The following is a 71732-nucleotide window of genomic DNA, read 5'->3' on the forward strand; positions in this document are numbered from 1 at the left end:
GCTAAGTTATATATTAAAAATATTCAGCAGAATTCTTTTTGGCTTCTCGCCAATCACCACCCTTGCCCCCTCCCCAAAAGAATCTCAAGATAAAAAGGAATTATCTAATGATAACTTTGTTCTTGATGACCACTCTCTGAACATGCCTCACAAGTATGCTGGTGATCAGCCTCTTGGTTGGTTAGGGCTGTGGTAACTGTTATAGAGCTGCTGATTACCATTGGAAAACCAGTGTTGCACTCTTGTAAGCTGTCATCATGGTCTTTTCCTCTGTCCTCCCCAAATAAATCCCATTGTAAAGCCATATCCATGCCACATTCACCACTCAAAGTTGCCCAATGTGGGAATCACTGTAAACTTTTATCTACTTCATATCTCAGAAGAGAGGAAAGGAAGAGAATATGGGAAAAATAAGATCATTATGTTACAGTGGCTTCAGTATGGGAAGTACTTCTCCATTTGAACCTTGAGATGTTGCCCATAATCCTCTATTAGGTTCAGGTAACAATTCAGGCCCATGGTGAATTATTTAATAAAACATAATGTAGAGCTTGAGAAACATCAGCATTTAAAAAATATGGCTCCTTGATTCCGCTGAGTTTCATTACTATTACACCTGCCACAAAAATGTCCTTGGTATGTCATGGCCATGGTTCCAATGTTCTTATGGCTTGCTATATTCTCTATTTCATTTTACAAGTTTGATATGATAAATTCCCAATACTAGGAGCAGGGAAAATTTAATCTGGAATTCCTTGTTTTGTGCCTGAGAGGATTCAATTTCACCTCAGTGCCCCATCATGGGGAATTCTCCGTGGGGTATTATACAAGACTTGATGTTTCCTTCTTTTTTTTCTTTTCACAGTAATGCATACATCAGTCTATTACCTTCACAGTATGTGTTTCCCACACAGACACATGAGTGCAGCTTGCTTCAGAAAGAGTAATGCCTTCCTGTCCCTGTCCTTTTCCCTACACCATTACTACTGATAAGATCTCAGCTGCTAGCTTTTCACCAAAAGCAATGACTGGAGTGGGACCTTTGTTGCATTAACTTTTACAAACAGCTTTAATTTTTCATGGCTAATGTTAAGAGTTGAAGGTAAGGAAAAGAAAAGTGGGAACTTCTGGAATTCACTATTCTTTTGTCTTTGCTTTTTTATTATAAGTTTTATTTTGTTTTTAGTTAACTCATAATAATTGTACATATTTATGGGATACGGTGTGATGTTTTGATACATATATGTAATGTGTAATGATCAAATCAGGGTCATTAGCACATCTGTCACCTCAAACACTTGTTATTTTTTTGTGGGGAGATCATTTAAAATCCTCTCTTTCAGCTGTTTTGAAGTATGCAACATATTATTGTTGACTATATGGTCACCCTATTGTACAACAGAACACCAGAATTTATTCTTCCTATCTAGCTGTAACTTTGTACCCATTGACCAACCTCTCCCCATCCTCCTCTCACTCCCTACTCTCCTCAGTCTCTGGTAACCACTATTCTACTTACTGTCTACTTATATGAAATCAACCTTTGTAGATTCCACCTATGAGTGAGATCATGTGATATTTGTCCTTCTGTGATTGACTTATTTAACATGATGTCCTTTAGGTTTATCTGTGTTGTCACAAATGACAAGATTTCATTCTTTTTATGACTAAATCATATTCCATTGTGTATATATACCCCATTTTCTTTGTCCATTTATCTACTTATGGACACTTAGGTTGATTCCATATCTTGCCTGTTGTGAATAGTGCTGCAATAAACATTGATGTAGAGGTATCTCTCTGACAAATGGGATTACATCAAACCAAAAAGCTTCTGCACAATAAAGGAAACAATCAACAGAGTGAAGAGACAATTTATAGAATGGGAGAAAATATTTGCAAACTATGCATCTGACAAAGGGTTAATATCCAGAATAGGTAAGGATGTCAAACAACTCAATAGCAACAAAACAAATAATCCAATTTGAAAAAGGCAAAAGATCTGAATAGACATTTCTCGAAAGAAGACATACAATTATCCAACAGGTATATAAAAAAATGCTCAATATCACTAATCATCAGGGAAATGTGAATCAAAACCACAATGAGATATCAATTCCTTCTAGTTATAATGGCTATTATCAAAACGACAGGAAATAACAAATGCTGAGGAAGATGCAGAGAAAGGAGAACTCTGACACACTATTGTGGGATTGTAAATTAGTGCAGCCATTATGGAAAACAGTACGGAGATTCCTCAAAAAATTAAAAATAGAATTACCCGTGATCCAGTAATCCCACTACTTTGTATATATCCAAAGGAAATGAAATATTTTGATCACTGTGCAGTTGTCAGGAGAGGTTTTGTTTTTTTTGTTTTTTTTTTTTGGCTTTCTTCCTGTCCCTGGCTTTGTGCTTGCCACCTTTGTAGTCTTACCTCCTGTCTTTAACCTCCATCTCTTCCTCATCTTCCTTGCTTCCCCTCCCCACCCCCACTGCTATCTCTCTCTCTTCCTCTCTCCCTCTCTCCCTCCTTCCTACATATTTTCAGCCCTCCGACTGGCTTTTCATTCCATCCTTCTCCCACCCATCTTTCTCCTCCTATATTCTGTATCCGGGTATCTTTCATCCCTTTGCTGTCCCTCACATATCCCTGTCTATTTCCCCACTACCAGGGACTTGGGGAACCACACATGAGGGAAGACCACGAGTACATACATTTATCCACCAGTCTCTGTATCAAGCTATTCATCCTTTCCATTTGCTTTTTCAATTCATTCATTCATTCATTTTTCCAACAAACATATTTGAGAGTCCAATATGTAGCAGGCACTGTACTAGGCCCACAAAATGTACAGTGGAGAACAAAACAGACATTAGTAACTTTTACTATAGGGCTTGCACTGGAATAGGGAGACAGATGTTTCAAAAAAGATCCCTCTAAAGAATATATATCATTATGACACATACTGATAAGTGCTATGGAGGAAGTTGTCAGGGAGCTAAGAGAAAGTAAAAGTGCATGAATTAAAAAGTGGGCAAAGGACATGAACAGAAACTTTGCAAAAGAAGACAGAATAATGGCCATCAAACATATGAAAAATTGCTCAACATCTCTAATTATCAGGGAAATGCAAATAAAAACCACAATGAGATATCACTTAACTCCAGTGAGAATGGCTTTTATCAAAAAGTCCCAAAACAACAAGTGCTGGTGTGAATGCAGAGAAATAGGAACACTCATACACTGTTGGTGGGACTGCAAACTGGTACAACCTCTATGGAACATAATATGGAGATACCTCAAAGAACTAAAAGTAAACCTACCATTTCATCCAGCAGTCCCACTACCGGGCATCTACAAAGGAAAAAAAGACATTTTACAATAAAGACATCTGCACTAGAATGTTTATAGCAGCACAATTCACAATTGCAAAGATGTGGAAACAACCCAAGTGCCCATCAATACATGAGTGGATTAATAAAATGTGGTATATGTATATCATGGAGTACTACTCAACCATCAAAAACCATGATGAACTAGCACCTCTTGTATTATCCTGGTTGGGACTAGAGCCCATTCTTCGAAGAGAAGTATCACAAGAGTGGAACAAAAAGCACCACATGTGCTCACCATCAAATTGGTACTAACTGATCAACACTTAGGTGCACACATGGAAATAATACTCATCGGGTGCCGGGCAGGTGGAAGGAGGGTGGAGGGGATGAGTAAATTCATAACTAATCGGTGCAGAGTGCCCTGTCTGGGGGATGGGCATGGTTGTAACTCTGGCTTGGGCAATGCAAAGGCAATATATGTAACCAAAATGTTTGTACCCCCATGATATTCTGAAATTTAAAAAAATAAAAAAAATAACAATGGTAAAAAAGGACAAAAATGGTCAGTATATAATGATAAAGAGAGTATTACAACAAGAAGATGTAACAATTCTAAATGAATATGCACCTAACACAGGAGCTCCCAGATTCATAAAAAATTCTACTAGATCTAAGGAAGGTAATAAAGAGCAACATCATAATAGCCAGGGATATCAACACTCTGCTGACAGAACTGGACAGATCATCAAGACAAAAAATTAACAAAGAAACTCAGGACTTAAACAGCACTCTAGAACAAATGTACCTAATAGACATTTCCAGAGCATTCTACCAAAAACTGCAGAATATACATTCTTCTAATCAGCGCATGGGAAATTTTCCAAGATAGATCATATGTTAGCCACATAACAAGTCTCAGAAAATTCAGAAAAATTGAAATAATACCATATATCTTCTCAGATCACAATGGAATGAAAGTGGAAATCAATTCCAAGAGGAACTCTCAAAACTACACACAAATACATGGAAATTAAACAACCTACTGCTGAATGATATTCTTCTCCCAGTTTGTAACTTGTCTTTCTGTTTTTTAATGCCTTTAATGAACAAAAGTTCTTAATTTAAAAAGGACAAATATCAAAAGATCTCTTGAAGGATAAAGATGAAAACAGCTTCCAAAATCTCTTCCAAAAAAGCAATGCTAAGAGGAAAGTATGTAACCTTAAATGCCCACACCAAAAAAGAGATCACAAATTAAAAACCTAGTACCATGCCTCAAGAAACTGGAAAAAGAAGAAAAAAACCAAACTAAAAGCTAGCAGCAGAAAATAAATAACACAGCTCAGAGCAGAACTAAATAAAAAGGAAAGGGGAAAAAAACCAGCAATACAAAGGATCATTGAAACAAAAAGTTGGTTCTTTGAAAAGGTAAAAAAAATCAATAAAACACTAGCCAGATTAACCAGAAATAGAAGAGAAAGAACTCAAATAAGTTCAACCAGAAATGAAAAAGGAGAAATTACAACTGATAACACAGAAATACAAAAGATCATCTGTGGCAACCTCTATGCACACAAACTATTAATAGAAAATCTAGAGGAAATGGATAAATTTTTGGAAATACACAACCTCCCACATTTGAATCAGGAAGAAATAGAAATCGTAAGCAGATGAATAATGGGTAGAGAGATTGAAGCAGTAAAAAAAAAAAAAAAAAAAAAAAATCTCTCAACAACAACAAGCCCCAGACCAGACACATTCATGGTCAAATTCTACCAGACTTACAAAGAACTGGCACCTATCCCACTGAAACAGTTCCATAACATCAAGAATGAGAGAATCCTCCCTAACTCATTCTGTGAAGCCAGTATCACCCTGATACCAAAGCTAGGAAAGGACACAACAAATAAACCTGCAGACCAATATGCCTCATGAACATAGATGCAAAAATCCTCAATAAAATATTAGCAAAGTAATCCAACAGCACATCAAAAGATAATTCCTCATGATCAAGTGGGTTTCATTCTAGGGATGCAAGGATGGTTCAATATATGCATATAAATCAATGTGATTCATATATAAACAGAATTAAAAACAAAAACAATATGATCATTTCAATAGATGCAGACAAACCATTTGAGAAAATCCAGTACCACTTCACGAAAAAATCCGCAACAAACTAGGCATAGAATGAACATACCTTTAAATAATAAAGGCCATTTATAAGAAACCCACAGCCAATATCATACTGAATGGGGAAACATTGAAAGTATTACTCCTAAGAACTGGAACAAGATGAGGATGCCTGCTGTCACCACTTTTATTCATCATAGTGCTGGAAGCCCTTGTCAGAGTAACCAGGCAAGAGAAAGAAATGAAGGACATCCAAATCAGGAAAGAGATGTCAAACTATCCCTGTTTGCTGATGATCTTATGTCTAGAAAACCCTGAAGACTCCTCCAAAAGACTCCTAGAATTGATAAATAAATTCAGTAAAGTCTCAGATTACAAAATTATTGTTACACAAATCAGTAGCATTTCTATATACTAATAACAGCCAAGCTGAGTCTCAAATCAAGAACTCTATACCATTTATAATAGCTGCAAAGAAAATAAAATACCAAGTAATATACTTAGCCAAGGAGGTGAAAGATCTCTACAAGGAGAACAGCAAAATACTGAGGAAAAAAATCATAGATGACACAAATGGAAAAACATCCCATGCTCATGGATTAGAAGAAACAACATTGTTAAATGTCCATACTGCCCAGAGTGATTTACAGATTAAACACAATTCCCATCACAATACCAATGTCATTTCTCACAGATCTAGAAAAAATAATCCTAAACTTTATATGGAACCAAAAAAGAGCATGAATAGCCAAAGCAATCCTAAGCAAAAGGAACAAATCTGGAGGCATCACATTATCTGACTTCAAATTATACTTCAAGGCTATAGTAACAAAAATAACATAGTACTGGTATGAAGGTAGAGATGTAGACCAGTGGAACAAAACAAAGAACCCAGGAATAAACCTGGGTAATATAGCTATGACCAACTGATTTTTGACATAGCCTACAAAAACTTACACTGGGTAAAGGATGGCCCATTCAAAAAATGGGCAAAAGATTTGAATAGACACCTCACCAAAGAAGATACATGAGGGACAAATAAACATGAGTAAAGATCCTCAACATCATTTTTCATTAGGGAAATGAAATTTAAAACTATCAAATACCACTACACATGTATTTGAATGGCTAAAACAAAACCTGATGATTGTACATAAACACCGTACTCTAGTTGTTAATTTACCACAGGATATGGGTTAGCAATTCTGAAGCTACATTGTATATACCCAGGTGTTCTAATATCAAGGAAAGAAGAAATTACAAATAAGCAAGGGTAAAAAGCTAGAATAAACTCTGTGGTATTAGAGTGAGAGATATCAATATGGAGAGAGAGAGAGAGAGAGAGAGAGAGGTGTATTCATGGATTAGTACACATAGCTCTTCCCACTAAGAGAACATAGAAGCAGTGATGCCATAGTAATAATGTGTACACTCTATGCCCAGATCTTGATTTCTAAATATCATTATCCAATAAAATGAACGAGAGCTTATGTTTGCAGTGGTTGATTCTAGAAGAGAAAAAAGAAATGATGACTAATTGCAATGTGGTATCCCAGATTGGACCTTTGAATAGTAAAAGAACATTAGTAGAAAAAACTGGTGAAATCTGAATAAAGTCTATCATTTAGTTAATAGTAATGTGTCAATGTTAATTTCTTAGTTTTGACATATGTGCCATAGTTATGTAAGATGTTAATGTTAGAGTTAACGAGGTATAGGGTACAAAAAAACTCTCTGTACTATCTTTAAACTTTAAAAAAAAAAATCTTAAACCATTCCAAAATGAAACATTTATCTTAAAAACTAACTAATTTAATATATTGAAGACATTTTCCTTGTAATTACAATTATTTCTTAAGATATCACACTCGTATGTCGTATGAAATCATTCAAAGCTAACCTTGTCTCTCTTGACCACTGCTATACCCCGAGCATTTTTACAGTGCTTGACATACAATAGGTATGCAATACATGTTTTTGAACAAGTTAAATAAATTTTTTTCACACGTTTAGTTAAAACACACATTCAGATGTTACACTCATTTGGAACCCACTCACTAATTCAGATGTCAAACACACACTCAGGTATTTCTCAAATACTTTTTTTTTTTGAGACAGAGTCTCCCTCTGTTGCCCGGGCTAGAGTGCTCTGGAGTCAGCCTAGCTCACAGCAACTTCAAACTCCTGGGCTCAAGCGATCCCCCTGCCTCAGCCTCCCGAGTATTTGGGGTTACAGGCATGTGCCACCATGCCTGGCTAATTTTTTCTAGATATTTTTAGTTTTCCAGCTAATTTCTTTCTATTTTTAGTAGAGATAGGGTCTCGCTCTTGCTCAGGCTGGTCTGGAACTCCTGACCTCAAGCGATCCTCCCACCTCGGCCTCCCATAGTGCTAGGATTACAGGCGTGAGCCACCTCGCCCGGCCTCTAATACTTTTCATATATGGCACACAAGCCTTCACATAGCATACATAGTATCTTAGCTGTCATAGGTATGCAGTTGTTACTTACACTCTTGAGTAGTACTCACTTACTCAGATGACACACACCCTAATTCAGGTGTTTTAACACCAAGTTCAGGTGATTGGCTTGCTTATATGGGTGCCACATACACCCAATCAATATTTACAAACTAATTGGGATATTAGAAAAATATTCAGATGTTACATACACAGATGTCACCCTCAACCATCACACATTCATCATGATATCACATACACTCAAAAGAATACAATACACACTCTCTTCTCAAATACTCACTGAGAAGTTATAATACTTTTAGTCATTTCACTCATTCAGTTGTAAACCCCTCATAGTGTAGTCTCACACATTCATGCAGATGACACAAACAATTATTTAGTTTTAATATACACATTCAAATATCACTCACACATTTAAAAGGTCACACCCAGATGATACATATGCATATGACTTGTAGTGTTGCTCACACCCAGTGAAATGCAGTATACCTATTCTAAGGTTAAAGCCTTCATTAGATTTCATAACCACTTATCAGATTAAAATACATTAATAAGATGCAAACCAGCTATTCAATATTCCACATTTTAAGATGTAATTCATGTTCACTCTATATTTCACACAAATTTAATTGGATGTAAAATACCTACAATGAAATATTCAAAACATTCCATTCATGTGACACACACATTCATTCTGATGTCACCCTCACAATCAGGTCAAATATTTTACTTGCATGTCCTCAAATCATTACTGGATTCCCAACAGTCACATGACTCTGGATTCTCAGGTTTCCTGTCCATGGACTACTACATGTGGGCAAGTTTTCATCTGAACAAGTACTCTTAAATAGGATGGGGAACTTGTATAAAAAGAGCAGATGGAAGAAAAGGATGGTCTATCATTAGTGTCTCTCTCTCTCTCTCCCCTCCTGCTCCTCCTCCTCACCCCCCCCTTACACACACACACACACACACACACACACACACACACCTGTGACCAGGTTCCAGGTATCCTGCATAATATGCAACATTTCACTGATTTCTCCCAAAGGGACAAGACACTGGCCTTCCTAAGGCCTTTAACATGCCTACTGTTTGTGTTTCTATGCACATTTCTCCCCAAGATTTATTGCGGTATAATTGACAAATAAAAATTGTACATATTTAAGGTGTAAAACATGATGACTTTGATATATGCATACATTGTGAAATAGTTAACACAATCACGTTAATGAACACATTCATCACCTCACATAGTTACCATTCTTTGTGTGTGGCGAGAGCATTTAAGATTTACTTAGCAAATTTCAACTATACGATACAGTATTATTAACTATAGTTACCATGCTATACGTCAGAGTCTCAGAATTTATTCATCTTATAAGAGAAAGATTATATCCTTCACCAGCATCTCCCAATTTTCCCTATCCATCAGTTCCCAATAACCACCATTCTACTCTCAGCTTCCATGAATTCAACTTTCCTAGAGAAATATGTGAGATCATATGTATTTTTTTCTGTGTCTGGCTTATTTCACTTGACATAATGCCCTCCAGGTTAATAGATGTTGTCACAAATGACAGGATTTCCTTCTTTTATGGATGAATAATATTTCTCTGTGTGTACGTGTGTCCCGCATTTTCTTTATCCATTCAACTGTTGATGGACACTTACCTTGTTTCCATGTCTTGGCTATTGTGAATAACGCTGCAATGAACGTAGGAGTGCACATATCTCTAAAACATACTGATTTCATTTCCTTTGACTATATACTCAGAGTGGAATTGCTGGGTCATATGATAGTTCTATATGGGGGAGAATAGACAAATTTCTCATACAGAAGAATACCAAATAATTTATGTAGAAACACCATAGTCAAGGAGGTGAAACATCATCTCTGCTCCTGAGATGTGGGTTGCTCATAGTGACTTCATTCCAAAGAGTGAAGTGTGGAAAGGTGAAAAAAGTAACGTTTCAGTATTCAAACCTGACAAACACTTCTCCAGCCAAGTGATCAAAGTTAAACTCAGTAGTGATAAATCATATTGATAGTAGGTACCCTTGACATAATGTGAAGAGAATGGCATTTTATCTCTCTGGGCTTTCTCCCACAAACCCATGGCCCCAGTCCAATCATGAAAAAAACATCAAACAAATCCCAAGTAGGGGACATTCTACAAAATACCTGACTAGTACACCTCAAAACTGTTATGATCATCAAAAACAAGAAAAATCTGAGAAACTTTCATAGCCAGTAGAGCCTAAGATTACATGATGACTAAATGTAATGTGGTATCCTGGATGGAATCCTAGAACAGAAAAGATACATTAAGCAAAACCACGGAAATCTAAGTAGGGGCTTTAGTGTTAATATTGGTTCATTAATTGTGACAAATTTACGTACTAACATAAGATGTTAATAATAGAAAAACTCTCTAGACTATCTGTATTATCTTCAAATTTTTTTTGTAAATCTAAAACTATTCTAAATTTTTTCTAAATTATTTTTAAAAAGAATAATGTCAGGAAGAAATGGCTTGTGATCATTGCAGTGAGTTTAAACAAGAAGATAAAATTATAGTCATTAGAGAAATAATTAAAATGGGGAACAAAGTTAATATAAAATTAGTTCAATTGGATCCCTGAAAGTATAGACTGCTACAAATGGAATATAATGTAATTTCAATAGTATAATGTAGGAAATTTCCCTTGAAATAAAAAAACATGATGAAGCTGTGGCTCAAAAAAGCACATCACACATTGGAAAAGTATGTAGAGAAATAATGACAAAGATGAATCCAATTTAAGTTATTTAAATTGAAGGAGAAAAACATAGTTATTCAGATATTCAGGCAGAAAATGCAAATCACATACAAGGAAGAAAAATCAGTTTGAGCTCAGATTTTCACACCAGCACTTCATGCCAGAAAGCAATGGAGCAATATCCACAACTGTTGGTGGGTTTTTTGTTTGTTTTTTTTTTTATCCATTCATCCAATGATGGACATTTAGGTTGTTTCCACATCTTGGCTATTGTGAATAGTGCTGCAGTAAACGTTGGAGTGCAGATATCTCTTTGAGATCCTGATTTCAATTCTTTTGGATAAGTACCCAGAAGTGGGATTGCTAGACCATATGACAGTTTTATTTTTAATTCTTTTTGGAGGAATCTTCATACTGTTTTCCATAGCAGCTTCACTATTTTCCATTCCCACCAACAGGATACAAGGGATCCAATTTTGTCACATCCTTGCCAACACTTGTCTTTTCCTTTACTGACAATAGCCATCATAGGGATATTATGTTATGCGAAATAAGCCAGTCACAAAAAGACCAATACTGTATGATTCCACTAATATGAGGAATCGAAAATAGTCAAACTCATAGAATCAGAGAGCAAAATGGTGGTTGCCCGGCACTGGGGTGGAGGAGAAATGGGGAGATGACGGTCAAAGGATACAAAGTTTCAGTTATGAAAGAGGAATACATTCTGGAGATAATGTACAGCAATGTGACTATAGTTAACAATACTGTATTATATACTTAAAATTTGCTAAAAGGATAGATTTTAATTTCTCAACACAAAAAAGAAGGAAAAAACCCAAACTGATAACTATGTGAGGAAATAGATATATTAATTAACTTGATTGTGGTGATTATTTCATAATGTATATCAAAACATCAAGATATATACCTTAAATTTATATGATTTGATTTGTCAATTATACCTCAATAAAACTGAAAAAAATTCACTTTTTAAAATTCACATAGTTTTTTTCAATGGATCCACATTTTAGCAGTTTCCAGAATTGGTGCATTTGGTACTTTAGCAATAAAATCAATTTTTACAGATGGCCTACTTTTTCTATGATCAGATCAGTTCTACCCAAGGTTCCAGGTCACTGGGTGTGGGGCAGCTTTCTCTTTCTAATGCTAATCATTTCAGGGAAAACCGTCTTCTCCCAATCCCCTTCCTCAGTCCCTCCTTGGAGAGGCAAGACTGATGGTCAGAATCAGGAGAATTATGAGCAGTACTACCATGCATTGCTAGCTGACAATCACGCATGGAGGACATGACCACGCTCTTCTCTCTCTTACACTACCCAAGCGGTAAGCTGAGCCAGTGCCTACTTGTGAAGGCTAGGCTCTGCCACATTACTTTCTATTCCTTTCTTCTCACTGGATATTTTGGGCTCTGTCATCCTTGCACACTAGGAGTCAGCTGGTGGTAAGATGCAGAATGAGAGAGCAGAAGAAATCCTGCTTCCTGCTTGAGCCTAAGCCTGTTCTTTAACTCAACTTGACCAGAATGCTCTACATTGAGGGGTAATGGGAACTGGTCCAGGAAGTGATATTATGGGTCTTTGTGTGTGTGTATCTTTTAGAGAAAGCCTGTGACAGGGCAGAGAAGCAATGTAAGGACATAAGACATTCTTTTATCCTCAAAACAAATACTAGCCCCATACTGTCAGATTCTCACCAGTGATCCCACATATTCAAAATGTCTCCCAGTGACATTGAAATGTCACATGTACCCATTTAGATAATCATGCCCTCATGTGTTGCCATGCCCTCATCCAGACATCAGCACTTGATGTTTTAAGCCATGGTTGGTGGATTCCATGCATGAAAAATAAGGTAAATGTCTGTTGATGGGAGGACAGTCAAGGCCTCCTGAATCCCAGTGGTTCCCCCACACCTGTCCTTTGCCTCAGGGGCTCATGCACCAACCTCAGGTACCAGGAAGCCAGTGTTCTGGTTCTTAAACTGGTCTCACAGAAAGCAGGTTGTCCTCACTTTGGCCTTATTTTATCTTGTATAACTTTGAACTTCACGTTTAGAAGGTCCAAATTGCAAATACATCCCATGGCTGACTCACTGGCTTCTGCTATTTCTCAGTTGGAATTGGCCACTTCAGGTCTTCTTTGGTAAGTACTCCACCATAGCTAACTAGTTGTTGCCTTTCCTTATGCACAATGTTATTTTATGTACAGTTGACCCTTGAACAACATGGGTTTGACATGTATGGGTCCATTTCCATGTAGATTTTAAAAAATAAATATCTTGGAAAATTTTTCAGAAATTTGCAACAATTTGAAAAAACAGATGAACTGCATAGCCTGGAAATATCGGGGAAAAAAATTAAGGAAATGGTAGATACGACATGAATGCATATAATATATGTAGATACTAGTCTATTTTATCATTTACTCCCATAAAACATACAAATCTATGATAAAAAGAAAATTTCTCAAAACTTAAACACACAAACACAGACTGTACACAGCACCATTTGCAGTCGAGAGAAATGTAAGCAGATATAAAGATGCAGTATTAAATTATAACTGCATAACATTAACTGTAGTCCATACTCTGCTACTGTGATAATCTCATAGCCACCTCATAATGCTATTGCAATGAGCTCAAGTGTTGCAAGTATCTGCTTAAAGTACTAATCGTCTCCACTTGAGAAGTTTGTCTCTCCAGTAAATTATGTATTTGCAGTTCTCACATATTTTTCATCATGTTTAATGCAATACCATAAACCTTGAATAACACCATGGGACCTACATGAAGTGCCACTAGTGATGCTGGAAGTGCTCCCAAGAAGCAGGGAAAAGTCACGACATTACAAGAAGAAGTTGAATTGCTTGATATGTACCGTAGATTGAGATCTGCAGTGGCGGTTGCCCACCATTTCAAGATAATGAACCCAACAAAGGACCACCGTAGAAAAAGAAAAGGAAATTTTGTGAAGTCGTCACTGTACCTATGCCAGCCAGTGTAAAAACCTTACCCTTTTTGTGAAATAACTTTTTATATTGTATTGAAATTGCAGCTTTTTGTTATGGTCTGAGATGTGAGAAATGACCACCTAAAGACCGAATTGAGCCAAATCAGGAGTCTTTATTAGCTGGCCAGCAACTACTCTCTGCACCGCCCAAAGGCGGCACAGAGAGCAGCAGTGAGCCTTTGAAACAGAAAGTTTTTATATTGTAAGTTTGTGGGTGGAAAATTATTAAGGTTGAGCAAGCACATGTACAAAAAGCCTTGAGTAAGCATTATATCATTTTCTTATCTTTGGTGTAACAGGATCTGGGCAGTCTGGGCTCTGGGCCATATCTTGTTCACACAAAACATGAGTATTGTAATAGCTTCACGCAAAATGTGGGGGCTGTAATCGTTTTACACAGAACATGGGTGTTGTAGTCACTTAGGAATTTCTGTGCTGGGGGTACTATCTTGAGTAAGCAGGAGCAAGCAGGTTTACAGAAGCAGAATGGCAGATTACTGATTTTTCAGCGTGAAACTCAGACTTTAACACTTTTATGTGGATGCAGTATTGCTATAAGAAAGGCATACCCATAACTCTATTAGGATTTGAGAAAAGGCAAAGTCATTATATGATAAAGCAAAAGACAGGTGAAGGATAGGTGAAGCTGGAGAATTTAATGCCAGCAAAGGATAGTTTGATAATTTGAGAAAGAGGTTTGGCTTTAAAACTGTCAAAATATCAGGAGAAGCAGTTTCTGCCAACCAAGAGGTAGCAAATGAGTTCCCAGACACCAATAAGAAAATCATTGAGGAGAAAGGATAACTGCCTGAACAGATTTTTAATGCAGACATAATTGGCCTATTCTGGGGGAAAAAAAATGCCATGAAGGACATTTATCAGTGAAGAAGAGAAGTGAGCACTGGGATTTAAGGCAGGAAAGGATAGGCTAACTCTATTGTTTTGTGCAGATGCAGTTGGCTTTATGATCAGAACTGTCCTTATCTATAAAGCTGATAACCCCAGAGGCTTGAAGGGAAAAGATAAATACCAGCTGCCAGTCTTTTAGTTGTATAACACTAAGAAAGTCATGATTTCCTGTTTCCTTCTAGAAATTTTAGAGTTTTAACTCTTGCATTTAGGTCTAGGAATCATTTCAAGTTTATTTTTGTTGATGGTGTGAAATTAAGGTAGAGGTTCTATTTTTGCATATGGCTATCCAGTTGTTCTCTCACCATATTTTGAGAAGATTATTCTCTCCCCCATTGAATTCCCCTGGCACGTTTTTTGAAAAGTAATCAACCATATATTTGCATATGTCTGTCTATATCTGGAATCTCTATGATGCTCAATTGTTTCATTGTCTACCTAATGCCAACAGTAGACTCTCTTGGTTATTGTAGCTTTATAACAAGCTTTGAAATCTGGTAGTGTAAGTCTTCCGAATTAGTTCTTCTTTTCCAAAGTTGTTTTGTCTATTTTAGGTCATTTCCATTTTAGAACCAGTTTGTCTATTTCTACACACATCCTCCCGGGATTATTATTGAGATTGTGCTGAGTCTATTGATGAATTTGGGGAGAATTAACTCTTTAATGATGTTTATTGTTTAACTTTATGAACAGCATATATCTCTCCATTTATTTAGGTCTTCTTTAGTTGTCTTCAGCAATGTTTTATCATTTTCAAGATAAAGGTTTGCACATCTTTGGTTAGATCTATCCCTAAATAATTCATATTTTTATACTTTTGTAAATGGTATTTTTGCTATTGTAATTGGCATTTTAATTTCATATTCTTGGCTATTGATTGCTGCTGTGTGAAATTTCATTGATTGGCATAAAGTTAATAATATTCACTCAAATTTTTAATTTTAGTAAGATCATTTAATGACAGTAATTCTCTTATTCCTGATATTGGTAATTCATGGCTTCTCTCTTTTTTGGTTCTAGTCATTCTGGATATAGGCTTATCAGTTGTATTGATATTCTCAAAGGTCAGTTTTGGTCTCTTTTATTTCCTCTATTGCTTTTTGTTGTCTTCTTCAGTGATTCCTGCACTTATTATTTCCTTTCCTCTGCTATTTTAGTCATAATTTTCTCTGCATTCTTGTTTGATAATACTGAACCTTAGGCAATTGATTCGAATTCTTTTTTTTTTTTTTAAGATGGGGTCTTGGCTGTAATCCTATCACTTGGGAGGCCGAGACAGGTGGATCGTTTGACCTCAGGAGTTCGAGACCAGCCTGAGCAAGAGTGAGACTCCGTCTCTACTAAAAATAGAAAGAAATTAGCTGGACAACTAAAAATATATATAGAAAAACATTAGCCGGGCATGGTGGTGCATGCCTGTAGTCCCAGCTACTCAGGAGGCTGAGGCAGGAGGATCGCTTGAGCCCGGGAGTTTGAGGCTGCTGTGAGCTAGGCTGACGCCACAGCACTCTAGCCCGGGCAACAGAGCGAGACTCTGTCTCAAAAAAAAAAAAAAAAAAAAAAGACGGGGTCTTGCTCTGTTACCCAAGCAGTGGCATCATCATAGCTCACAGCAACATCAAACTCCTGGGCTCAAGCGATCCTCCTGCCTCAGCCACCCCAGTACCTGGGACTACAGGTCCGCACCACGCCTGGCTAATTTTTTCTATTTTTAGTAGAGACAGAGTCTCACTCTTGCTCAGCCTGGTCTCAAACTCCTGACCTCAAAGCAGTCCTCCTGCCTTGACCTCCCAGCATGTTAGGATTACAGGTGTGAGCCACTATGTCTGGAGCTGAAAACGTATTTCTAAATATAGGTATTTTAGTTCTGTAAATTTCATTCTAAGGACTGCTTTAGATCCATCTCGCAAATTTTAATAAACTGTATTTTACTTTTTATTAAATTAAAATTACTTTCTAAATTTCTTTCTGATTTTTCTTTTACCCATATGTTATTAAAGAGTATATTATATAGTTTCCAAATATTTCAGAGATGTTACAGAAATATTTCTATCTACTTGTAATTTAATCCCATTATCCTCTAGGAAAATTCTTTGGATGATGTTAACCTTTTCAAATTTAGCAAGACTTATTTATGATCCAGAAAATTGTCCATCATGGTAAATGTTCATGTACATATGAAAATAATGTGTATTCTTCTGTTGTTGGGTAAAGTATTTTAAAATGTCGATTGAATTTATTTGGGTGATAATGTTTTTCAAGCTTTCTGAGTACTTATTGATTTGTTTAGTCAACTTGTTCTACCAAATATCCAGAGAACACACTTAAAATTCCTGACTCTAATTATGGACTTTTCTGTGTCTTTCATGCATTTCCAAACTCTGTTATTAAATATATAAACATTTAGGATTCTTATGTCCTCTTTTTTTAATTTATTCAGGATATTATGGGGGTACAAACATTTTGGTTGCATATAATGCTGTTTGCTCTGCCCAAGCCAGGGCTACAAGCGTGTCCCTCCCCCATTCGGTGTGTTCTGCTTCCATTAGTTGTGGGTTTACCGCCCCCCACCCCAACACCTGACTGGCACTCAATGAGTTTACTTCCGTGTGAACACCTTAGTGTTGGTCAGTTAGTACCAATTTGATGGCAAGTACATGTGGTGCATGCTTTTCCATCCTTGTGATACCTCACTTCGAAGGATGGGCTCAATCTCTATCCAGGATAATATAAGAGGTGCTAGTTCACCATTGTTTTTTGTAGCTGAGTAGTATTCCATGGTATGTATATACCACATTTTATTAATCCACTCATGTATTGATGGGCACTTGGGCTGTTTCCACATCTTCGCAATTGTGAATTGTGCTTCTATAAACATTCAAGTGCAGATGTCTTTATTATAGAATGTCTTTTTGGCCGGGCGCGGTGGCTCACGCCTGTAATCCTAGCACTCTGGGAGGCCGAGGCGGGTGGATCACTCAGAAGGTCAGGAGTTCGAGACCAGCCTGAGCGAGACCCCGTCTCTACTAAAAATAGAAAGACATTATATGGACAACTAAAAATCTATATAGAAAAAATTAGCCGGGCATGGTGGCGCATGCCTGTAGTCCCAGCTACTCGGGAGGCTGAGGCAGTAGGATCGCTTAAGCCGAGGAGTCTGAGGTTGCTGTGAGCTAAGCTGACGCCACGGCACTCACTCTAGCCTGGGCAACAAAGTGAGACTCTGTCTCAACAAAAAAAAAAAAAAAAAAAAAAAAAAAGAATGTCTTTTTTTCCTTTGGATAGATGCCTAGTAGTGGGATTCCTGTATCAAATGGTAGTTCTATTTTTAGCTCTTTGAGGTATCTCCAAATTACTTTCCACAAAGGTTGTACTTTATGTCCTCTTGATGAATTGGCCTCTTTAGCCTTATAAATTATCTTCTTTATTCCTGGCAATATGCTTTATTCTCAAATCTGCTTTGTCTCATCTAATGTAGCTATTACAGCTTTTGTTGGTTAGTGCTAATATAATATATCTTTTTCCATCCTTTTACTTTTAACCAATTTGTGTCTTTATATTTAAAGTGGGTTTCATGTACACAACATATAGTTAGATCTTGCTTTTTAAACTCCAGTTTATCATGCCCCAAATCATATGTTCTTAGGGGAATGTAAGTTAAAACAACAAGATACCACTAACACACTTATTGGAATGGTCAAGGGCCAGAACACTGGCAACACCAAATGCTGGCAGGGAAGTGGAGCAACAAGAACTCATTGCTGATGGAAATGCAAAATGGTACAGCCACATTGGAAGATAGTTTGGCAGTCTTTTACAAAACTAAACATATTCTTACTATATGTTACAGTAATTGCACTCCTTGGTATTCATCCAAATGAATTGAACACTCATGTTCAAAACCTGTACATTGATGTTTATAGCAGCTATATTCATAACTACCAAGACTTGGAAGCAACAAAGATGTCCTTCGGTAGGTGTGTGGATAACCTGCAGTACAATGGAATATTATTTAGTACTAAAAAGAAATGAAGTATCAAGACATGAAAAGACCTGGTGGAAACTTAAATATATATTAGTAAATGGAAGAAGACAATCTGTAAAGGCTACATATTATATGATTCCAATTATATGACATTCTGGAAAAGGCAGGACTATGGAGACAGTAAAAAGATCAGTTGTTGCCCGGGGTTAGAGAGAAGGGAAGGATGAATAGGCAGAGCACAGAGGTGTTTTTTTTTTTTTTTTTTTTTTTTTTTTTTTAGGACAGTGAAACTAATCTGTATGATACTATAATGGTGGAAACATGTTGTTGTACACTTGTCCAAACCCATAGAATGTACAATACCAAGAATGAATCCTAATGTAAACTATGGACTGGGGTGATAATGATGTGTCAATATAGGTTTATCAATTGCCCCACTCTGGAGGGGGATGTTGATAATGGGGAACACTGTGCCTTTGTACAGACAGGGGGAATATGGGAACTCTATGTACTTTCTGTGCGATTTTACTGTGAACATTAAACTGCACTAAAAAAATAAAGTCTATTTATTACAAAAGGAAAAAGAACCCAATTTGTCAATCCATACTTTTTAATTGGTGTGTTTAGACCATTTTTATTTTTTATAGACAATATGATTCCATTTACATAAAATAATAAAACAGGCAAAACTAGATCATAGTTTAGGGAAGTGTACTTGGGTCATAAAATTATAAAGAAACACAAGGACATAATGACCACAAATGGCAGGAGAATAGTTATCTTTGGAAGGAAGTCAGGGATTATTTATTGGAAGGGGCACAAGAGGGGATTCTGGTAGACTATTTATATTTAATGTGGTAATTGATATGGTTGGGTTTAAAACTAGCATCATGGAAATTGTTTTGTATTTGCCCATCTGTTCTTTGTCTTATTTCCCTCCTTTTTAGGACTTATTTTATAATGCGAGCATTTTATGATTACATTTAGCCTCTGTGTTTGCCATATCCACCATGTGGCCATAATTACTTGGGTGGCAAAAACATGGTTTACTTGGGTGGCAAAAACATGGTTTTATAATGGATGTGTCTTTAACTTATCACAGTCTACTTACAAGTAATACTGCACCAATTCCCATATAAAATAAGAACCTTACAACAATATACATCTATCCCCCAGTCATTGTGTTATTAATGTCACTGAACTATTAATGTCTAAGAAATTAATTCTACATAACTTATAAACCCTTCACTGTATTCTTGTGAAGATGTGCTTTAAACAGTCAATTATCTTTTAAAGAGATTTTGAAAATAAGAAAATAAATATAATTAACCTCGTGTTTACTATTTCCAGTAGTGTTCATTCATTTGCATAAGCCATATTTTCATTTAGTGTCACTTTTCTTGTGTCCAAAAAACTGTCTGCAACATTTATTTAAAGAATTGTTTCAGTGCACGTCTAATGATGAGTCCTTTGAACATCTGTGTGTCTAAAAAACCTACTATTTTAACTCCATTTTTAAAAAGTGAGATATATTTATAGAGCTATGAGTAGACATTATTTTTATTTCACTATTTAAAAGATGGTGTGCCACTTTCATCTGACTTATACGTTGCTGATGAGAAATGTCCTGTCATTTGCTCCTTGGTCGTGTGAATGTTTCTCATATATTTCTGATGTCGTGATTAGTTAGGATAAAGGATAAATCCCTAGGAGAACACAGAGGTAAAATGTCATGAAGCACACCATGGGTTCTCTGCAGAGCACCTTGGATACACCTTAGATGTTTGCATAGCAACATGGATACATCTTAAAAACACAGGGCTTAGTGAAAAAAACATTAAGAAATGTGATGGATATTTCTACTTCTAGCCATGATGAATTAACAGGAACCAGATTTACCCTCCCCGCTAAATACACATAAACCAAAAAATTATAAGACTTTACATCACTACATGGGACAGTGATCCCCGAGAGAAGGGAACCTAACCAGGTGAGCCCTCTGATTGCCCAACTCCCCCAGCTCCTTGCCTGGATGGAGTTTGCAGGCTGCACCACGGGGAGATTGAACACAAGCAGAGCCCGATGGACAACCTGAGCGACGGAGACAGAATTGGGAATCCAAGGGGCCAATAGGACTAGGATTTGCTGGGAGTAATGGAGAGGAGAGAGCTGCACGAGAGGCAGCTCTGCAGATCTTCAGAGCTTTCCGGTTCTGATGCAGGGTATGAGACAGGGGAAGTGGTGGTAGATGCCTCGCAGTTTCTGGAGTGCGCACCTGTGTGGACAGCGGTGCCACTTACTGAGATTGTGAAGATAGGAGAAAAACAAGAGACATGGGGATGTGCGACAAGTGTGTGGGAGAGGCGAGAATACCAAGTGACCAGTTTTACAGGGGCTAACGATGAAGAGCCCTTAAGACAGCCAAGTGGTGTGAACTAAAATAAAATCTTAAGGCTCACCCCCCACCGGCTGACTGAATGGACCCCCTTGGCCAAAGGAATATCCTAAAACCAAATTGCCTGCCAGGAGGAGAGGTGGCAGACATGCCTCCTCATGCCCCCTCCCTTCTTGGGGACATCCTTTGTAACCCATTAACAGTTCTAAGCGTACGGCGGGACAAACCTGCAGGTCCTCAATTTACACAACAAATCCACGTCCCCTGGCTTGTCTCTGATAAACAGCTCCTTTTGTTAAAACATTCCAAGCCTTTAGACAAAGCTTCAGGCATTTAGAGAAGTACAAGTCAAAGCATCTTTAAACCGATTTATAACTTGTAAGCACCCCCCTTCCAGAGAGCCCACCTTTTCCAGCAAAACTAATGTATGCCTCCCACGTATTCATTTATGACTTTACCTGCAACCCCCGTCTCCCTGAAATGTATAAAACCAAACTCTAACCCAGCCACACGGAGTCCACTTGCTCCAGATTTCTTGAGCGTGGCTCCGGGTCATAATCCTCAAATTTGGCTGAGAGTAAATCTCTTTAAAATTATTTTACAGAGTTTGGCTTTTTTTCTGTTAACAGTGGAGATGAATGTATGAATGTAGGTGGGGAAACGTTCAAACTGGGGTCGTAGATTTTGGAGTGATTAGCAGATAGCAGGTTGTCAAGGCTTTGGTTTGTGGGGTCTGGTCACCTCTCACAGAGGACGTGCTATGAAGGAAGGGCTACAGAGACACAGGCAGCTAGCTGACGGGGAGATTGGTTAAAGCCAGAGAGCCAGCAGAATGGATATGGCCACAGCAGAGTAAAAGCCGAGGTCCCATTCACACACAGGGGTCCTGGCAAGGCTGATATAAAAACCAACATAAAAATCCACTGTGGATTTTGTAAACAGTCCAGGTTCAGTGTGAGCTGGGACTGTAGCATTTTCTGCCTCAAAAGCACTTTCTCCAGTCATCCTGGAAGCAGAGCAGCCTGTGTGTCCTTGGGTAGAAACCACTTACTGCACTTTCTCTTTTGCATATGGAGAAACCAGGCACAGAAAAGAGAGAGAGAGAGAGAGAGAGAGAGAGAGAGAAACCAGGCTCAGAGAAGATCAGTGGCCCTAGTGGGCTCACACAGCTAGGGACAGACAGCTTCTTTCCGCAAGACCACAGCCGCCCCAGGCCCCGGAGGGAACCAGGGCTTCCATGGCTCCCCCACACGGGTGCCTGATTGTCCTGGCTGCTCCAGTGGGCACCAAGAAGGCCTCAGGGGCAGCGAGATTGTGTGACTGACAATGAAGAAGCCTGACGGTCATAGCACAGAGTGGACCCCAAGGAGCAATTCCCACGCCTGGATGGACCCACACAGAGTGGGCAACTGGTGGGTCGGGGGCCTCTGCCTGTGTCCCTCGTCTTCTCCCCCCCAGCAACCCCGGCATGCAAAGCATGAGCTTAGGCCTCCTAGAACGCAAACCTTCCTTTTTGGGGACAGATGTTGGGGTGGGGGTGGGGGGGTCTGTCACTCAAATGGAGGAAGGGGGTTGGTGCCTGGGTCCCCAGCCCAGCACTAGCTAGACATGGGCTTTGGAGTCAGGAAGAGCCAGGCTCAAATGTTGCCTTTTCCGTTCACTGGCTCTGTGGCCTTGTCTAGTTCTGCGGTGCGTCTGTGCCTCAGCTTCCCGATGTGTAAGATGGGGATGCCGACATCCACCTCCCAGGGCTGCCGCGAGAGGAAGACAAGCCCCAGCACAGATGCCGCTGCGACGTACAGAGCTGCGAAATGGGTAGCTGAGGAAGGACACGTGTCTGGGGGCCACAGAGATGGCCAGTGCAGAAGAACACAAAGGGAACTGCCATCCTCTGGCATTTCCATTTCCTGGCCCCGCAGGTTGAGGAGTTCCACTTGTTGCAGCTAGAGACCCCAGCTAGCAGACCGCAGCAGTTGCGACCTAAGGGGCTTATGCTGGGGAAATGGGGCAGAGTGTATCTCCAAGCAGCCTGGAGGGGTCTGGGGGAAAGGACAGGGCAGGCCAGAGGGGCATTGTGCAAACGTGGGGGGTTGAGAGTAGATGATTGGGTGGGTGGAGCTGCACTGCAGGGTACCAGTGCGCGCGCCTGAGGTCGGAGGAGGAGGAGGGGTGAGGGGAATCTGGCGGGAAGGAGCCCCCCACCCGCGGAACCGCATGCGCACTGGGGACCTGGAGGCACGGGCTTTTGTTGGGCAAGCGGGCGGGCTGGAGGGGTCCGCGCATGCGCAGGCTCCCCAGCCGCGGGGGGTGCACGAAGAAAAGGGGCGGGGTGGTCCGGGCTGCTGTGCTGGCAGCAGTAGGCGAGGGCGCGGCTGCGGGGTTCCCGGTGCTGAGCACGGACGCCATTGGAGCCCCAGGGAAGGTAAGGATCCGGCCCCAGCCCGGACCCGGAGAGGGCGAGTGGAACCCGACGCGCTGCGCCCTCCTCCCCCCTCCGGATCTGAACAAAGCCCAAGCACTCAGAACCGGAACCCCATTCGACCCAAGGGCTAGACGGGAGCCCCCGCTCCCATCACCGTGAGTCGCAGGCGCTGGGCTCCGAGCCCTTTTTACGGCGGAACCCATGACCCGAACGCCTGTAGCAGCCCCGTGCGCTGTGCCCGAGCTGCGCTTCCTCAGCGCGGAGGCCCCACCCCCACCCCACCACTCCTAGATTACTCCAGCCGAGCTGACCGCCGGCCCCTTCCTGGAGTGCCAGTCCTTGGATGCGAGAGCTGCGGCGCTGCAACTGGAGCCTCACCTAGGTCCGAGGCCCCGACTCCATCCACCCCTAGCGCTCCAGCATGCGCCCCACCTAGACCGGAATCAGCTGGATGCCCCCCTCCCGGACCTGGGCAAAAGGTCCCTGGGATTCAGTTTCCCTGAGCTTGCCGCTGTCCCTGTTTTCTGAGCCCTCCCACGTGCTCCCCTCCCATCCTGGTGCCCTGCTCCGGCCCTCAAATTCAAGCCCTTTGTTTCCGCCTCTCTCACTGCATCCGCTTTGGGACTCTTGGGACCCCAGCCCTCCGGGACACCCGCTATCCAAATGCAGCCGCTGGGACGGGGAGCCTGCCCATCCTAAACTCCCTATTCGGTGCGAGGGCTGTCCCTTTGCTAGGGCTCTGTCCCTGACCAATCGTCCCCCATCAGCCACTGCCACCCCCTTGTACTGCCTACTACCTAGTAACCTGATGATCGTGGCCCCTGACCTCCCGAGAGATCCCAGCTCCCACCGGATCCCGCCCCTCCCCCTGCAGCTGCCTCCCCCTCCCTCTCAGGCTGAACTCGCTCTCTCTCGGGGACCCGCAGCATGGCAGAGGGAAGCTACAGCGTGGAATCGGAAAACCACAGCGTGGAAGCCATGGATGAGGGGAGCCACGAGGTCAGGGAGGGAGGGATGGCCGAAGGCAACGACTATGAAGAGTTTGGTGCTTTTGGTGGCTATGGCACCTTCACCAGCTTTGACATGCACATCCTCAGAGCCTTCGGCAGCTTGGGTCCAGGCCTTCGCATCTTAGCGGTGAGGCCCCTTCTCGGCCACCTGCTGGCCTGGGCCTTTTGCCCTGGGAAGGGGGAAGGGGGCTGGGTGAAGGGGAGGGTGGAGTGGGGGAGGACTGCCCAGCTCCCCCAAACCTTCCCTCTCCTGCTGGTTGGAGGAAGGGGGTTTGGGAAGGTCTCGGGGTGGTCGGGGCTGGCTGCCAGGGGGGAGGGGGGCCGGCCCAGGGCAGCATGACACCGGCGTGTTAGAGTGGTCTGCCTTCCCTGCCCTTCTCTCTGGCCTTGCAGAATGAGCCCTGGGAACTGGAAAACCCTGTGCTGGCCCAGACCCTGGTGGAGGCCTTGCAGCTGGATCCGGAAACACTTGCCAACGAGACGGCCGCCCGTGCCGCCAACATAGCCCGCTCTGCCGCCTCCAACCGTGCCAATCGGGCGGCCGCCCGGGCCGCCGCCGCCGCCGCCCGGGCCTCCTTGAACCAGGCGTTCACTGACCACCGGGTGGCCACACCTCGGGCCTTGGGAGACAGTGTGCAGCCCACGACCCGCACCGAGGCTCAGGGGGCCACCCCTGAGACACCCCTGGCTTCTCCGCAGATCTCCCAGATGTTTGTCTCCAGTGAGGTGGCTGTCCCTGGGGCTCCAGCAACCTCCACGCAGTCCCAGGCAGCCTCCGCGGCCCAGGAGGCTGCTACCGAGGGCCCTAGTACGGCCTGTGCTTTCTCTGAGGCCCCACGTGCCAGTGAGGTGGATGCCACCCGGCCCAAGGCAGCGTTTCTGGGCCAGAACGATGTCTTTGATTTCACTCAGCCGGCAGGTGTCAGCGGCATGGCCTTCCCACGCCCCAAGAGACCTGCCCCGGCCCAAGAGGCTGCCACGGAGGGCCCCAGTGCTGCCTCCGGTGTGGCCCAGGCCGCACCTGCCAGGGAGGCGGCAGCCACCCGGCCCAAGGCGACCAAGTCTGGGAAGGCTCTGGCCAAGACCCGGTGGGTGGAGCCTCAGAATGTTGTGGCTGCAGCTGCTGCCAAGGCCAAGATGGCCACAAGCATCCCTGAGCCCGAGGGTGCAGCTGCCACCGCTCAGCACAGTGCCGAGCCCTGGACCAGGATGGGAGGCAAGAGGACAAAGAAGGTGAGATCTCCCTGCCGCCTCCACACCCCCATGCTCCCCTCCTTTCCTTCTTGTTCTCGCCTGCCCTGCCCTGCCCTGCCCTCCCCTCCCCTCCCCTCCCCTCCCCTCCCCTCCCCTCCCCTCCGCTGGGCCGTGTTTCTTCAATGCAAGTTTGCTGAGCATGTTTTCACGTCACGGAGTTCCTACCCTCGGGACTGGTGGGAGAAGAGGCTGGCTCTGTGCCTGGCCCTTAGTACGCACGCGGCACGTGCCAGCCGCTGCCCGTCCTGCTCTTGTTTGCACGTACCTGCTACGGGGAAGGCGTGTGCCGCGCACGTTGGCATTGGCGAGCCTGGTAGCCCCTGGTCTCCGCTCTAATTCTGCAGTCCAAGCACCTGGATGATGAATATGAGAGCAGCGAGGAGGAGAGAGAGCCCCCTACGGTCCCACAGACCTGGAGAGCATCGCAGCCCTCGGTGACGGCGCGGGCGCAGTCGGCCCCTCGGACCCCGATGGCCCCGAGGTCCCAGATACCCTCAAGGCACGTACTGTGCTTGCCCCCCCGCAACGTGACCCTTCTGCAAGAGAGGGTAAGAAGTCTGCCCTTCCCCATCTCCCTCCTCTCCTCCCTTTGGGCCACTTCTCTGCAGTCACCCGTGCCTCGGTCTCCCCGTGTGTCCCTCCTTCTGCAGGCAAATAAGTTGGTGAAATACCTGATGATTAAGGACTACAAGAAGATTCCCATCAAGCGCTCAGGTAGGCAGCCCGTGCCCCCTCGCCAGCCCCTACTCTGCGGCTGTGCCCCCCACCCCACCCCCCGCCCAGCAGGCTGCAGCTGGTCCGTCCAGTGCCACAGCACGGGGTCCCGGCTGTGCCGCCCCCCGCAGGGCTGACCAAGGGGCCGCAGCTCTGTGGCCTCTGCTCAGCCCAGGTGCTCGCTCTAACTGCCCCCACCCGCAGACATGCTGAAGGACGTCATCCGAGAATACGACGAACATTTCCCCGAGATCATTGAACGAGCAACATACACTCTGGAAAAGGTGGGTGCGGGTGGGAGCAGCTCTGTGGAAGAAGACTGGGGGGGCGGGGGCCTGCAGCCCCTCGGGGTGGCGTCGGTACCTCCGGTTCAGGAGCCTTGCCTGCCTCTCCGCCTGGGCCCTTCCCTGCCCTGGCTGCTCTAGCCGCGCCTCCTGCCCTCCCTGACCTCTCTCGTGCTCCCCGAGCCTTTTCTTGTCTCCTGAGGGGGGTCTCACTGGCGCTGCCGGTGCCCAGGCTCTCACAGGGCAGGTCCCCCGGGTCCTCTCCCCTTCCGCCCTGGCCCATGAGTTTGGATTCCCCGCTGAGGAGGTTGAGGTTCTAACCGGGAAGTGCCTGCCTGCCTGCCAGGTGCCCAGCACGGGGTTTGATCTCCCCCCTCCCCACCATTGTCCCCCCCTGTGCAGAAGTTTGGGATCCACCTGAAGGAAATCGACAAGGAAGAACACCTGTACATTCTGATCTGCACACGGGATTCCTCAGCTCGCCTCCTTGGAAAGTAAGAAAGGGAAGGAGGGCTGTGGCCTTCCCGGGTGGTGCCCGTTCCCGGCCCACAGCCCCTCAGAGAAGTGGGAACACGGAGCTTGAGTGCCGAGCACGGCTCCCACACGGTGGGGACTAGTGCTTGAAAGGGACAGTAGCCTGGGCTGAGGCCTTGCTGCCGGCAAGGTCCCCCCAGGCTGCTGTCAGGGTTTCCTCCAAGGCTTCCGAGGAAAGCAGCTTGCCCTTTGCCCTCTGCCCTCTGCCAGGCGTCTGCTCCCTGCCTCAGCCTGTCCTCTGCGGAGCCCTGGCAGGGAAGGACCAGGGTCCATGTTTTAGGGAGGAGGTGATTAGGTCTGAGGCAGAGGTGTGAACGGGCTGGGAGCAGGGCGTGAGCTGTGCCCATGGCTGGGAGGAATTGCCCTGGCGCTGGGGTGTGTGGGAGAGGCCAGGAGAGTGAGCCGGCTGTCCCGTCTCAGCCAAGTGGCTGCTGGACAGGATCCCGCTTTCTGCACCTTTAGGACCAAGGACACTCCCAGGCTGAGTCTCCTCTTGGTGATCCTGGGCGTCATCTTCATGAAGGGCAACCGTGCCAGCGAGGGTGAGTGGCTGGACCTGCAGCCGGGGGCTTGCCCAGAGCCTCTTCCTGCGGTGCCAATCTCTCTCACCTCCTCTCCCCTTGCAGCTGTCCTGTGGGAGGCGCTACGCAAGATGGGACTGCGCCCCGGGTGAGACTGGGCTCTCCCTGATCCTCCCCTGGGTGCCGTCCTCTGGCCAAAGGGGTCCCGGGATGGGGACAGCCCAGTGGTCTGGTGCAGGGGAGTGAGGCTCCCCAGACTAGGTGGAGGGCAAAGGGTCTTGTCAGGATGGATGGGGGAACGGTGCCAAACTCTCAGCCGCCTCTCTGCTCTGTGTCTCCAGATGAGAGGTAAGAGAGACGGCCGGAGTTAGGGACTGCGTCACACCCTACTGGGGTGTCCCTGGCGAGCAGTCATTTGGCCTGTGCTGCATGCCCAGGCCTCGGTGGCGATGCCCTGTGAGCTGGGAAGCTCCTGATCATGCCAGGGAGTGCCCCTGCCCTCATCCAGGGGTCGGGCACTGCCACCATCTCTGCTCATGGATTCCCGCCCTTGCCCTCAGGGTGAGGCACCCGTTCCTTGGCGACCTGAGGAAACTCATCACAGAAGAATTTGTGAAGCAGAAGTGAGTATGTAGGAAGCTCACTTCCTTGCGTGCAAAAGAGTGTGGCCGAGAGGGCCTTTCCGTGTCCCAAATCTTAAAGTAGAGGGACGGGCGCCTCCGGCGTGGGCACGGGTGCGGGTCGGCCCGTGCGCGCCTGTGGGGAGCAGGGCGCCGGGGCAGTCTTGGAGAAGGGAGCTTGCAGTGCCTGAGCACCAGGCGTGGGCAGGGAGCACGCGGCTCGCGGCTGAGTGTTTCTTCCCTGCCCGTGGGTTTCCTCGGCGGGGTCTTTCCGGGGCTGGGCCAGGCCGTGATAGAAACCCTCTCGGCGGGTGTGCTCAGAGCAGGGGGCCTGAAGAATGACTCCTCTGTTCCCAAGGCACCCAACAGGAACTTGGGGTCGTCGTGACGAGGGGCACAGAACACTTGTGGCCTTCCTATGAACAAATGCCCTACGCCTGTCCCCCTGCCCTCCCGCACGGCTTCCAGGCAGGAGCAGTGGCAGGAGGCTTTGGGGGCCTGCCTCTGGCAGGCAGAAGCGCAGGGAGTGAGACTGTGAGCGCGTGCGTGGGGGGCGGCTGGAGGCGCGGGGCAGGCCTGTCGCAGGGGCCGAGAAGGGGCGCCGTGGAACCCGTCAGTTCAACCTCAGGTCTGCCGGGCTAGACGCAAAGCTTCTTTGCTCCCACGCTAAGGTACCTGGAATACAAGAAGATCCCCAACAGCAACCCCCCCGAGTACGAGTTCCTGTGGGGCCTGCGAGCCCGCCACGAGACCAGCAAGATGCGGGTCCTGAGATTCATCGCCCAGGTAACGGAGGCCTCTGTCCGGGGCCCTGTGCTGGGGCGGGGCTTCCACACCCTGCTTGTCTCTTGGTCGAGGCTTGCTTGTTATGGTGTATTTCCAGTGGGGGTGCCAAGGCTCAGAGAGGTCCCCGAGCGCCTTACACCCGGTCACAGGCGTGGTCGGCCTGAGGGATGGGGCGACGTCCCCGGTGTGGCCCAGAAGAGCGGAGCCCGATTCCTGCCGAGCGCACGGGAGGAGGGTGTGAGGTGGGCAGCGGGCGCTCGGTGGGGCTGGGGCCGCTCCCCACATGGTCGGGGTTGCTGTTTCCGCCTCAGAATCAGAATCGAGACCCCCGGGAATGGAAGGCTCATTTCCTGGAGGCCGTGGACGACGCTTTCAAGACTATGGATGTGGACATGGCTGAGGAACATGCCAGGGCCCAGATGCGGGCCCAGATGAACATCGGGGAGGAAGCTCTGGTTGGACGGTGGAGCTGGGACGACATCCAGGCCGAGCTCCTGACCTGGGATGAGGACGGAGATTTTGGCGACGCCTGGGCCAGGATCCCCTTTGCCTTCTGGGCCAGATACCATCAGTACATTCTGAATAGCAACCGTGCCAACCGCAGGGCCACTTGGAGAGCTGGTGTCAGCAGTGGCACCAACGGTGGGGCCAGCACCAGCGTCCTAGATGGCCCCAGCACCAGCTCCACCATCCGGACCCGAAATGCCGCCAGGATTGGCGCCAGCTTCTTCTCCTGGATCCAGTAAGAGTTTCGGAAGAGAAAGGCAAGGGCCTCTGCGGGAGGGCCGTGCAGGGGCCCTGACACGTCAGAGGGAGGCCGCGGGCGGGGTGGATGGGGCGCGAGCAGTGGTGTGCGTGTGGAAGGACGCTTGTTTTCTGATTTCTCTCCCTCCCTGGTGAGCGCGCGTTTCCCTCAGATGTTCCCACTTTTATTCCTTGTGCTTGCAGACACCGCTGAAGAGCTGCAGCAGTCTTCCCCGCCCAGCCGGGGGGCCTCCTCAGAGTCCTTGTGGACACGGCGCCCCAGGCGGCTTCCATGAGTTCAAGGTGGCATGCAAGATGAAGCTTTCTTTGCTCTTCCGGCTTTCGTCGTGTGCTTTTTCTTGTGCTGTCATGTTTTGGTATCAGTGTTCCATTAAAGTTGCAGAATGCACTGGGCTGTTCCCTCGTTTACCTGTGCACCTGGTGCCGTCCGTGGCCCGTGGCTGGGCTTGTAGCGAGGAAACTTCCTCGGGCTTTCTGCCACAGGTGGGCCCGACTCTGCTGTAAGGGTCCCCAGGGGCAGGCGGGATGCTGGCAGGTGTGGGGGTTCCCGCTGAGTGTGGGGACCATGAGTTTGAGGAGGCCCCCGGCAACACGGTGTGTGACTTCCTGCAAGCCTTGCCGGGCAGCCCCAGTTCCACGCCAAGAGGGGGCGCAGCAGGAGGGATGGAGCGGAGGACTGGCTTGGTGCCACTGTCCCTCCTGCTGAGGGACAGGGTCAACAGACACCAGGACCCCGCCTCCTGTAGCCCCATCTTGGAGAGGATGTTCTGGAACCCTTGGCTCATCATTCACACAATTCAGAACCTCGTCCTAGGGACAGAGTCTTGAGGACAGCGAGATGGGCCTGGCCGCGATGCGCTCCCTGCTCCAGCGGGCAGAAGGAGGAGCCGTGATTGCTGGGAGAGCCGGACTGAATGAAGACCAGGCTTTGTGCGCACCTAGACGGTCCGTTGCCTGTGACAGGCCGGAGGCCTGTTTGGGGGCTTCTGTGCTCTTCTCCTTTGGAAGCAGGGCTCTCCCCGGGAGGCCAGGGCCAAGCCTAGGTCCTGGGGTGTCCAGGGGCTGGCTGATACCTGGGGGAGCCCGGGGTAGGGCTGTAGATCCTCTGGGTGCAAGACGGTGAGGGCAGAGACAGGTTGGCCTCCTGTGAAGGACTCGGTGGCAGGCAGGCAGGGACAGAGTCCAGGGCTTTCTGGAGCTCTGTGGTAATGTCCACGGCTGGGGAGCACAGAGCCCCAGACCAAGAAGATGGGGATAGCAGTGTAAGGATCCTGCCTCCCCCGCCCCTTCCCTTTGCCCCCAGGAGAGGCTCCCGTGGCTGCCAGACTTGGATCCTGACCCAGAGCGGGCTGCATAATTGGCACGGCCCAGTGGTAAATGTAAATGCAGGTCGCCTTGCTCAAAATTAGTCAGAATTTCGAGACAGTGACAGCACAGCATTCAACCGCTAGTGGAGCCCTTGTGAGCCTGGTACTGTACAGGTCACACACCCAGGAAGCCGGCCCTGTCTTCAGACAGACTTCGGGTGGGTCTGCACCGAGCTGGCTGCTGCTGTCATTTCTACCTCTCTGGTGCCTGTGTCCAGGCTTGGCCACAGTGACATTCTGGGATTTTAACAGAAACGGAGTCCAGAGATTTACTGGAACTGGACACACGTGCACACACACACCCACACACTCACACATAAATGGAATCTTCTTCCCTTTGTTTCCAGGTCTATGGCTGCGGCTGGGGGAGAGATGAGGGATGCATGGACACCAGCCCTGGTGTCATCAATTATATGCCATTTGGGTAGAGCCCCCTGGGACGCTTTTATGCACACAGGAGGCAATGCCTTCCCTTGGATCAGGATGGGGAGTCCTAGGCGTGAGTTCGAGCACTGTGTGCAGAGGGCACTCGAGATAGGGAAGCTCATCTGGAAAGGAGCAGGAAGCAGCCCTCACAGACAGGGCACCGGCCGGGGCACCACCTCCCGGGCCTCCGGGCTGGCTGGACTCTCCCCCTGGCACCTGCCCACCCGGAGCTGGGCCTCACCAGGGGCCCGCTCGCCCCACCCTGCAGGGACAGCGCTGAGAGCAGGCTGGGCAGGGAGGAGGAGAGCAGGGAGGCTGCCTGGGGCCAGGGAGGAAGGAGCACCCAGGGAAAGGCGGGCAGGCTCTGGGTCCCGCAGGAGGGTCAGGCCGGCCTCCCCAGGGACAGCCACCTCCTCACTCCCAGGGCCAATGGGACACCGAGGCAGGCCTCCCCCTGTCCCAGCCTGGGGCCTTGCGCAGACCCCCACCACAAAGTCCCATGGTCCATGTCAGCAGGTGCCCTCTGAGCCCCTGCTGTGGCACTAGCTGCTCCCACAGCCTCCTCCCCAGCGCGGCCTGCTCCCTCCCCTGCTCCTACACTTCAGATCCACAGGCATCAGTGGAGTCGCTTGGTTGCCGTTGTCACCTGGTACATTAAATGGCTCTGAGTGTTCACGCACAATTCCTTGTCAGGGCCTCCGTTTCCGTTTATCAGGCAAGCCTGAGAGGAGGGGACAATAGGTCCATTTTGTGGATGAGGAGACTGAGGCTCTGGGAGGGAAGTCCCTTGCTGCAAGTCCTGCGGCCAGGGAGCGTCAGAGCAGGGACTTCAACCCAGGACCCTCTGAGGCCAAGATGTGTGCTCTGTGCCCTGCAGTCGGGTGTCCCTGCCATGGAGGGCCTTGCAGCCTCCTGGGGGCACCACAGCCACCTGCTGGGCACCCTCACCCTCCTGTACACCTGCTCCCCATCTCCCTTCATTTAGCAAGATCCCTTCATGGCGGAGTTTCGCCTCCCCTGGCGGCTTCCCTGACCCTTAGGTTCATCAGAGGCCTTAAGGCCTGCCACTGCCCCCCACAGCCAGCCCCCTGGGACACAGGCTGGGCGTGGTACTGGGCATCCATCCTGCTCCTCCTCCTCATCTTGTCTTCGTCATCGTCAGGCCCTGGGCCGAGGGTGCTTTGTGCCCTATCTCGCTGCATCCTCCATGATCCTCTGGGGCTCTGCACCCCTCAGTGTACCCATGAGGAAACAGACCTGGAGAAGGGAAGCCACTTGCCTGAGGTCTCTGACCCAGCTCTGCCCCTGCCTCGACTAGACTAGTGACCGTGGCCCAGACTCTTCTCTCGGCCATTTGTGGACCTTCTTTAGTGTGCCTGTGAAGGTCTGTTCCCATGGTTTGCCCATTTACTATTCAGTTGTTTGTCTTCTAATGAATGAATCGTGAGGGTTCTCATTAATGTCATGTTCTTTTCCTTTGTAAGGAGTATATATTGCAAACGTTTTTAAAATCCATGGCTTGCCTTTTCATTTTGCTAATGATGAAAAGCAGAATTCCCGAATTTGATGAAATTCAGTTAACAGTTTTTATCTGCAGCTATTACTTTCTGTGTAATAGACATGAGTCCGCTGCCTACAGCACGTTCCCAAGGACTTTATCCTGCATTCTCTTCCAGAGGTTTTATATGTTAGCTTTTTGGTTTACATTTCACATCTTAACAAATCTAAGAAGTCTGACACCATACCAAGTAGCCTTCCTGACCCAAATGGAATGATACCACAAACCAACACCAGAAGGACACAGAAAAGTTCACAAATAGTTCGAAATTAAACAACAGTCCCTCAAATTATTACTAAGTCAAACAAAAAACCACAAAGCAGATTAGAAACTATCTTGAGACAAATGAAAACAAAAGCACGAATTTGCACAGCTTATCAGACGCAGGAAAAGCAACGGTAAGAGGGGTGTTTATTGAGGTAAATGCTTACATTAATAAAGAAGAAAGATCTCAAATCAACAACCTAACTTTATGTGTAAAGGACTAGAAAGAGGAAAACCACATAAACCCCAAGTTAGCAGAAGGAAGGAAGTAATAAAGATTAGAGTAGAAGCAAAGGAAACCGAGAATAATAATAGAAACAAATCAATGAAACTGAGAGTTGGTTTCTATGAAAAGATCAGCATAATGGACAAACTCTTAATTAGATTAACTGTGAAAAACACAGAAGACTCGAATAACTAAAATCAGAAAGACAGGAGACATTCCAACCGATACAGAGAAAGAAGATTGTAAGAGAATAGTATCAACAATTATACACCAAGCAATTGGATAATCTAAAAGAAATGGGTAAATTCTGAGACACATACGACATACAACACCTACCGAGACTGAACCATGAAGAGATAAAAACTCTGAACAGACCTCGATAACTAGTTAGGAGATTGAATCCCTAATCAAATCCTCACAGCAGAGAAACCTCGGGACCAGACGGCTTCAGTGGGGAATCCCACCAAACAGTTCAAGAAGAATCAGCACCAGGGACTGACCAGGAGGAAACACTTCCAACCCATTTCAAGAGGCTCGCATGAACCTGACAGCAAAGTGAGACTAGGAGACCACGAGCAAACAAAGGAGGATAAAAGGAAAGACCACCATCCCAGAAGAATGTTTGTGCAAAAATACTCCGCAGAGGTCTGGCAAACCGAATTCAACAGCACGTTAAAAGCCCATGACCACGTGGGATTCCTTCGTGGACGGCAAGGAAGTTTCAGCCAGTGGAAGTCAGTTAATGCAGGGCACCACGTCAACCCAATGAAGGACAAAACCACAGGATGATCTCAGTCGCTGCGGTAAAAGCTTCTGACACAATTCAATACCTTTGATGATAAAAACACTCAACGAGCTAGGATAGAAGGAACCTACCTCCACGTACTCAAAGCCAGACATAAAAAGTCCGTTGTGAATATCATAGCTAACGGCAGAAGCGTGAGAGCCTTTCCTCCGAGATCACGAATGAGGCAAGGATCCCCCCTTGGCCACTTCTGCTGGGCAGAGAACTGGAGGTTCGCCGGAGCAATCAGGCAAGACACAGAAAGAAAAGGCATCCTTTCTGTTTTTAAGCTAAGAAGTAGCCTTCTAAATAACCCACAGCTCAAAGAAGAAATCATCGGTAAAATTACAAAATGTAATAAGCTGAATAATAATGAAAACCTGTAGGATACAGTTTAAATGTCTATATTACATAGAAAAAGGGCAGAAATTATTGACCCACGCATCTTCCTCAAAAATGTAGCAGAACAGCAGATTAAACCTAAAGAAAGCAGAGGCATGAAGTAAGGATAAAAGTTTAAATCAGTTAAAGATAAAACAACATAGCCAAAAGTTGCTTCTTTTTGCTGACGATAGGCTTGATCCACGGCTTGCATGTGTCTGAGGGAAGGAGAGAGAAATCACGAAGTAACCAATGTCTGCAATGAATGAGGAGACTCGGCTACGGACAGTAAGGTATTAGAGAGATCATTAGTCAAGAACGACCTTGTGCCAATACATTTGAAAATTTAGATACCACATATGAATTTCAAGGAAACATAACAAAATGCCACCAAACAAAGGGAACATCTGAACTGGCCGATGAATGCCACGTGAATGGAATCTGCAGAGAGCACCGGCAGCAACAAAAAGAACCTCCAGACTGCGTTCGCTCCCCTAATTAATTCCACAAAGCGTTTCAGAAAGAAACGATGTCAATCTTACATTCTTGCCAGATAACATATAAAAGAGGAAACACTTTCCATCTCATTTCATGAGGCCCAAGCCCTAAAAGAACGTGACAAGGAATGAAATGCACAGGCCTATCTTGCTCATAAGCACAGAGAGAATAATCTTAAATGAAGCATTAGCAAAACAAATCCAGCTATATCTCTAAAAACATATGTCACAGACAAGTCAAGAATATTCTAGAAATGAAGTGGTCGATCTCACAGAAGTAATGTATTAAGGGAACAGACTGTACTCTGTATAGAAGCAGGAAAAGTATTATATGCGCTGGATTTTTTAAAAAATGCACATCCACTTATGATAAAAAAAAAAAAAACTCTTAGCCAACGAGGAATTAAAGGGAACTCTCTTAATTCAATCAGACCACCTTTCAAAAGCCTGCAAAGACAGTCCCACTTTCTGGAGAAACACTGAAAGCTCTCCCTCCGAGATCAGGAACCAGATCCAGAGATAGCCGCGGCCACCAGTCAGGGTGACAAAGGAGGAAACAGTAACAACAGTGAGCCAGCAAATACAGCCCTAAAAGCACACACACGCTGACCCAAGGACACGCATGCGAATGTTCACACAGTGACAAATGCAACATTCCAGCACTGCAAACTACTGACATGTCCATCAGAAATAGAAGGTATAAACAAATTGTGCTACATTCCTGCACATGGAAATACTGTTCAGTACTGAAAAGAAATGAAATACAGTTGCAAGCGATCACAAAAATAAATAGTAATAAATGAAAACAGTGTTGCCGAGAGAAAGCCGGGTTGTTAAAATGTGTACTGTAAGGGTTCTCCTTATGTGTAAAGAGGTCACAAAGAGGCAAAATTCCACTACAGTGTTAAATGTCAAGACAGTAGACAGGGTCTCAAGCGGATGCATGGGCTGGAGAGCAGTGGTGCGACCACAGCTCACTGCAACCTTGAACTCCTGGGCGCAAGCAACCCTCCTGCCTCAGCCTCCCCAGGAGCTAGGACCACAGGCGCATACCAATATGCCCAGCTGTTTTTTTTTCATTTTTCGTAGAGACAGGGTCTTGCCCTGTTGCCCAGGCTGGTCTGGAACTCCTGGCCTCAAACGATCCTCCCGTCTCAGCCTCTCCAAGCGCTGGGATTACAGGCGTGACCCCACTTGCCCAGCAACAGGACCCCATTTCCTGACCCAGATGGTACTGACTCCGATGTTTGCAATGTAACGGTTTCCTGAGTTCCCTTTCTGTATTGTACTCTGTCACATTCATGTGAAGATATTTAAATACATAGAATCCCAGGAGTGTCCACAAAGACTTGACGCTTCAGTGATTTATATATTCTTTGACCACAATGCCACAACGGAATCTAGAAATTAATAACAAACATCAGTAGAAAGGTCTCTCTCTATATCCTCCTAGGTAACCCAAGCGCTAAGAAAAACTCATACTGAAATCAGAAACTACTGTGAGCTGACAAAGAAAAGTTGAGAGGCCTTTGCCTGCCAATATCCCCAAGTCTCCTGTCCTGAGAAGGTGAGATTACACAGGGAAGACCCTCCTGCACGTGTGGGAAAGGGCAAGATGCCAGCAATCGGAACCCAAAGTCCAAAGGAGGCCGGGGCTGAGAAATTTCTGCGGGCAGCCCGTTGAATCCCCATTCTGGGGTTGGGCCTATGCCTTCCAGTGAGCCTGACGTTCCAAAGTCCATAAATCTGCAGAGAGTAAATGTCTCCTTAGTCTCACAGAGTTGGCAGAGAGCGATTTGCCGAACTACAGGGAGCTGCGTAAATGGTGTCTAAACGGTCATTAAGTGTACTTGAGAGCAGTCCTCCAATTTACAGCCCCCACCGTCACCCTCAACGAGCAGGGCTACAGGGCAGCGCCCGACTGGCAGACAGTTGGAAGGTCTGGTGAAGGGGTTCAAGTCCGCGGCTTTCCAGCTTTCCTCACTGGTGGTGGAAGATCAGCTCTCCCAAATGAGCTCAGTCAGGTATCACCCATCTGTCGCCTTTCCAGCTCCTGACACTGTATTTCTAATGTCTCCTCACCCATCCTCTTTGCCTTTGCGGGGTTAAGCCTTAAAAACAAAGGAATTCAGCGGGGGGTGGGGGGGCGGAGGAAGAAAGGGAAGGGGTGAGGGTGAGAACAGCAGCAGGATGAAGGAAGCACGGGGACAAAAGTGCCCTGGAGACCCTGGTAGCAGGAAGGAGGGTCCACGGGGAAGTGGAGGCAACGCCTGGCTCGGGCTGTTGGTGAGTGGGACTGCAGGGAGTGGGCATCCGGATGGACACGGTGTCCACACCTGAGGAGTGGACGGCCCGACACCCTGAGGGAGAGAGAGCGTCCCAGCACCCTGCAAAAGGCAGAGGAGGACACTGGCCCCGACATAAAAGGGAAGGCAGTTCTGTAAAGAGGCAACAGGCGGGTGCTGGGTGGCAGAACAACAAACGTCAGTGACATTTTCCTGTCTGAGGCCACCACAGAAACGACTTCCCCTATTGTCCACGCTCATGGCTCCTTGTCATCTAATCCCGTACCATCTTCTGTCATTTGTCACAGAACAAACAGGCTGTGGCTGACGTGACGTGCCCGCCCTACCAGGCCGAAAGCTCCAGGCACATGGCATTAGGCCCATCATAGCCGAACAAATTGATTATTAGTCACTCCGCAAGCAGCAGCGGAGGGGAGGGGGGAGGAGGGGGGGAGAGGAAGAGAAGGCAGAGAGGAGGAGGGAGGACAAGAGGGAGGAGCGAGGGAGGGCAAGAGTGAGAAAGGAAAGAGGGGAGGACAGGCAGCAGGGCGTGGGCGAAAGCAGAGGGGGTGCAGGGCGGCAGTCAGGGAGGGGAGAGAGGAAAGATGAGGGGTGACGACGGATGCTGAGGTGAGGGAGGAGGAGAGAGGGCAGAGCAAAGGGCTTTGCAGGACCTGGGTGAGGGAGAGGAAGGGACGGGGAGAGACGCCCTTTTCCAGGGGCCACAGGTGAGCACAGCCTAAGAGCAGGGGGCAGGACGAGGGGGGCCGTGAGGGAGGAGGAAATGGCCAGGTTTGGGAACCCTGCCCTGCCTCTGCAAAGAGGGATCCGCCATCCCAGGTCCTGCCTGGGACTTCTTGTGGGGACCGTTTCAGAGGACGAAGCTCGAGAAACCAAGAGCGAGGGGTGCAGGGGACATATGTCATACCAGGGCCTGCCACCCCAAACAGAGGGACCTTCCATGCCAACAGGCTGCGTCTGCCCATTGCAAGCTCTGCACCCAATCCTCTCTTCCCCTGTCAGACATGGGATTCAACGAGCATGTTTAAGGGAACCCCTCCCCTGCCTAGGCCCCCCTACTGCGGACATCCAACCCCTTTGCCGTCAGAGCACAGCCTCACCCCCAAGAAACCTATGGGCCACCAGTGTAAAGCCCTGTGAATGTCTGCTCAGGATGAAGCGAGAGTGCGTGTGTGTGAGATAATCATCTCAGTGATCAATATATCTGTGCAAATTGTGAACTCTTTCAATGTGCCGGCTCTGCTAAAATCTCCTCTCCCAAGGGCCTTTATTTCAAGGACCAGCTCTGCTTTTCTCCCACAGTCCAATGAATGCATCAGACACTGAGCTTCGGTTCCCATGGCAACTGGGACTAATGGTCTAGGGACTAAGGGTGAGACAAAGAGAAACGCAGGGAAATGAGTGCTCTGTCTTCCTCCGAGGTTCACAGCTCCTATTCAGAGATTCAAAAGGACGTTCTCTTTCATTCTGCCCTGCCCTCCCCTGGCTGCTTGGTCGAGGACAGAAAGGCAGGGGGTTCAATATGAATCCAGAATTTCTACAACCACACAATGCACCTGCTTGGTTTCGGAGACCCAGATTTCTTTCACCGCCAAAGCATGCCCGTGGAATCTAGGATTACTGCCACCCCAACTCCCTCCCCCTGTTCCCACCCTCTAGCCTGCATCCTACTGCGAGGGTTTTCCAGCAGCCCCAATTTGAGGACACAAAAGCAAGTCCCGGCCCAATTTCAGAAATGCTGCCCCCAGCAGAGTGTTCTGATCCTCACTGGCAGAGCCACACAGGACGGTCCCCCTCCCTCCTTTCCTCTGTGGCCAGGGTGACCTCTGCCCAGACCACGAGACCAGTTTCTAGGACTCCCAGTTCCTTCTCCAGCCCTGTTCTACAGGGGCCTTGGGAGACTCAGAGGAAGGAGGCTCCTGGTCGCCTCTGACTTTTTGCAAAGAGCCAGACTAATGAGGGCCTCTTCCGTGGCCCCATTCCCGGAATAGCCAACTGCCTCCTTTGGATGGGCTCCCTGTTCCAGAGGCTGTGGGACCTGAGACTTCCCGCGATGTTATTTGTGAAGCAATGCAACACAAAACCTGGGTGTAGGTCTCCAAATTTGTCCAGCCCCATTCTCATTTCCTGGGACCCAACTGCTCACCATGTCCCATGTCCTGCAACCTCTCAGTTCCAACAGTCCAAGTAACCTCATCTTCCCTCCAATTAAGCAGCCCACATCCATAGCCAGGCCCTATACTGGAAGGAACCACGCTAACACTTGCCCCTCTTCCTGACTTCCAGCATCTGTTTGAGACATCCAGTCTGCTATTGGGAAGGCAGAGTGTGTCACACCCACTCCTGAGTATCCCCCTGCCAGGTCTCCTCTGTGGTCACACTCCTCTCAGGAGATCCCGGGTCCATTCCATATAAATTGAATCATATATTAGGATGGCCTTTTTTGACTGGCTTCTACCAGCAAGCATAATGTTTTCTAGATCAGTGTCGGAGCACGTATCAATATGTCATTCCTTTAACAGCCTAGTAATAATGGCACATTTTGTTTATCCATTCATCAGCTGGTAGGCATTTGGGTGGTTTTCAGTTTGGGGCTATTATGAATAAGGCCTTTACAGACACTAGTTACAGGTTTTTACTTGACATATTTTTTCAATTCATTTGCATAGATATCTAGAGTGGAATTCTTACATCATAAGGTAACTCAATATTTTACTTTGTGAGGAATTGCTAAACTGCTTTCAAAAGTGACTGAGCCATTTACAATACCATGAGAAATGTTCTATAAGATTCCAAATTCTTCACATCCTTGCCAACATTCGTTATAGCCCATATTTTCAACTTCAGCCATCCTAGTGACTGGGAAGTGGTGTCTCAATGTGATTTTGGTTAATATTTCCCTAATGAGTAATGATATTGAGCATCTTTTCTTGTGCTTATTGACCATTTGTGTATCTTCCTTGGAGAAACATCTCTTAAAATCCTTTGCTCATTTTTATTTGGGCAATGTGTCTGTTTATTATGCAGTTGTACTTTTTACACATTGTGGATAAAGTCCTATATCAGATATATGATTTGCAAATATTTTCTCCCATCTCATGTGCTGTCTTCCTTGTGCTCAATCGAGGATTCTGAAGCACAGAAGTTTTTAACGTCACAATGGAGCACAATTTATCTGTGTTTCAGTGTTTTCACTCATGATTTGGGTGCCATACCTAAGAAACCATTGCCTATTTCAAGGTCTTCAAGATTTACCCCAAAGTTTTCCTCTATAGGTTTATAGGTTTTATAGGTTTCCCTCTTAGATGTACGTCTATCGTCCATTTTGAGGTCGTTTTCGGGCATGGTGTAAGACAGTGGTCGAACTTCAATCTTTTGCTCATGCATATCCAACTGTCCCAGCACCATTTGTTGAAAATACTGTTCTTTGCCCCTTTGAGTTGTTTTGATACACTTGTCAAGTATCAATTTACCTTAAATGAAAAGGATTATTTCAGGAATTTCAATTCTATTACATTGATATATATCCCTATATTCATGCTAGTAACACAACACATCGATTACTGTAGCTTTGTGGTGAGTTGGGAAATCAAGAAGTGTGTGTCCTCCACCTTTGTTCTTTTTCAAGATTGCTTTGGCTTTTCTGGATCCCTTGCATTGCTATGGAAATTTTAGGTTTGGCTTGTCAATTTTTGGTAAACTGAAAACCTATTGGGATTTTTTAAAAGAATTATGTTGGATCTGTAGATCAGTTTGTGGACTATTTTAATGATCTATTGACTCTTCATCCGTGAATGAGGTATGCCTTTCCATTTATTTAGGTCTTCTTTAATGTTTTTCAATAATGTTTTATAGTTTTCAGTGTACAAGTCTTGCACTTCTTTTAGAAATTTTATTTCTAAATATTTTTCCCTTTGGAGGCTATTACAAATGAAATTGTTTTTATATTCCTTTTGTGTATTATTCATTGTTAGTATAGAGAAATATCATTGTATTTTTTATATTGATCTTACACTTTACACACTTGCTACTCTCAATGACTAATTCTAATAGTGGTTTCCTTTCTGGCTTCCTTCGTGCCTTTTATATATATGTTATCTGTGAATAGAGATAATTTTACTTATTTCTAGTCTGGAGTTCTTTTATTTCTTTTTCTTGCCTAAATGCATTCACTAGAAACTCCAGTAAAATATTCACTAGAAATAGTGAGAGGAGACATTGTTGTTTGTTGAGGGTGAAAGTTTTTAGGCTTTTACCGGTAAGACTGATAGCAGTTGTTGGGTTTTGGTAGAGTCTTTTTATCAAGTTGAGGAAGTGCCTTTGTTTTCCTAGTTTCTTCATTTTTTTAAATTATGAAATGGATTTGGATTTGTCAAATATGTTTCCTGTGTCTATTGAAATGATAACACGGTTTTTAAATTTGATTAATATGGTGTATTACATTGATTGATTGTTGTATGTTGAACCAACCTTAGATTCCTGGAATAAGTTCCACTTGGTCTTTGTGTATAATCCTTCTCTCTCTGTGTGTGTGTGTGTGTGTGTGTGTGTGTGTTCCTGCATTTGGTATATGTGTAATTTTTGAAGGATTTTTGTGCTTATATTCATAAGGGATACTAGTCTGTAGCTTTGTTTATTTTTTTCTTCTGATGTCTTCTCTGATTTTGGAATTTGCTTAAAGCTGAGCTCATAAATTCAGTTGGGAAGTGTTCCCACCTCTTCTATTTGTTGGGCAAGCTAGTGAAGCTTTGGTGTGATGCCATTTTTTAAATATTTGGTAGACTTCACTAGTTAGACCTGTGTCTTTCTTTGTGGAGATATATTTGTTATTAATTCAGTCCCTTTACTTGTTATAAATCTATTCAGATTTTCATTTTCTCCTTAAGACAATTTCAGTAATTTGCATCTTTCTGGAGATTTGTCCATTTCAAGTAGTTTATCAAATTTGTTGGCATGCCATTGTTTACATTATTCCACATAACCTTTCTATTCTGGAAGGTTGTATTAACATCCTATATTTCATTTTTAATTTTTATAATTTGCATCTTTCTAGTTTTTCTTAAGCTAGTAAAATTTTATCAATTTTGTTGAACTTTTCAAAGAACCAACTTTTGGTTTTGTTGATTTCCCGTATTATTTCCTATTCTCTTTTTATTTATATCACTCTAATATTCCTTATTTCCTTCCTTCTGCCTGTTTTCGGTTAGTTCATCCTTCTTTTTCCTCTGTCTTAACATGAACATTTAGATTGAGAACTTTCCTCTTGGTTAATATAGGAATTTATAGCCATCCATTTGCTTCTAAGAGCTGAAATAGCCACATCTTGCAAAGGTTGGGATCTTGCATTTATTTTACTCACAGTGAAGTGTTCTCCAATTTCCCTCAGGATATTTAGTCTTTAAATAGATGACAAAGTCCTTGAATCCAGAGATTGAAATCTGGGGGAAGGAAGCAGCTTAACTGAGGCTTCTGTATTTTGGCAATTTCCAGAATTTGGTGACAATGGAAGAGCTCGCTGAGCTCTTAGGGTAGGGATGATGGCTGAAGAATCATATGACATACAAGTTGGATAGTCAGGCTCCCTTTTACCACAGGAACTCCCAAACTGGCTTGAAAAAGAAGAATCAATACATGACATTATCCAACATAATAAAAGGTTCTGTACAAGTTGAAGAACTTTTGAAAAGGTGAACTAAAAATAGTCACCATTGAAAACTTCTGAGTCTGGTGGGGGACATAGACCTCAGAAACAATAATACTTATGATAGAGGTATGAACAATATATGACAGGAAAAGAGAGGATGGAATAAATAACTTCCTGAGGGGGTCAGGAACACTTGCATCAAGTTTAAGGGAGTGAATTGGAATTTATTAGCCATCCAAGCTGTGGGAACGATGTTCCAGAAAGTAGGAACAGAATTTGAAAAGACTGAAGAGAACTTATTTGGCAAATATTTATTGAGAACTTTGTGTTCTCCAAATACTCCAAGGTATGAGATCTAGAGAAGAAATCAACACGTCCTCTGTCCAGATCACTAATGAACCCGTGTATGCTGGGCTGGTGAAGAAAACATTCACAAACCAGTTCTTATCACTGTAAAAGGCATAATGACTCAGAGGATGTATGAAGAAGGCCATCTTGTCACCCAGTCAGTTCCTCTATAAGGGCAGTTAGTACCATGTCATAATTGCCATTATTTCCAGCTTTTTAGGTCCAGAAATTAAATGTTGTCCATATATCCACAAAGAATTGGGCTACAGAGGACTGCCTCAAATTGATAAAATTTACTAATATTATACTCATATGGTACACAAAATGATTTCAAGTGCTACATTTGGATGAACCATTTAAAGTTTTAAGACATATTTAATCATTTTTAAAAAATGATTCATTTTGCTTCACTTAAATTTGTTTTTTCAGTCATTTGCCATTTATGACAAGTGATGCTGGATTTCCACTTATGGTAGTGATGTAAAGTTTCCTTTGAAAATAGACTTATTAGGCTGGGCGCGGTGGCTCACCCTGTAATCCTAGCACTCTGGGAGGCTGAGGCGGGAAGATCACTCGAGGTCAGGAGTTCGAGACCAGCCTGAGCAAGAGCGAGACCCCGTCTCTACTAAAAATAGAAAGAAATGATTTGGACAACTAAAAATATATATACATATATATAAAAATTATCTGGGCATGGTGGCACATGCCTGTAGTCCCAGCTACTCGGGAGGCTGAGGCAGAAGGATTGCTTGAGCCCAGGAGTTTGAGGTTGCTGTGAGCGAGGCTGACGCCATGGCACTCTAGCCCGGGCAACAGAGTGAGACTCTGTCTAAAAAAAAAGGCCGGGCGCGGTGGCTCACGCCTGTAATCCTAGCACTCTGGGAGGCCGAGGTGGGCGGATTGTTTGAGGTCAGGAGTTCGAGACCAGCCTGAGCAAGAGCGAGACCCCGTCTCTACTAAAAATAGAAAGAAATTATATGGACAGCTAAAAATATATATAGAAAAAATTAGCCGGGCATGGTGGCCCATGCCTGTAGTCCCAGCTACTCGGGAGGCTGAGACAGGAGGATCCCTTGAGCTTAGGAGTTTGAGGTTGCTGTGAGCTAAGCTGACGCCACGGCACTCACTCTAGCCTGGGCAACAGAGTGAGACTCTGTCTCAAAAAAAAAAAAAAATAAGAAAAAAAAGAAAATAGACTTACTGATGTAAAGTGACTTAGTTCAAAGGAAAATACTAGGCCTTCTAAACACCACAATCAGGATATCATATGAGATTAATAAATTAAAATTCTAAGCCAAAACATAAGAAATTCAAGCAAAATATTTATGTAGATTGGAAGCATTTAGTATTATAATAGTTTTACCATTTTCAAATATGGCAAAAGGGTAAATGTGGCAAACAAGGGATTACCGAAATCCATGAAACACTGGCATCATCATTAATAGTGAGGATGCTGGATGCAGACCTTGGTCCAAATCCTAGGTCCATCACTTCTGGCCATGTGACCTTAAGAGAATTGCTTTTGCTTTCTCAATTCTAAATGCTTCTTTTGTGAAATTTCTATAATCACCAAACTCAAGAGGTGTTTGAGAGAATTAAAGGAGAGGGTCCCTGTAAAGCACTATGAAGATACCTGGCACATAGTAAGTGATCAATAAACGTTAGCTATCATTATTGCCATTGTTCATGTTACTAGGGACCGTCACTTTCTCAGATTATTGCTCTTCCCTTCATCATAGTAACCCAGGTGCCAGGAAGACCCTTGTAGTGAGGATTCTTTATTAGGAAGGGGGAGGAGAAAGGTGTGTCACAGGCTGGTTTAGTGATTCTTATGGGTCCCCTGCCATATTTTCCTTCCATTTCCTTTAAAGAGAGTTTAGAAAGGGGTTAGCCTTATAAATTTCCTTTGAGGAATCATGGTTTGCATTAGATTCTTCAGAGTTCACTGGAAAGGACATTAATCGCAGATGTTGCATTTGTATGTTTTGTAAAGGCTCTTGATTTTTTGTTTCATTACAGCATGGCATTTTAGGTACTGCTGAGTCACTGCCTAGTGCTAGTGAAAGCAGAATTTTGCTGGGAATGAAGGTGATGTGTGTCAAGATGGATGAGCCTAGCGTAGACTCTGTTTCTCACACTACTGTTGGCCAGCTGGTATGGATGGCTCCATCTTTTCCCCTCTATCTTAGGGGGCTGCTTCCACATCACAACCTAAAAATCAGAGATTCTAAGTACACACATAAGGTGATGTGTGGGCCACAGTGCCAAGCTATGCCAGGCCATGCCAACCATTTGAGGCCAGTATTCTTCATGCTATAAAGTCTAAGAGCCCCCTTACCAGGCAAGAGTTTAAATTCAGCATCTCCATTCCAGGCCCATATGGAGAAAAAGTAGAGGCAGAGGTACAACAGTGGGAGTGGAGAGGAAGCTCATAAACCACATGTCCATTCTCTCTTTCTCTCGTCTCTGCGATCACATTAAAAATTAACTTATAAGGCCGGGCTCAGTGGCTCACACCTGTAATCCTAACAGTCTGGGAGGCCGAGGTGGGCGGATCGTTTGAGCTCAGGAGTTCAAGACCAGCCTGAGCAAGAGCGAGACACCACCTCTACTAAAAATAGAAAGAAATTATATGGACAGCTAAAAATATATATAGAAAAATTAGCTGGGCATGGTGGCACATGCCTGTAGTCCCAGCTACTCAGGAGGCTGAGGCAGGAGGATCACTTGAGCCCAGGAGTTTGAGGTTGCTGTGAGCTAGGCTGACGCCATGGCACTCTAGCCGGGGCAACAGAGTGAGACTCTGTCTCAAAAAAAAAAAAAAATTAACTTATAAAATATCTGAGCTCATACAGTTTTTAGTCTATTATCACTTCATTTTATACCATGCAAAAAAGAGGAACCTATTTTCAAAACTCCTAAGTATGGGAGTGATTTGTGCATCAAAAATGATCACCGATACCAATGTAGTGGAAAAACTTCTCTGGGTTCAAATCCTGGCTCCACCACTGGCTGTGTGACCTTGAGGAAGTTATTAAGCAAACCTCTTTGATTCACAAGGATCAGTGGTGATAATTGTGTTGGTGGGGGAAGAAGAGGGGAGCCTTTGGCATATTTTTCTTTAACTTTTCTGCTAATTCCAACAGTTTAGACATATTGAGGTCATTTCTATTAATTACTGTTTTTGTTGATTCTGGTTCCCACTTTCATGCTTCCTGGTATGTCTGGAAACTTTCTTTTTTAATTTTGTGCAGTATGTTGTGAATGTTACATTCTTTAAAATTTGGACCTTGTCATTTTCCATAAACGTTGCTCAGTTTTGTTATGGCAGGTAGTCGAATTACTACTGGGTAGTTTTGTCCCACCAGGCTTGCTTTTATTCTTTGTTACGGTGGTTATACGTCAGTTTTGAACTTAGTTCTAGGATGGAGTATTTACTCTGGGGCATGGTCCTTACTCCTAATGCCTGGCCTAGCTGGAGTCTGAATTGAATGCCTATGACGTTCAGCAAGTTCTCTGTGCTCAGCCCCGCAGCATCTGTTCTGTCATAGGCTTCTTGGAGGTCCTCTCCAGATATGAAAAGCAATTTCAAGTGCTCAAGCAGCCACAAGCTTCTTTTTTTTTTTTTTTTTTTTGAGACAGAGTCTCGCTTTTGTTGCGGAGCCTACAGTGAGTGCCGTGGTGTCAGCCTAGCTCACAGCAACCTCAAACTCCTGGGCTCAAGCGATCCTCCTGCCTCAGCCTCCTGAGTAGCTGGGATTACAGGCATGTGCCACCATGCTCGGCTAATTTTTCCTATATATTTTTAGTTTTCCAGTTAATTTCTTTCTATTTTTAGTAGAGATGGGGGTCTCGCTCTTGCTCAGGCTGGTCTCGAACTCCTGAGCTCAAGTGATCCGCCCGCCTCGGCCTCCCAGAGTGCTAGGATTACAGGCGTGAGCCACCGCGCCCCGCCTAGCCACAAACTTCTATCTCTGTCTCTTCAGTTCAGCGAAGTCCTTGTGCTTTGTTTGGGTTCCACCTCCTTGTGCTACAGTACGGAACAGACTCCCAGGCAACATCCTGTGGCAAACATTGGTTTCATCTCATGGGATTTCAAATATTCTTTCAAAGATCATGATTCTGTGCTGCCTATTGTCCAATGTCCCCAAACAGTCTTGTAATGAATTTTGTCTGGTTTTATAGCTGTTTATACTGTTAGCGCATGTCAGGGGCCAGTTACTATGTCATAGCTCAGCTAATATAACTAGTTTTCCAAATCTCACTCACCATTCTCTTGAGAGGAGAAATCAAACCGTACTTAAGAAGTTTTTGTTGCTTTTTGCAGAACACAGATTAATTAAGACACAATATGAGATCTAAAAACTCTCCCTCAGTGTCTCTTCCAGGAAAACGTTATTTAAGTCTTTGACTCCATAGAATGGGATTGTGGTAAGGGCAGAGAAGGGCCATATTGAGGCTTCCTTCACTGATACATAGACAACCTCCTAATGTGAGGAAGGGTGGGGGTGCCTACCTTTTCTGCTTTCCCCAAGGCCATGACTGACTGGCTGATTGACCAACTGATTTTGTAGTGCAAATCCACAGGAGTACAAGGAAATAGGGAAGGAAAAGTTAGTTAATATTGTAAAATATTGCTCCGCTCAAGTTGTAAAGTTCCCTGCATACTTTGCATAATCTAGAAACTGGAGCTAGACATTTACTTCTTTGACCAGAGTTCACTTAGTAAGTAGTGACCATGAAGAATTAAACACCTCAAAGGGCCTACCAGAAATTGAAAAGGACGTGGTTTCATCAAAGGCCGCTGACCTTGGTAATGGGAAATGTGTGCTGCTCCTCCAGAATGGCACGGGCTGGAGATGGAAGAGGCTATGTAGAAGTGTCAGCCAGCAGCCGATAGCCAACCTGACTCAGGTTGCGCAACTGCAGCCCACACAAACATTACACAATTGTCATAGCCTTCCCTGAGTTGTTTGGGGAGCCTGACGGTTCATGCTGATCTCAGAAATGGACTTAAATATAAGTCAGTCCTCCCTGAAAACATTACAAAAAAGAAAACTAAGGCAGCAGTACTGTGTGGGGAGTGCCGTAAAGACTCCTATTCTAGCTCTCACTTGCTAAACCTAAACCCTCCTTACTCCTCTTTCGTGTTTTATTGCCTTACTGCTGGGATTAAAACCCCAAGTGTTAGAGGTTTTCCAGATTCAGAACAACAGTCTACCAAAAACAAGGGTCTCTATTATCCCTGAGGCAGCCCTTGCACCTCTCTCGTAATGGGATTAGGAGATGAGAATATAGCTTGGATTATCGAGGAGGTGGGGCATGGAGAGGGAAAAGGATGGGAAAGTGGACTCACCTCTTGTCTGTTACACACATTGTTCTACAGAGAACTGCTGTTACCTTCCTGGCACCTTGACTTCAACTTTGTGCCCCAACATCTTTCACAGAGGATTGAGGAGCCCCAAAAGAAACATGAAAGATCAGAAACACAGCATTGCCCCTGTGGGATCAGGGGAAAATCAGTTTGAACAGAAAGATAAGACCAAGAGGTTTTCACCACGGAAAGTTCTTGATAAACTCCTCCATGATTGGAGTGCATCCAGTGTCCCCAATGTGGAATATTTAGAGGCCAGAGATATAATGTTTCTGAAAGGATAGTCACACATGCAAATAAGGAAAAGTCTGTCGCTCAGCCCCAATCCTGCCCAGAGCAGCACCACTGAGTCAAAGGGCTGTCTTTTCTTCCTGATCCAATGACAACGCCATTCTTCCCCACAGGCTCCAGGGAGAAGAACAACAAGCATTGACCATTTAGGACAGGCAGGCACCAAACTGCAGTGGCTGCAAGAAATACAGAACAATCATCAAAAATAAGGCACGATCCAGGACCCTTAGGAGAGAATACACCAGTAACTCGGAAAAGAACAGAGAGTTCTGCGTTGCCATGGGTACCAGGTACCAGTGGAGGGGTAAATCTCAGGTGGATTGGGTAAGAGATGGGCCTGCTAAGGTATTTTGGTGCAAACATACAAAGTGTTTAAAAGTCACATGTCAAAGAGTTTTAACTTTATTCTGTAGGTGATGGTTGAAAGAATTTTAACAAGGGTGAGTTTTTGTAAAATTCGTGATGCAAGCACTGTAGGATACGGACAAGCGTGATGAAGGCCTCCTCTCTCATGTAGTGAATAGCATAAACTGCTGCATTTCGCATCCCTAAAAAGTTTCTCTTGGGAATTCTTTGAATATTTTACGATGAAGTATCCATGCCCCTTTCTGAGACACTGGAATGTCTCATCTAATCCCTTCTTTTAGCAAAATATTCATGCTGGTATTTTTAATTTGTTAGCTAAAAATAAATCTACTAAATAGAGAACTTACATTCAGGAGCCATGAAAACATTATTCCTCTGGCACAAATAAATGTTATCAACTATGACCACTAAACATTAAGCTAAGTGTTTTTTAAAAAGGTTGTTTCTCACATTGTGCTATGTTGTGTTATAATTCACCATGAACAAATATTTTGAACGCTGGCTGATATTGAGATTTTTAGCCAAGACTAATTGGTATTTGGATGAAGTGAAACGGAAAAGAACCTCCTATTCTGAAACCACTTTACCACATCTATCTTAAATTTGCCATGAGGTCTTTCATTCCCCTGTCCTGAGCACGTATTAGGGAATACTTACTTTCTGACTATTCCACTAGGGCTCAATTTGAGTGATGGCACCATGTGATATGGGTGTGATCTCACTAGTGGATTTATTTTGGGATGGCAGAGGAATGCAGGCTTGACCAGAGCCTATGGGAACACAGAATTGATTTTCCAGTGGTAGAGAAAACATTGTGGAACCAGCACTATGGAACCGATTATAGAGTCTGTAGGGAAGTCACCACCTGTTCATGTGTAGTCATATTTGGAAACTGATCACCTAAGAGAAACTTAACTCATGCAATTTTGACCTTGAATAATTAACAATTGACATGGGCTTGTGAGTGTGAGATTTTTGTGCAAGGGCAATATTATATATTGCTAAGTGGTACTAGTTCTGCAGGACATCTGGGCTACCTCTAAGAATGGAGAAAAATTATAATATACAACTTAGTGATAGTTGAAAGGCATTTCTTAAAGGGCAATAGTGACAGGTGTTGTCTCTCAAAGCAAATGTAAAATAATTAACATGTAGGTGAAAAGAAAGCTGATAGTTCGTTAAATATGTGGGAGGAGTTACTGAAGATGACCGGAAAGTTCCAATTTTAAGAGAGAAATAGCAGAAGCCAGTGAGTTAGGCATGGGATATGTTTGCCAATTTGGACAGTCTAAATTTAAAGTTCAAACTTCTGAGAGATAAAATGAAGCCTAAATGAGGACAATCTGTTTACTGTGCAACCAGCTGAAGAACCAGAACACTGGCTTCCTGGTACCTGAGGTTGGTGCATGAGCCCCTGAGGCAAAGGACAGGTGTGGGGGAACCACTGGGATTCAGGAGGCCTTGACTGTCCTCCCATCAATAGACATTAATCTTATCTTTTCATGCATGGAGTCCGCCAACCACATCTGAAAACAACAAGTACTGATGTTTGGATGAGGGCATGGAAACACCTGAGGGCATGATTAGATCTGAATGGGTACATGTGACATTTCAGTGTCACTCAGAGACATCTGACTATGTGGGATCATTGCTGAGAATCTGACAGTATGGGGCTAGTAATTGTTTAGAGGATACAAGAATACTATCTATCTATCTATATATTTATAAAATCTCACTTTTTTAATTCATTCATCTGTCAATGGACTTAGGTTGTTTCCTTATCTTGGTGATTGCGAATAATGCAGTCGGCTGGGGGCACAACTAGAACAAAGCAGGCAGAAGAAGGGGAATATTCAGCTTGCTGTGGTTTCCTTTCTCCATCCCTTCCAGAGCAGGAGGCCTTTCTTTCCTCCTGCCCTTGAATGTCAGATTCCAGGTTCTTTGGTTTTTGGACTCTAGGACTTGCACCACTGGCCTCCTCTGGGCTCTCAAGCCTTCAGCCTGACACTGGGGGCTACACTATTGGCTTCCCTGGTTCTGAGGCTTTCGGATTTGGACTAAACCACACTACCAGCTTCTCTGGTCCTCCAGCTTGCAAATGGCCTATCATGGGACTTCACCTTTGTGATTGTGTGATCCAATTATCCCTAATAAATTCCCTTTCATATATATCCTATTGATTCTATCTGTCTGAGTGTGACTTTTCTCTCTGATCTTTCACATTTCCTGCATTCTTTCACTGATTCTTTCTCATCAGGCTACTTTGTCAAGAACTGGGGGTATTAGGACTGATTTATGGCCCTATCTCCAAGTCCCCAAGGGTCATTCTTGACAGTGCTGGGGAGAGGTGCAGTGGTCCTGTATTGCCTTAGAGGTATTTTAGCAAATTGGTTTACCTCTGACCTGTTGTCTTCACCTCTTGCCAATGGAGATTAGTGAGTTTGGTCCCCCAGCTTAAGCTCCCAAGTGGTCGATCACACTTGTGTGTATGACTCCACTGCTCTCTAATAGCTTGAGATGGAGGGCACTGTATTAGCTGTGGGGTTACCCTTTCTTTCATTGATTGTAGTTTGCATGGAGGAGCCAGTTATCAAGGTAATCTGACGGCTCTGTGTTAGGCTCTGGTCCCCTGGATGGGATATACGAATGCCATGATCTTTGGGAAGGGTCTTGTCACTCCCGAGGGTAACTTGTACCCTGTTGCCCCTTAAGATGGGGTTAAGGGCAAGATAGATCACAGCTGGCGCCTTCAAGCCTGGGTGTGTGTGCCTCTATGGTTGCTTGATCTGCCGCTAGGGGGAGCCACTAATGTTATCCAGGGCTCTTTCACCCCACTTGGGAGGCTGCTCCTGATGGGAGTGGTCAATTGGTGCAATTGCTGAGGTCTCTGGCCAGGTTTATCCTTCTCTGGCCACAAACCCCAATGCTGGCAGCCACCTGGACGTGGAGAGCAAGGCCTAGAGTTAGGATCTTATTAGATGACCTAAGCCAGTCCGATGGGCCAAATCAACAGGCTGCCAACTATTGTTCAACCAAGACCCTGCAGATTGACACCAGCCACAGAGAGAAAGTGGTTCTTCTCACTTCTCCCCACCTCCAAGGGCGGAGCCCGCTGTGCGTGGCATGAAAGTGGATGGGCTGGGGGAGTGGGTGTTGCCTGAGACTGCCACGCACCCCAGCGTCTCTGGGCTGGGGCGGGGGGGGGGTTCCACAGATGGCGGCCGCCCATCCCTGGAGTACTAGTGTTCGGGGTAAGCACTCAAGATTCGCCTGCCAACTCTGGCCTGGCTAGCCAATTCCACAGGTTGTGGACTATTTTTCAGCACCAAAGTCCCACGGATTAACGCCAGCCGCACAGAGAAAGCGGCTTTTCTCACCTCTCTCTACCTCCAAGGGCAGAGCCTGCCACACCCGGCGCAAAAGTCCCCGGGCTGAGGGCGGGGTGCTGCCGGAAACCGCAACACCTAGGGCTGGGGGCAACCACTCAGGATTTGGCAGATGCAGGTCCGGTGGGCTGAATTAACAGGCCCCCAGGTGTCACCTCTGCATCACAGTCCCGCAGTCTCACGTCTGCCTAGCAGAGGGTCCTGCTCTTTCTGTCCCACTCTGAGCTGGCCGAATCATCGGTGGTTTCCAGGAGCGGAGCCCCCTTTTCTGTGTTCACGTTCTCTGTTCTGGTCCTGCTGACCACCAGAGGCGAGGTGCCTGTCTCCAGACTCCCTCACGCAGTCACGGGAAGTGACCACTCAAACCAGTCCCTCCCCCGCCCGGTGCTGTCCGGCACAGAGCACCGGGGGAGTTCAAAATGTTTCCCACTATTGTCTCCTCTCCACAGAGCCTGTCGTCCTGTGCCACAGCTTTGTACCAACTTCAGGCACGTCCCTGTCTGAGTGGGCGTGGAGGTCAGTGGAGGAGCCGGGCATCCTCCTGTGTGTCAGATCACACTGCACTGGCTGGCCGGGCGGGTGCCGCTGTCGCGTGCTCTATTCTCCATTGTGTATCTCGCACTGTCCAGTGTTTGCGCTCCTATGTGCCATTCACCTTTTCCCCCCCTGCACTGCCTGTCCCATGCTGTTTCTCTGCAGATTCACAATACTGTTCTTGGTGGGGAGCAATCCACTCGCGCAGCTGTCCGAGGTCTTCACCTCCTTCTCTGGGAGCAGAGAGTCAGGAGGTCACCACTAATCCACCATTTTTTTTTCTTGCTAGTCCTTTCTTTGGAAAGTCCTCGTTCTTTCTAGAATCCAACAGAATGTAGACTTCTAGACTTGAGCTTTGCATGCACATTCCAGATGAATTTGTGATAGCCGGTTCTCAAGAATGCTATGTGACATGGATTTCATTTCTTTTTTCCTTTTTTTTTTTTTTTTTTTTGAGGCAGAGTCCCGCTCTGTCACCCTGGCTAGAGTGCCGTGGCATCAGCCTGACTCACAGCAACCTCAAACTCCTGGGCTCAAGCGATCCTCCTGCCTCAACCTCCCAAGTAGCTGGGACTACAGGCATGCGCCACCGTGATCGGCTAATTTTTTCTGTATATTTTTAGTTGTCCAGCTAATTTCTATTTTTAGTAGAGACGGGGTCTCGCTCTTGTTCAGGCTGGTCTCGAACTCCTGAGCTCAAACGATCCTCCTGCCTCGGCCTCCCACAGTGCTAGGATTACAGGCATGAGCCACTGTGCCTGGCCGGTTTCATTTCTTAATTAAACTTAATCCAAAAGTAACAATTTTTTTAATCAAGGAGAAGACAAGGCAAAAGCTGCACTTTGAGAGAAGGAGAGAATTAGGTGTGGAAGGAAGAAACACAGAGAATGGGATAACATTCCATATGATTTAGGTCCCTTAAAGTTTCATTCTTCCCTTGAGTCAACAGTTTTATCTGTTAGAATTTTAGCCAGTCTATTTCTTAAAGATGAATAATTTTGGTAGAAGAAAGCCACCTGATATATATATTTTTTATAACTTTTCACATTATCCTTCCCTGTTTTTAAAAGAGAAATGATGTCCAGTCCCTTGTTTAGCCAAACACAGTACAGGAATAAAATAATGCCTGTGTCCTAAGATTGTACTAAATTCATGACATATAGAATTTTTAAATACATAAAAAGATTACTGTTCATGTTATCTGTAGGGAAGCATGTAATATGTTTAAAGATTACTCAGTAGGAGAGTCTGCCAGTGAATTAGCCCAATAATATAATCCCACTAAAAAAAGAAATAGGCCGGGCGCGGTGGCTCACGCCTGTAATCCTAGCACTCTGGGAGGCCGAGGCGGGTGGATTGCTCAAGGTCAGGAGTTCGAGACCAGCCTGAGCGAGACCCCGTCTCTACTAAAAATAGAAAGACATTATATGGACAACTAAAAATCTATATAGAAAAAATTAGCCGGGCATAGTGGCGCATGCCTGTAGTCCCAGCTACTCGGGAGGCTGAGGCAGTAGGATCGCTTAAGCCGAGGAGTCTGAGGTTGCTGTGAGCTAAGCTGACGCCACGGCACTCACTCTAGCCTTGGCAACAAAGTGAGACGCTGTCTCAACAAAAAAAAAAAAAAAAAAAAAAAAAAAGAAATAATAGGCATCTAAATTGGAAAGGAAAAAGTAAAATTATCTCTGTTTACAGATGACATGATATTATCTGTAGAAAACTCTAAACATTCTTTGAAAAATCTATTAGAACTAGCATACAAATTCAGCAAAGTTGCAGGGTCAAAATCAACACACAAAAAGCAGTTTCTTTTCTTTGTATTAACAATAAGCAGTACAAAAAGACATTTAAGAAAACAATCCAGGCCGGGCGCAGTGGCTCACGCCTGTAATCCTAGCACTCTGGGAGGCCGAGGTGGGCGGATCGTTTGAGCTCAAAAGTTGGAGACCAGCCTGAGCAAGAGCGAGACCCCACCTCTACTAAAAATAGAAAGAAATTATATGGACAGCTAAAAATATATATAGAAAAAATTAGCCGGGCATGGTGGCGCATGCCTGTAGTCCCAGCTACTCGGGAGGCTGAGACAGGAGGATCGCTTGAGCTCAGGAGTTTGAGGTTGCTGTGAGCTAGGCTGACGCCACGGCACTCACTCTAGCCTGGGCAACAGAGTGAGACTCTGTCTCAAAAAAAAAAAAAAAAAAAAGAAAAAAAAAGAAAACAATCCAATTTACAATAGCCTCAAAAATAATAAAAAGCTCAGGAATAAACTTAAGCTAGGAAGTGAACACTTGTACACTGAACACTAAAAACATTGCTCAAAGAAATTAAAGAAGACACATAAATGGAAAAGCATCCTGTGTTTATTGATTAGAAGACTTAATATTGTTACAATGTCCATACTGCCCAGAGATTCAATGCAAGTCCTACCAAAATCCCAATGAAATTTTTTATAGAAATGGGAAAAACCATCCTAAAATTCATATGGAATTTCAAGGGACCCTGAATAGCTAAAACAATCTTGAAAAGGAATAAACTTGCAGGGCTCACATTTTCCTGATTTCAAAACACTTCAAAAGCTACAGTAATTAAAACGTTGTGGTACTGGCTTAAAGAATGACACACAGACCAGTGGAACAGAATAGAGAGCTCAGAAATAAACCCTTGTGTATCTGGTCAGATGATTTTCAACAAGGATGCCAAGGCCACACAATAGGAAAAGGACAGTCTTTTCAACAAATGCTGTTGGTAAAGCATAATCCACATGCAATAGAATAAAGTGGGATGGCATCCTTACCCTATACCATATACAAAAATTAACTAAAAATGGATTAAAGACCTAAACATAAGGCTTACAACTATAAACTAGAAAAAATATAGGGAAAAATCATAATGGCATTGGATTTGGTAATTATTTCTTGGATATGACACCAAAATCTCAGGCAACAAAAGCAAAAATAGACAAACGGGTCTACATGAAACTTGAACACTTCTGTAAATCAAAGGATACAATCAATAGAGTATAAAATCAAGAGTGGAAAGGCAATGGGAGAAAATATTTGCAAATCACATATATGATAAGGAGGTAATACCCAGGATGTATAAAGAACTTTTTTTACAATTGTGAATTGTGCTTGGGTGGGGCAAACAGCATTACATGTAACCAAAATGTTTGTGCCCCCATAATGTCCTGAATAAATAAAAAAAGAACTTTTTTTTAAGTTTTACAACAAAAAAATAACACTATTAACAAATGGTCAAAAAAAAACTTGAATAGACATTTTTTCCAAAGAAGATATACAAATGGAAAACAAGTCTATGAAAAGATGCTGAACATTACTAATCATTAGGGAAATACAAATTACATTCATATGAGATATCATCTCACACCAAGTAGGATGGCACATATTAAAAACAAAAATAACAAGTGTTATTAAGGATGTGGAGAAATTGGAAACTTGAGTACTGTTGGTAGGAATGTTATAATAAATGGTGTAACCAGTACAGAGCAGAGTATAGTGGTTCCTCAAGAAGTTAAAAATAGAATTTTCATATGATCCAGAAATCCTACTTCTGGCTATATATCCAAAAGAGTTTAAAGTAGGATCTCAAATAAATATATGCACTCCTATATTCATTGCAGCATTATTCACGACTTAGTAAAGAAGTGGAAGCCATCCAAATGTCCATTGATGAATGTATGGATAAAGAAAAAGTGGTATATACATGTAATAATATGATGCTATCATATCTCACAAGAGAAGGAAATCCTGTCACATGCTACAGCATGGATGAATCTTGAAGACATTATGCTAAATGAATTAAACCAGTCACAATGGACAAATAAGTATGATTCCACTTATATGAGGTATCTGATATAGTCAAACTGATGGAAGCAGAAATAAGAATTATAGTTGCAAGGGGCAGGGAGGGGAGTGGTAAATGGGGATTTAGTGTTCAATGGGTATAGAGTTTCAGTTTTGCAAGATGAAAAAGTTCTAGTGATCTGTTGCACAACAATGTGAATACCTAGTACTACCAAATATTTAAAAATGGCTAAGATAATAAATTTCATGTTATGTCTATTTTTACCACAATTAAAAATAAGAAAAAATAAAATAATGAGAAATTGAGATAGTCACAGATATACAAAGCTGAGAGGTTGTTTTTTATAATCTGTAGACATGATCTACTAGAAATGCTAAGGGGTGTCCTTTAGGTTGAAATGAAGAAACTACTTGAAATCAGAAAAAGAAAGATCTCGGCTAAGGGTAACCACAGAGGTAAATGTAAAAGCCAACATTATATATTTTTATATTATAGTGCCATGTTTTATTTCCAACTTAATTTAAAAGGCAAATACATATACAGTAATTATAAATCTTGTGTACAGTGTGTGATGATTTAATTTTTGTCAACAGCAACATAAAAGAGAAACAGAGCTGTATAAAATCAGCATTTTGTATGCTACTGAAGCTAATTTTGCAATAAGTAAAACTAAAATGTTATCAATTTAGGATGTAAATTGTAATCCCCATGGTAATCTCTGAGAAAACGTCTTTAAAATGTAAAGAAAAACAATGAGAAGGGTATCAAAACAGTATACTAAAAAAACCAACTAAACACAAAAGAGACAGTAATGGAGGAAATGAGCTACAAGAAAGGTCTAAGACATACCAGAAACAAATAATAAAATGTCAGAAAAAAGTCCTGGCTGGATGCAGTGGCTTTCGCCTGTAATCCTAGCACTCTTGGAGGCCGAGGCAGGAGGATCAATTGAGGTCAGGAGTTCGAGACCAGCCTGAGCAAAGGGCAAGACCCCATCTCTGCTAAAAATAGAAAAATTAGTTGGGTGTGGCGGTATGCACCTGTAATCCCAGCTACTCAAGAGGCTGAGGCAGGAGGATCGCTTGAGCCCAGGAGTTTGAGGTTGCTGTGAGCTAGGCTGATGCCAGGCACTCTAGCCCAGGTGACAGAGCAAGACTCCATCTCAAAAAAAAAAAAAAAAAAAAAAAAAAAAAAGAAAAGAAAAGAAAAGAAAAGAAGTCCTTTTTTATTTTATTAGTAATCACTTTAAATGTAAATAGATTAAGTTTCCAAAGAAAAAGGCAGAGAGATTGGCAGAATGGATGTAAAAAAAATGATCCAACTATGTGCTGTCTATAAGATACTCACTATAAATTTAGAGGAAAAAGGTAGATTGAAGGTGAAAGGATGGAAAAAGATATTCCATGCAAACAGGTATAAAAAGGGAAGTAAGTGGCTATGCTAGTATCAGATCAAATAGATTCCAAGTCAACAATTGCTGTAAGACAAAAAGATGGACATTACATATTAATGTTTCAATACATTAAGAAGCTATAAACATTACAAACATATATACACCAAACAAAAGAGCCCCAAAATATGTGAAGCAAAGATTGACAGATTTGAAGAATAAAATAGGCTGTCCTATTATAATAGCTGGAGATTTTAATGCCCTACATTCAATTATTCATAGAACATCTAGACAGAAGATAAATAAGAAAGCAGAGCACTTTAACACCACTATAAACCAACTAGACCTAACACACATAAATAGAGCACACTACCCAATATCAGGATTACATATTCTTTTCAATTGCACATAGAACATCCTCCAGGATAGACCATATTTATGCCACAAGATAAGTTTCAATAAATTTAAAAAGATCAAAATAATACAGATTATCTTCTTTGTTCAAAATGGAATGAAACTACAAAATCCTAACAGAAGGGCAAGAAGAAAATGCACAAATATGTAGAAATTAAACAACATAGTCTTAAATAACCACCAAGTTAAAAAAGATATCACCAAGGAAATTAGAAAATACCTAGAAATAAATGTACACAAAAGACAACATTCCCAAATTTGTGAGAGACAGTGGAAGCAGTGGTCAGAAGGAAATTTATAGTTGTAAATGTCTACCTTATAAAGATGATTAGAGACAATTTAACTTCTTCCTTTTCAATTAGATGCCTTTTATTTCTTTTTCTTGCCTAATCGCTCTGGTGAGGACTTCCAGTATCATGCTGAATATAATTGGTGAGAGAGGGAACCCTTGTTTTGTTTTTGATCTTAGAAGAAATGCTTTCAGCTTTTCACTATTAGGTATGATGTTAGCTGTGGGATTGTCATATATAGCCTTTATTATGTTGAGGTACATTTCTTCTGTACATAATTTGTTGAGTTTTTATCATACAAGGCTATTGAATTTTTTCAAGAGCCTTTTCTTCATCTATTGTCATGATCATATGATTTTAATCTTTCATTCTGTTAATGTTGTATATAACAGTTATTGATTTCCATATGTTGAACCATCTTTGCATCTCAGGGATAAACTTCACTTGATCATGGTATATGAACCTTTTAATATACTGTTGACTTCAGTTTGCTAATATTTTTTGTTCAATTTTTCAACTTTATTGAAGTATGGTTGACAATTAAAAATTACAAAAGCAATTCAGGTAACCAAAATGTTTGTACCCACTGTAATACTCTGAAATTACAAAAAAAGAAAAAATTATATATATTTAAGGTGTACAATTTGGTGATTTGATATAGTTATACACTATAAAATAGCCATTGCAATCAAGCTGATTATAATCCCCATCAGCTCACATATACCATTTTCTTTCTCTTTTTTTTTGATGGTAAGAACACTAAGATCTACCCTCTTGCAAAATTTCAAGTATATAATATTGGTTACTATAGTTGCATTGCTGTACATTAGAGCCCCAGAACTTCTCAACTTGCATAACTGACACTTTTTACCTTTTGACCAACACCTCCCATGTCCCCCTCCCACTAGCCCCTGGTAACTACCATTCTACACTTTGTTTCTTTGAGTTTTGCTTTTTCAGATGCCACACATAAGTGAGATCATGCAATGTTTGTTTTCCTGCATCTGGCTTATTTTTCACTTAGTTTGCTAATATTTTGTTAAAGATTTTTGCATCTATGTTCATCAGGGATATTGACCTGTAATTTTCTTTTCTTGTTGCCTCTTTATCTGACTTTGGTATCAGGGTGATACTGGCCTCAGAAAATGAGCTTGGAACTTTTCCCTTCTCTTCAATTTTTGCAAGAGTATGAGGAGAATTGGCATTAAGTCTTCTTTAAATGCTTGGGAGAATTTACCAGTAAAGCCATTTGGTCCTGAGCTTTTCTTTGTGGGGAGATTTTGATTTAGTGATTCAATCTTCTTACTCATTATTGCTCTGTTCAGACTTTCTACTTTTTATGATTCAATTTTGATAGGTTGTATGTTTTTAGGAATTTATCCATTTCTTCTGAGTTATCCAATTTGTTGATGTATAATTGCACATAGCAGTCTCTTAGGATCCTTTGTATTTCTGTGGTATTTGTTGTAAAGTCTTTTCTTTCTTTTATAATTTTATTTATTTGATTGAGATCTGTCTCTCTTTTTCTTAGTTTAGCTAAAGGTTTCTTCTGGGTGTATATCCAAAGGAAATGAAATCAGTATCTCAAAGAGATATCTGTACACCCATGTTCATTGCAGCATGAGTAACAATTGACAAGACAAACAACTTAAATTTCCATAAATGGATGAATGGATAAAGAAAATGTGGTACCAAACCACTGCAGAAAGGTGGAATTAGAATCTAGGACTCTTTGATGGCAAAATCCAAGTTCTTTCTACAATACCCTACTGCCTCTGGCCTTTTGGAGTTCATAGTGTCCAGCCCTTTTCTAAGCACTCACATGTTCCATTACTTAAAATTTTGGTTGCAAGCAATGGTGTGCTGGTAAATGGTTAACAATTAGCTCTCTAAAAAATAAAAAAAAAAATCCTTAGTTGGTAGTCTTTGCCATCTTTCACGGAGTACATAATCCCACCATGGCCAATTTCAAGTTACCAATTTCACTGAATGCAAAAGTAGGATGAGGTACACACAATACACTGTCTCAAGCTGGTGCGAACTGACCTCACCACATCATTGGTCACAATCAATAGGAATTTTTTCTTGCCAACATAAATAAAATGGATTTTGTGAGAAAAATGTCTGAGGCTCACAGAACTGGAAGGAGACTGAAGACAGTAACTTGAGAACTGGATAGAAAGCAGGAAAAGAGCAGGAAAGATAGGAATGGTCCGATCGGGATGCTGACCTGGAGCTAGAATCACAGAAACCAATTTTTTTTCTCTCTTGTGTTAATCACTTAAATTTCAAAGTCCAAGGAGACAATGTGTTATTGACTAAGAGTAGGTTGTATGCCTGCCCCCTGGCCATACCAGGACAGAAAGAGGAATAATCCGGTTTACTCCTCTCCAATAGGAGGAGAATAAACATCTGAACATGTCATCCCACAAAGACTACATATTGGTTTTCTATTAATGCATAAGAAATGACCAAAGAGAGTGGTTAAAACAACATCCATTTATTATCTCCTAGTTACTGTAGGTCAGAAGTCCAGGCATGGTTTGGTTGTGTTCTCTGTTCGAGCAAGATTGAAATCAAGATGTCAGCAGGGCTGCATTTGTATTTGGCCCCAAGAACAAATTTCAGGTGTTTTTTTTTTTTGTAATTCTCTCCCTTAACTACTTGACCTTTTGAGTTGTTTCCCAGAAATGGTGGCTTTTCTGCAAGACAAAGGAGCTGAGATTCTGAAGGCCCCTGGGCAGACTTCCTGACGCCAAGACTCACCAACCCCCCAACACCCTGCCCCCAGTGCACATAGCCCCTTGTTAGTTTACACAACTAACCCAAGGCCAGCGGCCCCTCCTTTAAACGCCTTTGAGCTCCATTAGTCAGAGAGATGGATTTAAGGCAGTTTCTCCCATTCTCCTGATATTAAAAATTCCTTTCTTCTTTGGCAATCCTCGTTGTCTCAATAATTGCATCTTTGAGCAAAAAGCAACTACACCTAGACCGAAACCCCCTTGCAGTTTTGACAATACCACAATTTCTTTTTGGAGCCTTCTGCTTTCATTCAGATTGTTGACAGAACTCCTGTCCTTGCAGCTATAGGTCTGAAGTCCTTATTTCTTTGCTGGCTATCAGCTGGAGGCCTCACTTAGCTCATAGAGACCACTCATATTCTTTGTCATGTAGTCCCCTCCATCTTCAAGTCCAGGAATGGAGAATGTCCATGCATCTAATCCCTCTCACTCTGCAAATCTCTCTTGCCAAGACAAGTGCAGTCCCCTGTAAAGTCTCACCTGACTAGGTCAGGCCCGCCCAGGATGGTGTCCCTATTTTAAAGGCAACAGATTTTGGAATTTAATTACCTGTGCAAAATTCTTTCACAGCAGCATCTAGATTAGTGTTTTATTGAATAACTGCCAGATAGTTATTATGTACACCAGGGGGTGGGGAGCTTGTGGGCCAGCCTAAAATTCTGTCTACTATAATGGGGGAACTTTATAATCCTAAAAGGAAATTGAGTGTCATTCGGAAAGGTGAATGGATACCAATAAGACAAATATTCACTACAGCTTATTTGGCTGACATGTTTTGCCATCCCACCCTGAAATTGCACAACAGTGAATGAGGCATTCTGTGAGATCATGGGTGGTGGTGAGACGGAAGTACTGCAGGTAGAGAAGGCAAATCAATGCCTGGAATAATCACTTATTCCACAGAGATCGTAAATCCAATCAACTCTTGGAAGATGAGAAGGGGCTGGTCCCCTTCAGGATGGTACATATCAGGAACTCGGTATAGTGTTGGAGTAAGGTGCACTCAGCAGTGGGGGTAGTTGCATCAGCCTTTGTGAGCCTGTAGTTGAGGCCATGCATAGCCTCTCTGTTCACGCCACCATGACCACTTTGTACAGGTGCCCATTGAGCAAGCACAAGAGCAGCTGAGGAAAGAGGCTTGCTGACCTCCAATGAGTGGGTCATACTGCTGAGCAGATTACTCAGAGCCTACTGGTGAGCATTCACATTGAACACTGTCTTCTCATGGTCTGGACCAATCCTAAGAAGTCCAGTACCACTCCCCTAAACTTCTTTTTTAGCTATTTTCCCAAATGTCCTCATTCAAAATCCCTGCTAATTAGAATGAGTCATTATCCCTGGACTTGGATCTGGATGCAACAACTTGTACTACTTTAGGTTGTCTCTCTTTGGAAAAGAGTGAATGCACTTTTGTTTGTGTGATGAATAACTGTATCATGTTACATAGTGTCCTCTTTCCAAAGGGTGCAATGCCAAGAAGCGTGTGTAGTGGATATCAGACAGATGAATTTTAGTGAATATTTGCTAAAATAAAAATACTTTTTAATTTAAAATTTTTATTCTGATATAGTTTAAAAATTATAAAAAAGTTGCAAGTATAGTAAAAAGAATTCCTGTCTGCACTTAACCTAGATTCCCCGATGTTAACATTTTACCACATTTGTTTTATTCTCCCTCTGTCTCTCTCGGTCTTCTGTCTCTCTGTCTCTGTGTCTCTCTCTAGACACACACACACACACAATTTTATAAATGTTTTGAGAGTAAGTTACAAAGACATTCTCTTACAGAAAACAGTACAATAATCAGAATAAGACCGCTAACACTGAACCAATATTGTTATCTAATCTAAAGACCTTATGTAGATTCTGCCAATTTTGCAAATTGCCCCAGAATTTCATGAGCAGGGAAGGGACAGAACTGAATCTATTGTGGGGTGTGAACAGGGCAGAGTGGCCTACTGAAGCCTGCAGTAAGGTGCAGTATACAGGAATGGAGCTAAGGGAGCTCCCACAGGCATTGGGCCTCCTCTGAAAGCCCCAGGCCCCAGTAATGCACCCTGCTCATTCTTCAGGTCCCCTAGAACTCCCTCATGATCTTCCACACCCTGGTGTTGCCTGTAACCTCTAAGGAAACTTTGCTGGGACTGATTGCCCAAGGCATGGCCCCAGGACTCTTCCACATCTTCAGCACCTAACACGCCTTGGAGGATCGGCAGAGATCCATCCATATTGCGTAGATCTCGCAGACCACAAGAGCTCGGGGAGGCCACAGATCTCTCATCTCCATCCCCATTTACAAATGGGCAATGAAGCTCAGAGAACTAAGATTCTTGGGGGCAGAGCAGGAAGGACGCCTGTAGGCTGGCTGCCTCTCAGGCTTGGTGTCCTCCTCACACATCACACAGCTGTTTAAATCCCCTCCTACAGGGTGGTCCCAATCTGCACACAGTATGGAGCTGGGGGTGTGGGTGCTGATGGCGGGCGGGGGGGACAAAACCTCAGGGAAGACCTGTGCTTAACCTGGGGGCTTATGGACAGATGGATTATTCTTTTCTGAGGCTGCAAAGTGGAAGTCCATCTACCTCAATGTGGAAGCCGTGAACACACACCCGGAGAAGCTTGAGGTAGGTGGGGGACTCCATGGCCCAAGCTGGTTGTGGACACAGCACATGGCGAAAGCCCCCTCCCCCTCAGAAAGACTGCCCCAACCCCACAGAGCCTGGGTGTTTTGCACCAACAGGTGGAATAACCAGCTTCCAGAAATGCAGGACCCACAGCCCAGACCTGAGGCACCATGGAGACGCGGGGCAAAGGCCTCAGGCTGAGATTCCCTATCCAGGCCTGGCTGGAGGTAGGGTAGGGGCTGGGGCCCTACACTGCTATTTTGTTCCTATTAATCCTGGGCTCTCTTCTCAGAATGTGGACATCACTTGGGAACCTGAAGAAGCCCTGGACACTGTCCCTGCCCACTAATGCCCTGGACACTGCCCTAGGAGCCCAAATTGCCTTTGCTCTTGCTTTTTTCTTCCCCAGGCTCTGCCCTTGCCCACATACCACCAAGTCCCTAAGGAAGTTATGGCCTAAGCCTAATTTCCTCCTCAGCTGGGAGAGCCTTGCTTCTAGCGTAGACTTTAGCAGCTTAAGCCAGGTCCCTGTTCACAGTCACAGCCAAAGGCTGCCTAGCTCTGCATGGAGCTTTGTCTTACTTTCTTAATTCTTGTTCTCTAAGCAACAAAGGCCCCTCTTTCTCCCTGCAGGAGAAAAGGCCATTGTAAGGCCTCTTTTGTTTTTCCATAAGACCCTGTCTCCATGATGAGGCCCTGATCCTATAGGGGTAGATTTTAAGGGCTTCCCAGAGGGACAGGTTCCTGGGTAACATTTCCAGATAGAGAATAGTGCCTGAGCACTTTTATGCCCCTTTTATGGGCAATGTGGCTAGGGGTTTGTTATTTTCCTTCTTACACAGAAGATTTTGGCACTAACTCATAGTGTTCTCTACCGCTGCTCCTGCCTCCATTCTGGAGTTATTTCACTTTCCACAGCACAACCAACACCCTGGAACCATAGGACATGGATCGCTCATCTCCAGGAAATGTCATTTTTCTCTCCCCTTCAACTACCTACACCCCCTGGGTCTTATCTCACCTGGAGTTCTACCTCCGCTGTCTTTTTTTAAATGAAACTGTCTGACCACCTACACCCTCCCTCATTATTTCACTTCTCTCAACGTCATTCCAGGACACCTTGCAGCATATCTATCACGAGTCACTTAAGTGATATTGAATAGACTATACTAGTTTTTGGGTCTTGTTACCAGTTGTGTTCATTGATTCTTCCTTTGTTTCTCAATCCATTAGCTGGATCTACCCATATTGCTACCTGATGAAAGCCGATCTACCCTTCAGGCTAGAGCTGAGGCCCTGTCTCTCCCATATAACCATGTTGATCTCTCCCCGAACACAGGAAGAAAAAGGGGGACACATCGAATTCACTTTGCAATTTCAATGTTTATTTCTGATACCAAAACTTGACAGCACACAAGGAAAAAAAAAAAAACAGCAACAGACAAGGAACAGCAAATAAATTTATCTTGCATGCCACTTTTAGTCAACAAGATGTGGCTCTCTAGATAGCTGTGTTTAGAAGGAATCTGAGGATTCAGCCTTACTCAGGGGAAAGAGTATTGCAACTGATCAGCAATATCTGTGAATATAAAAAAGAAAAAGCAAAAAGTCAATGATATGTATCAAATAGTAAGGAATATAAATACCAAACAGTGCTTCCCTATACCTTCCTCATCTCCCCACCATGGGTTTCCTATGACTCCTGGCTCATGCACATAAATACCATCCCATGGACCCTATATCCCCCAAAGACCTTAATTACCCAATCCAAAATGATGTACCTACCCGACATCTCACTCAACCCAGAAGAAACCAATGGCACCAAAGTTGGCAGCAAAGTTGGCACTGGCTGTACCACTGGGGCCAATAACGGGACCAGCAAAGGTCTGAGGAAATCTGGAGCGGGCATTCTGGTGGTATCTGGCCCAGAAGGTAAATGGGATTCTGGACCAGGGATCTCCAAAATCTCCTTCCTCATCCCAGGTCAGCAGCTCAAACTCAATGTCATCCCAGCTCCAGGGCCCAGACACGGCCTCATCTCCAATTCCCATGCGGTTTCTCGCTTCAGCCCGTGCCTCCGCCTCAGCTGCAGCAGCATCCAGAGCATCCAAGGCCTCATCTGCGGCCTCCATGAACTGTGCAGTCCAGTCACGAGGGTCTCTCTTCTGAACCTGAGATGAGGAATAGAAAACAAAACAAAACCTATTTACAAGAGTCAAGATATGGAATCAACCTAAGTGTTCATCAATGGATGAACAGATAAAGAATATGTTCTATACACACACACACACACACACACAAATGGAATACTATTCAGCCTTAAAAAAGAAGGAAATCCTGCCATTTGCAACAGCATGGATAAAGCTGGAGGACATAATGCTATGTGCAATAAGCCAGACACAGAAAGACAAATATTGCATGAGCTCACATATATGTGGAATCTAAAAAAGTCAAACTCATAGAAACAAGAGAGTAGAATGGTAGTTGCCAGGGGCTGTGGTAGGGGGAATGGGGAGATTATTGGTCAAAGGGTACAAAGTTTCAGTTAGATAGGATGAACAAGTTCTAGAGATCTATTGTATAGCATGATAACTATAGTTAATAAATAATAATGTACATTTGAAAATTGCTAAGAGAGTAGATTTTAAATGTTCTTACCATCAAAAAATGGTAAGTACATGAAGTAATGGATAATTAGCTTGATTTAATCATTCTATAATGTATACATATTATCAAAGCATCACATTGTACCCCATAATTTTATTATTCAAGTAAAAATAAATGAATAAAAAAGGGCTGAGCGTGGTGGCTCACGCCTGTAATCCTAGCACTCTGGGAGGCCAAGGCAGGAGGATCATTTGAGCTCAGGAGTTTGAGACCAGCCTGAGCAAGAGCGAGACCCCATCTCTACTAAAAATAGAAAGAAATTAGCTGGATAACTAAAAATATATAGAAAAAATTAGCTGGGCATGGTGGCACATGCCTGTAGTCCCAGTTACTTGGGAGGCTGAGGCAGAAGGATCGCTTGAGCCCAGGAGTTTGAGGTTGCTGTGAGCTGGGCTGACGCCATGGCACTCTAGCCCAGGGCAACAGAGTGAGACTCTGTCTCAAAAAATAAATAAATAAATAAATAAATAAATTCATTCATTAAAAAACCCTTAAAAACCATACTGTACAGCCATAAATACATACAACTTTTACTTGTCAAAAAATTATACCTTAAAAAAGCTGGGAAAAATAAAAATATATAAAAACCTGAAAGAAAAGAAAATGAAACAAAAACCATAATACTATTAGGTAATAAATATTAAGCACCTAATACATATTAAGGTTAATTACAGCAACAATGGCAAATACCACCAGTAATGCGGCACCTACCACGTGCCACACCTAAGACCTCATTCCCGCTCTGGCCCTTTCCTAGGCAGTGATACCTCATCCCTGGACCTATCAATTCTGAAGCAGTTCCTCCATTACCTCTGCAATGAATCTCAGCACTTTCATCTTGCTAGTCTCATGGTAGGAACGGAGGCCCCAGAGGAACTCATACTCAGGAGGGTTGCTGTTGGGCACTCGCCTGTAGTCCAAGTACCTGAAAGAGCAGAAGAGTCTTTTTGTTTACCCACCCAGGCAGAATGGTAGTCCACTAGTGCAAAATAATCCTAGATTTTGAAACATCAGATTTCAGGTAGCAATTGCCCCTCGGGCTCATTCCTCAACACAATCAGGGTATTTACCCTTTAATTATCAGGCCTTGGAATTCCTATGCCAGTGGTTCTGCATTAAACGATCACGGAGAGCTGCAGGGGAGGCTTGTGTAGGATCACAGAAAGGACAACACTTCATCTCACCCCTTCTGCCTCAACTCTAGCTCCAAGTTCTTATAATTTTGTCAATGAGCCGCAGGCCCATTACAATGCTTACATTGCAGTGCAAAAGCCTCAGCCTGGCCCAGCCGTGGGAATGTCTACTATGGGAAAAGACAACTATACTGCAGAAAAATTCAATCATGAGGAGCATATGCAACACATACAACTTAGTACCTATGTGCTTCTGTGTGTGTATGTACAGACATAGTGTAAGAAACAAGCTTGGGCTCAAAGGGCTTTCTGAGGCTGACTAGCACACAGGCAGAATCACGAGAACCAGAAAAAGCCCGTTAGGCATCACTTACTTCTGCTTTACAAACTCGTAGGTGAGAAGTTTCCTCAGATCTCCAAGGAGGGGATGTCTCACCCTAATAGTAAGAAAAGGGAATGCATAATCAGACACTGTGACTTTGCCCAAAGAAAGGAAAAGAGCCTTCAAGCACAGAGGTCAGAGATGAGAAAGGAGGCAGAGAGGTCAGGACTGTTTCCCCATCTACCCAGGTCACATCGTTGGGCTCTGAACCTCCCCAAAGCAAACTCTCCAGACCACCACACCATGTTAATGCAATCCTGGGACCATCCTCTGTCACCAAAGGATGCTACAAACAGGCAAGAGATGAGAGAGCCCAATCATACCCAGGACGCAGTCCCATCTTGCGTAGTGCCTCCCAAAGGACAGCTGCAATGGGAAGCAAGGGGAGACAAGGGATGGAAAATCAGCACGGAAATCAGGCTGCAGCCAACCCCCAGCTGCAGGTCCAGCCACTCACCCTCGCTGGCACGGTTGCCATTCATAAAGATGACGCCCAGAATCACCAAGAGGAGACCCAGCTTGGGTGTGTCTTTGGTCCTAGAGGAGCACAAAAAGAATATATTGTTAGCAGCCATTTGCATGAGAGACCTCAGCCAGCTTGCCCATCTAGCCTTCCCAGTATTTCTCAGCTATGGAAGAATTATACCCCAGCGCTGCCCATGAACTGCTATGTGACCCTGAACCCTGGACTCTGAACTCCTTGAAACTCCCAGAAAAAAAAACCCACCACTGAGATAGGCCATGTTCCACCTCCTTTCCCAGCTTACGTTCCCAGTATGCCAGCCAGGGACTCGGGGGTACTGATGAGAATGTACAGGTGTTCTTCCTTGTCAATTTCTTTCAGTTGAATCCCAAATTTCTACAGGGGGAAGAAAAAAGACGGTGAAATCACAAAATCTAGCAGAAGCTACCCATAGTCGGTCAATAATCACCTCCCTGTGAGACTTGCCCTAAACTCACAGTAGAAACCCCATGAAATCTTTAAAATCAAGACTTTCCCAATCATTCCTGACCCTCAGGGCTGCCTTCTTACCTTCTCTAGGACAAAGCATGCACGCTCAATGATTTCGGGATAAACGTCAGTGTATTCACGGATGATATCTCTCAGCATTTCTGTAGGAGAGAGGGACACCTGAGCTGAGCGGGGCCCAGAGAGTAGCAACCTCTTTGCCAGCTCTGCTGAGGGTAGCACAGCCAGGGTCCTCAAGGGTGGAAAAGAAAGAGCCAGCCATGGAAGGGAGGGGATAGAAGGGGAAGGGACATATAAGCAAAGGGATGCCCACAGAGCACGGGGTGAGGGGCAGGGCAGAGGCTCGGGGAGGGGGCACTGGGTGCCTACCTGAGCGCTTGATGGGCACCTTTGTATAGTCTTTAAGCATCAGGTACTTGACCAACTTATTTGCCTGGGAGGGGAAAAGGAAATCATTAAAGTGATAAGATATTTGCAAAAAACTTGGTTGAATTATAGATGGAAAGATGACAAAATAGCAAGAGAGGGGAAAAGTGACTGGGGAGTTACAGCTCTTACTCTTTCCTGAAGAAGGGCCACATCTCGGGGCTGTGCAGCTCCTGGGTTCTGTGAGGCACGAGAGTTGGGTGAGGGGCGCAGATTAGGTGAGGGGCGCAGGTTATGCCAGTCAGGTGGAATCGGCCAGTCAGCGGGGATCCAGTCAGGTGGCAGTGGCCAGTCAGTGGGAAGTGGCCAATCGGGTGGCAGCGGCCAGTCGGGTGGAAGCGGCCAGTCAGGAGGGCCTTGCCAGTCTGGGGGGCCCTGCCAGCCCGGTGGGGTCTGCCATCCAGGTGGGGTCTGCCATCCAGGTGGATTCTGCCAGGCCAATGGGTTTGGCCAGACAACGGGGCCAGGCCAGACAATGGGGTTCGGCCAGATCACCGGGTTTTGCCAGATTACTGGGTTTGGCCAGATCACTGGGTTCTGCCAAGCGACTGGGTTCTGCCAGGTTGGTGGGGTCTGCCTAGCTGGGGGGCTCTGACGTGCTGGTGGGGTCTGCCTGGCTGTCTGGTTTTGCCAGCCTGAGGGGTTCTGCCAAGCCAACGGGGTCTGCCAGAGCACATTGGGGGGTGCACTAGGTGGATTCTGAGTGGTCACTGGAACCGGTGCAGATCTCCAGGTCCCTGCAGCCAATGGGGCCCGTCTCTGATCCCCACCGCTACTCTCTTCCACATTCAAGTTATTAATCTGCATCATTAGAGAGAAGAAAAGTCCAGGGTCACCAGCTGGTTCTCTGTCTTCACCCTATCTACTCCAGGAAGGCCCTCTAAACCCTCACCTGTAGTTACAGCCTGACCCACTAGACATTGGTCACCCTGAGTCCTGGGCTTGTCTTTCACTGTCTTCCAGGCAGGAGTTTCATCTCCGAACCAGGCCAGGGGCAACCCAAGGATGGGGCCTGAGGCTTCTCCTCTTCCTATGTCCCGTCCACCACTGGCTCTGCTTGTACCACCCTGAACAAATCACTCAAATCACTCAAGCCACTTCACCTCTCTGGGACT

The 71732-nt window shown here is 44.4% G+C and overlaps 2 protein-coding genes and 1 non-coding gene across 4 annotated transcripts in view; 2 read left to right on the plus strand and 1 right to left on the minus strand.

Moving 5' to 3' along the window:
* The first annotated feature begins 23409 nt into the window (after positions 1 to 23409).
* On the plus strand, positions 23410 to 29930 carry LOC138378080 (melanoma-associated antigen D4-like). The gene is made up of 12 exons (XM_069463361.1): positions 23410 to 23456; positions 24383 to 24593; positions 24860 to 25699; positions 26065 to 26268; positions 26371 to 26434; positions 26639 to 26718; positions 27121 to 27212; positions 27715 to 27794; positions 27879 to 27921; positions 28334 to 28396; positions 29065 to 29179; positions 29491 to 29930. Exons 2-12 carry the CDS (start codon positions 24384 to 24386, stop codon positions 29923 to 29925), a joined length of 2226 nt encoding a protein of 741 aa, XP_069319462.1. The 5' UTR covers positions 23410 to 23456; position 24383; the 3' UTR covers positions 29926 to 29930.
* LOC138379355 (small nucleolar RNA SNORA11) lies at positions 28702 to 28832 on the plus strand. The gene has a single exon (XR_011232121.1). It is a non-coding gene; the product is annotated as a small nucleolar RNA SNORA11 (small nucleolar RNA).
* Positions 29931 to 66416: 36486 nt separating the features above from the next.
* Positions 66417 to 71732, minus strand: part of MAGED1 (MAGE family member D1) — a 7840-nt gene continuing 2524 nt past the window's right edge. The window contains exons 4-13 of one of the 2 annotated variants that reach the window (XM_069464380.1): positions 70750 to 70797; positions 70561 to 70624; positions 70255 to 70334; positions 69989 to 70080; positions 69679 to 69758; positions 69545 to 69587; positions 69214 to 69276; positions 68517 to 68631; positions 66825 to 67210; positions 66417 to 66618 (exon numbers count right to left, since the gene is read on the minus strand). In XM_069464380.1, the coding sequence (XP_069320481.1) occupies positions 66833 to 67210; positions 68517 to 68631; positions 69214 to 69276; positions 69545 to 69587; positions 69679 to 69758; positions 69989 to 70080; positions 70255 to 70334; positions 70561 to 70624; positions 70750 to 70797 (963 nt within the window). In that variant the 3' untranslated portion in view covers positions 66417 to 66618; positions 66825 to 66832. Of the gene's footprint in view, positions 66619 to 66824; positions 67211 to 68516; positions 68632 to 69213; positions 69277 to 69544; positions 69588 to 69678; positions 69759 to 69988; positions 70081 to 70254; positions 70335 to 70560; positions 70625 to 70749; positions 71419 to 71732 lie in introns of both variants that reach the window. The other variant, XM_069464379.1, reaches the window with a different exon arrangement.

Source organism: Eulemur rufifrons, chromosome 30 (assembly GCF_041146395.1).
Source record: "Eulemur rufifrons isolate Redbay chromosome 30, OSU_ERuf_1, whole genome shotgun sequence".
Lineage (NCBI taxonomy): Eukaryota > Metazoa > Chordata > Mammalia > Primates > Lemuridae > Eulemur > Eulemur rufifrons.

Bases quoted from the DNA above. Each gene is read 5' to 3' on its own strand.
- LOC138378080 (XM_069463361.1), top strand. From the start codon at position 24,384: ATGGCAGAGGGAAGCTACAGCGTGGAATCGGAAAACCACAGCGTGGAA. The intron at 25,700-26,064 runs GTGAGATCTCCC...CTAATTCTGCAG, and splicing joins GAGGCAAGAGGACAAAGAAG to TCCAAGCACCTGGATGATGA. The intron at 26,719-27,120 runs GTGGGTGCGGGT...CCCCCTGTGCAG, and splicing joins CAACATACACTCTGGAAAAG to AAGTTTGGGATCCACCTGAA.